The sequence below is a fragment of the Lytechinus variegatus genome, chromosome 1 (assembly GCF_018143015.1).
Source record: "Lytechinus variegatus isolate NC3 chromosome 1, Lvar_3.0, whole genome shotgun sequence".
In the NCBI taxonomy this organism is placed as follows: Eukaryota; Metazoa; Echinodermata; class Echinoidea; order Temnopleuroida; family Toxopneustidae; genus Lytechinus; species Lytechinus variegatus.
Genome location: NC_054740.1, coordinates 59,286,085 through 59,358,173, shown reverse-complemented (window position 1 = coordinate 59,358,173; position 72,089 = coordinate 59,286,085). Strand labels below are relative to the sequence as shown.

General features: G+C 35.6%; 1 protein-coding gene across 2 annotated transcripts; it reads right to left on the bottom strand.

Moving 5' to 3' along the window:
• Positions 1-31,558: 31,558 nt before the first annotated feature.
• Positions 31,559-53,735, bottom strand: LOC121418398 (protein BZZ1-like). Of its 2 annotated transcripts, none has more exons than XR_005970460.1 (3): positions 53,359-53,735; positions 33,067-33,181; positions 31,559-32,632 (listed from the first exon to the last, which is right to left on the bottom strand). XR_005970460.1 is itself a non-coding variant. In XM_041612243.1 (3 exons), exons 1-3 carry the CDS (start codon positions 36,194-36,196, stop codon positions 32,550-32,552), a joined length of 231 nt encoding a protein of 76 aa, XP_041468177.1. In that variant the 5' UTR covers positions 36,197-36,672; the 3' UTR covers positions 31,559-32,549. The 2 variants fall into 2 exon arrangements, 1 of the variants encoding a protein (XP_041468177.1); XM_041612243.1 differs by lacking the exon at positions 53,359-53,735 and adding an exon at positions 36,164-36,672.
• Between the last annotated feature and the right edge of the window lie 18,354 nt (positions 53,736-72,089).

The window sequence follows — 72,089 nt, the reverse complement described above, 5'->3', positions numbered from 1 at the left end:
TTGTAGATTCATGATTCTTATCTTGAAGTATAATCTGTATGGAAATTTCAATATTTTAATGAAATTTGAAAGGGTTACAGAAAATGCACTCAAATCATATAAAAGCTGGAAAAATCGGAGGTATCTCAAAAGGATCACCAGTCATTTAAAAGTCATGTGTAACCAACAATTTTAGAGCTTCATATGAAATGACCCTCTGAACTATTGTCAGATATTCTACTGATCCGGTAGGTGTGAACACGCCGTGTCCCAATTCAGGCTCTGTGCACAGAGACAGAAATAAACAAACAAATAATTTGTCATCGATACATCCATCATGACATGCATTAGTGAGCATGGGATTTGTTTGTTCTAGATGATATGAATTGCAGCATGTCAGAAATCAATAGTTTAAATCCTGTCAATCTTCCATTTTTCTTCCCGTTTTCACAAATAAATATGTTTTGAATTGAAGCTATTCTTTAGCTCTTCTTTCCACGCAACCTACATAACATCATTGTTATTCAGAAGATGAGAAATGGCACTTCTTTCAAAGAAACATTATTTATAAATCCATAAATTTCTCTTGCAACTTCTATGAAGTGGAAAATGTGTGACTCCAACCTACAAATTTATATATATTTTTTACAGAATGTGTTCTATCTAGATCAGAAAATATCAGTTATTGACTAAGGTATATCAGTTATTGGCTCGGGGTAGTTTTGTAATTCCAGTCATTGGCTCTTTAAATTCTGCAAAAAGTAGAATTAAAACCATCGAACTCTGCATTCATTTAAGCTGTTTCATTTTTTTCTTAAATAATACTCTGCCCCAAAAGATTTAGGTCTTTACCCTTAATACTATAAGCCATCAATTATACACTCAAATTGTAAATGTATTAATAGGTTTTTATGTATATTACTTATTATGTGTATGAATCCCACAAATCAACTTATAAATGCATAAATAAATTGAGATTTGGATTTGAACCCCACTACCCAAATTAGGGTGTGTTTATGCTTCCATTGCGAGGACAGAATCAGCTATTTCAGCGTTGATTCAAAACGCCGATCGTAAACGTAGTTCTGGGAGTGCTGTTTATGCTTCACTTTTCGGAGCAAATCATGATCTCCAGCTGGCTTCGAATCGTAAAGCGAGGTCAAATTGGGCGCGCCTTTTTTCGAAAGTTTTTTTTTCCGATTGTTGTTATTACGTAGAGATAACATGGAGCAATACGACTGTATTTGCCCGCGGATTTTCATCTCACCGAAGCATGTACCAAATGACGTCGTTTAAGATCGTGGTTCTGTTTATGCTTCCCCAGAAAGCCTGATTCTGGTCAAACGACGTTTACAAACGCACCTTTTTGTGAGTTTACGATCGGCGTTTTGAAACAGCGTTTAAATGAAAGTAAGCATGGACGCAACCGTGTTTTTGACTAACCACGTTTGGAAACGCTGATTCTGGCCTGAAAAGTGGAAGCATAAACACGGCCTAAGACATTTACAAATAAGTTTGGATGTATATTACTTACTATATGTTTGAATCCAACAACTGCCCCCCTCTTTCTCCCATGCAATGCACCAATCAATTTGACAACTGTGTGCCACCCGAGAAATGTATTTAGGATAAGTTGAACTTATTTGTAACTTGGCTCTTGGCTAAGAGGATTAGTAGCTGGTTAAGAGGATAATCTCAAAAGTCCAAATTGAGCTTCAATTCTAATCTCTTGGCAATAGAAAATGTAGGGTAATCTTATTTCCTTTCTTCTTTAAACACAAGACAAACAGGGTGTAATGAAATTGTAAATAAGATACAGGGAATTTCTTTTTGAATGATGAATAATTTATTTTGAAACTTAAGACTTTGCTACTAATCTACACAGAGCATGCACTTATGAACCCGCTTGAAATGATGCAAAATATGAATATTGTTCAATTAATTTCCAATACTGTCCCATTCTGTTCACTATGAATTTCTTATACACGTCAAACAATATCATTATAAGAGTTGAACTGCCCTTTAAACGATCAATTACTGCATGCGCAATATTGCTGAAAGAAAGGTGATCGAACTCGAATGACTTTAGAAGTGTGTACATAACTAACGTAAGTATTCGCAATTCTTGAAGTGCTCTTATACTTGGTGATGAACTGATATATAATGAATGGCAAACTCTCATTTTGCAATGAACTTCATTGACAAATGGATAATTTAAATTGAATAATATTTGTACGAAAAATATTGTAGGCTGACTTGAGGTGTGCCTCTTTCTTTTTTTATATAATTTTTTAAAAGAGCTGTTGTCAAACTTTTGGATTTTCTCAATTCCTTATAATCATCAGCATTTCCCTCCACTTGTCATTGTTATAACAATATAATTTGAATGTAATGCATGAAAGCAGCATGTAAATTAGATATGATAACTCATAATCATCTAGTCTTGATGCTCAGACTGAGCTCTTACAAACAGCAAGCTACCTACCAGTGTGACAAGTGATCAATACATGGCACGTCCATATTCAAATCTTGTTGGAAACAACACGCCATTTCAATCTTTGTTTCTTCCATGTAACATCACCATCAGCATACACATATTCCCATCACTGCAATGATACTTATTCTTTCTTTCCAGGAATAATTACAAAAGGAGCACATTTGGGCTAAACTGTCTGCGATGGTAGACTAGAAGTTGCAGCAGACCAAGAGGACAATAAACATTGACATATAAGGGAGAGCCCTGTCCCCTGACCTAGCATTCCTCCCATAGCAATGGCTTCTACACACAGGCAAACGCAGCGGCTCCCTCGTCAGTTCCGTACTATCTAGCACACAGGGCCAATTCAATCATGCTACTACCTCCCATATTATAACAACTAGCATCAATATTCCTATTTCAAAATTAGAGGGATGACTTTATATCTGATTTGTCAACGTTTGAATATTGAATAGAAGAAAAAAAATATTTGAATTAGTTCATGATTAAATTTAAGCTAGGAGCTTCCAAACTCCTTGATTTAAGCTATAAGTTGTGAAGGCTATACATCTAATTTGCAATATGAATGACATTATAGCTAATATATATAATTAATACATTGTACATAATTAGTCAATATGAGAATTTTGTTTTACTTCTATAACAAGTAAACAATATGCAAATATTTTTCATTTGAAATGGTCTGTATTTATAGATAATAACAATGAATACAGCTAAATTCTGACACCTAATGACAGACATGTGGGAAGCTACAAATTAGATTACTCTTCTGTGGTTTTAGTTAAATCATTGGCATTAATAACAATGTTATACAAGCCATGTCACTTGTTACATTAATGTTTACAGCAATGAAAACATGCTTTACCAAATATATTAATTTTGTGAATGTGTATTTGTTTATCAAAACTAAAAAAAACATAAACCTACAGTATTTTCAAATTGCACATTTACTTGAGTATCTTTTTTTTATCTCACATAAAATAACAGAGAAGGAAATGTTACATATTAGTAACTTCATGATTACATGGAAATAATTTTCCAACCAATATCTGGAAGAAAAAAAAAATGAAGGGTCTATATCAAAAATTATTTTGAAAATAAACTATGCAATAACAAAGAGAGAGATATATTCACCATGCTTCATCATATGGTACATCTGATTTCATGAAGAATTGGATCAACTTACTAGTATCCTAAGCAACATTTTTCATGATTTACCAATAAAACACATAATAAAAAAAAATTTTAAAAAAATTTGTCATAATTTTATATTTATAATTTGTTGGTTGGAAGTGTTGTGGTGTAGCAGTTCTGACTCTCGGCTTGTAATCAGAGGGCCATGTGTTCGAACCGAACCCTGGCCAAGCATCCTTTGGCAAGGCATCAATCCACCTGGGTGGAGAATGGCAGAGTTTGGATACCCGGTAAGATGTGAAAGCCTATGTGTAGTACGCGTAACAGTCAAGTTGTAGAACTCTTGTTGGAATGCTCCCCACTGAGTGGAGAGGGTGCATACACTGTGTGCTGGCATGCAAGGATCTGATGATCGGGGTTGTAATATATGTGTAAATCACTTATACCCCTTTCATAAACCCAATTATGCAGCTAATAGCAGCATAATTTGGTCATAAAATTGGAGGAGGACCAGAGTTATCCGCATTATTTTGATGCTGCTATTATCCGCACACCAAACGCATCAGAGGGGGCGTGTCCAGTTGTCATGACGATTATCCGCCTTTTCAGGACGGGCGCACGTAAAAATAATGCGGCTTATTTTCGGAGTTTGTGAACGCAATTTTTATTGAATTATCCGTATTACTCTTAGGCGGCTAATTGGAGGATGGGTTTATGAAAAGAGTATTAGAGACATAGTTCTGATGTATTAAGTGCTATATTTTGTGGATTATTGTTACTATTATTCATAAACAGTACATTTAGTCAATGGGTGGTCTAAATGATGGAGTAGAAGTTCCAGTTATGTTGTCATTTAATTCCTAATCATAATGAGAATAAGCTCCATTATTGATGGCATTCTGTATTGCTACATGCATGGTCATTTGCATCTTCTTTCACCGTATCTTTGAAGTCCAAAGAAACATTATTTTTCTTTAGAATAGGAGAGACTGTATGGATTTTTCATGATATAAATGGCAAACTGCATAAATTACATCATAAACATTAATTTCTAACAGTCAAGGAGAATTACATATTTTTATAAGAGAGATGAGGAAAAATTTCTCCACTTATGTAAAAAATCAGTATAAAAATGGTTTTAAAATCTTACTTCCCAAAAAGAATAAATAAACAAACAAAATAACAAATAAATAAATACATAAATATAATAAAATACCAGTTTCTGTGAAGTTAAAAAGAAATCTTCAATGGTCAGTTGTTATCATTTCTCAATTCAGGTATTGGTTTGAAATCTTTATGATTAGGACTATTGCCAACAAAGAATATACCTCAAACTCATACAATTAACAAAAGGGAAAACGATCAAGTCCTCTTTACATTAATGGATGAAATCTGATAATAGCCAAGCTGCAGATTAGTGAGAAAATGATATTGCTTCCATTTCCGACTTAAATTCTCACTAAAAATGACCAAGTGGAGTGAAGAGTAGTTTATACCACTCCAAATTGCCATATGGTTAGCCCTATCTTATGAATGTGAGAGCACTGCTCTACAAGTGTATTATAGGCTTCATTCAATTGACGTGATTTTACCCCGTAACATTGGTTTCAAAGATCTCTTCTGATGGTTGTGTTCAAGCAATTTTTCACCAATGAAATTTCTTTCAAAATGTAAACATGAAATGCTTACCAAAGGTGTGTTTAGAAAGGCAAAATTGCTGAATCAATGACGGAAAAGATCGCTTGAACATAGACTGAACGTAATAACAGAGATCTGGCGCAAATATTAACTACTGAATGATACGTGCTGCATAAGCTAAAACAACAACAACAACAACTTAATGATGATGAATCTACTACAGACTATCTTTGACTCGCGTTTGAGTCGTGCATGCGATACATTGCAAAATTCCTTGTTGACTTTTACTTTGTGAGTCGAACTCACCAATATAAGATGAGTAGTGCTTGGTTGGGCTTGGAAATAGGTAGAAAGCGTTTTGATTTGCGATTCACGTCTTTAATTCTAGCTTTAAAAATAGATTGAACATGTCCTTTGACAGGTTAGACCAGAGGGTGTAAAAGAGAGAGATGGCACTGTAGTTAGCGCGTGCCTAAGAAGATTTAATTTCTTTTGTTCACACTTAAGCCCATTCAAGTTGGGCAATGACCCTGTTTAAAGCATACATGGAACTTGAAATAGAAGGAGAATCGTCACGGGTAACAGGGTAAGCCCTAAAGCGCAAGGTGATGCTAAAATGTTAAAAGTCTGTTGATAGTTAGGCTTGACCTAGAGTTTGACAGTAGCATTAGAAAGAAATACTACAAGTGCAAACTAAATTTTTGATAAGACATTTAAAATGAGCATCTATTAAACACTGAAAGTTTCAAATTATTTTGATCAGGAAGAATATAAATATTTAATGTACATTTTTCAAATAAATTTTTTATGAACTATCAGAAGTAAATATTCTACATACGGTACATTAGAAGGGAGACAACATTTAAAAGAAGGGAAATAAAATATATCAAAAAAGGTAGGCCTACTATGTAATAAACATATTTTTTTTCTCCTTAAGAAAATTTAGACCAATATGAAAGCATCAAATATATCTGCAATTAAAAAAGATTGATTTTTTTACAAATATATATGTGTACGTTTTCACATTATTGTTTTAACTGGTTGATTGCTGAATTTTGTAATTCCTCTATATGAGTTTACTACAATCCAATAAACAACACATTAATTGTAAAGGCTTTGTGATTTAGAGTATAAGTATTCTTTTGCTTCATTCATATTGAGCACTGAACCTTTGAACTGTGACTCAAAACCATAGAGTCACAGATGCAAAACCTCTAGACCAATACCTTGCATTTAGTTGGGATAATGAATGTTCTCAAGAATGCAACAACAAAAAAAGAGAGAACAGTGGATGTTTAGTCTATAACCTCCTGCTCTATATAGAGACCCAAGATATGAGGGTCACACGCTCTTGGACTTGACCTTGAGCATGACGTCAAAGTGACTCTGCGATTTGGGATTTAGGACTGCGGAAGAGCTTGACACGACCAACTCAGATGGGGCTTTTATGAAGAGAGCAGGTGAAGCAAGGAGACAAGCTCGGAGAAGACTTTTGATCGATAATTCACAGCTGATGGAAGAACTCTCCACGTTATCTTCTCTGAAGCGGGTCACTCTTTTGGCGACGACTACGATGTTGCAGCATGAGGAACATTTCACAAAAACTTTCAGCGAATTTCAGCTACTTAAAGGTACTGAAAATTCTTACATCTGATTGGCTAAGAGAAAGTTAGTCAGTGAAAACAACCCACAAATCTCTTCATGAATCACACCCCAGGTTTGTCTTAAATAAAGACTACTTAGCAGTGTCAATGACAACCCCCCCCAAAAAAAAAAAAAAATCCACTATGTACATTGTACTTGAGTAACAATTGACTTAAACTTCAATCATAAATAGTACCTGCTCGCAAGTGAACAATATATATCATAGTCATCTGTTAATTTTTGCTATCTTGGCAAATTTTCAATCAGTAACAGAACTTGAAGAAAATATCTTGAAACTCATTATCTTATGGTAATCCTCATTCTCCTGAAGCATATTTACCTGAACCTCAGAGATGAAGTAGATCCTTTACAGGATATTTCAGTTTGCAGTCTTTAAGCTTTATTTTGTCTTAAAAAAATAAGGCGTTACTATGGAAAATACTTAAAGAACTAATAATTTTTCCCCTTACAATTGATTGGGGGAATAAAGAAAAAATGAATCAACACAGGCCTCCCACGAAAAGTCTGGGTTTCAAGACTAGTCTTATAAATGAGCTGTTCCAATATCTTCACACTTTTCTTAGAGTAGATGTGACAAACCTTATCCTAGCAGATTAAGTCACCATATTTGAGAAAAAAATCATATTAAATGTTTCAGACAGTGATCTATGAATACAGATATATGGTATTAGCAAAATTCTGTGGTTGTTTTTTCAAGTGACTGAATTCTTATGCCCAGTGGCCTCTAAATATATTATTTCTTCTTTAAATTCAGCTGCAAAGTCTTTTGTAACTGTGTCAGCATGAATAGGCAGAACTTCATCATGTGATATTACATGCAGGAAAATAATTTTGTTACCATAGTTAATAGGTGTCATCCTTCAGTGATCTAATTTTAATTTGCAAATAACAGACATAAGTATTCAGTACCTTGCAGGCAGGGGTGGTTCAGGAGATTTATATGCCCCCCCCCCTCCTTTGAAAATACATAAGAAAAATATTGTAAAATTTACCTTTTCGGGAGTGGGAACCTTTTTGGGATCAGAATTTTTTTTATTCTAAAAACAATACCATGTTCTCAACGAGAGCAAAATTTTGAAAGAAGGATATGCATTTTAAAGGTAAGAGAATGTAGGTGAAGCAAACAATTATTTCATAAGAAAGTCTATAAAATCAAGGTTAATTGTCACCTTATTGTCATAGATCTAGATCTGGTACATTTCCTTCCCAAGCCATTTATCATATATTTTTGAAAATTTATACATACTGTCTGTTTGAAATCATTTTGAGATCGTTACAACTGAAATTTCTCTTTAATCAAGTTATCAAACACTGTAAGGGTTAAAACATACACTTGTCAATGACAGCTAAGAAATTTAAATTACTAGAGTGATAAATATATTATGCATTTCAAGAGAGAAATATACAGAATGGGTGAGATTTATTCAAATAGGATTCAAATGATGCTATTAAATATAGGGTCTTTTCACGCAAGAATCTTGTATCATCATTGTAATGATGATTGAAATTCGTCTTTAGAATCACTGAACCTTTCACACGCTCACTGGAAAACTGTGATTTGAATTTGAATTCCCGAGTGAAGGCGGTATTTGTCCTTGTTGACTTGGCAATCAAAGCAGTGCATCGCGAATACAAACTACGATGAGTGCATGACAATTGTATTATCTATGGAAGTGCTTGAAAGGTCATGTAGGCTATACCCCCAAAAAAGATGTTTTGGAGGTCAAGCCTTTCACACGTAAAATTCGCACCATAATTTGAGTGAAACTTAACTGGAATTCACCTCCGGACTAGAATTTGAATTTGTGATTGTAATTAGCGTTCATGATTCTAATCATGTTCTAGTTTAGTTTTACACGTGCTAAAAATTCTCATTCAAATTACGATTGAAAGGGCGGAAAGTCATTTCAAATGACAAACTTTGTTTCTCTATTAAGTAGGCCTATAGGTATCTGAATAGGCCTACTGACTAGATGAAAGAAGCAATGCAATCCCATCTAAATACTCTGAGAAAATCACAACAACACTCTTGTAGGTTTAAAGTATGTAAAATTATGCTTGCAAAATATAGCAAGAATTTCACAACATAACGAATATATAGGTACAGGAAAATCTTGGAATATATGTTCGTTATAAATTTACAATTAGTCATAGGAGCTGCAATGTTAATAACAGTCCACACTCTCAAAGGCAGCTGACAGCAATGATGCTTATTAGAAATAAATTAACATTTTTGCCTCAAGCATTTGACATTAATGGCTTCTCCATATTGTTTTCTTCAATCAGCAAATTACTACAAACCATTTGTATGCATCGACACTTACACTGCATTACTGTATTGCTGAGAAGCAGATGAATTTTGCACAATTAAAGGGGAAGTTCACCCTGACAAAAAGTTTATTGTAAAAATAGCAGAAAAAATAATGAAAAATATTGCCGAAGGTTTGAGAAAAATTCATCAAATAATTAAAAAGTTATTAGAATTTCAATTATTTGATTTGTGACGTCATATGCGAGCAGCATTCCTACATAGCGAATGGTAAAAAATCAATGAAATGTCATTTTCTCAGAAAATTGAAAATGGTTTTTACTGTACCTTTTGTATATCAATAGAAAAATCATTTCACACCCGATCATGAATAGAAAACAAAATCAAGTCATCAGGAACCATATAAAATTTGAAATTCATGCGTTTTATATTACATAACACATGGGGCAGCTGCTCGTTTATGACGTCACAAATCCAAAACTTTGAACTCTAATAACTTTCTTACTCTAACAGATTTTCCTCAAACCTTCACCAATATTTTTTACTATTTTTTCTGCTATTTTTACAACAAAGTGTTCTTCAGGGTGAACTTCCCCTTTAACAGTTTGATTCCTTGTAATATGGCTATTTGAGGTTTTATATGTTTAAAAAAAGAACATAATCATATTTTTTTTACAGGTCTGGAACATATTAACAGGATATGATATGGATAGTAAAGGGAAAGGGGAAAGAAGAAGGAAAGGGAGAAAAGTTTTATGCAACAGCAGTCAGGCAGTAGCAGCAGCGAGATGTAGTATCGGAACTACATGATCTAGCTTAAGTATAGTTGTAATACTAGTAGAAGTATAGTAGTAGAAGTAGAAGTAGTAGTAGTAGTAGTAGATATAGTTATATTAGAAGTAATGATTTAGTAGAAGTAGTAGTAGCAGCAGTAGCAGTACAAGTAGAAGTAGTAGTAGTACAAGAAGTAGTAGGAGTAGTAGTAGTAGTAGTAGTAGTAGTAGTAGAAGTAGTAGTAGTCATAGTAGTAGTAGTAGTAGTAGTAGTAGTAGTAGTAGTAGTAGTACAAGTATTGACACTTATAGTAACATAGTGGTATTTGTATTATTGGTATTGATAGAAGTAGTGGAAAAATCATGAGTATGAATCACTGAAATATATATAAACAGAAAAAACAGAAAAATAATACTCTCACTCCACAGAATTATTATTTCTTGTAATCAAAGTGTTGCAAATGACATTGGCTAAATTCAAAAGTCAAACAAAGCACACATAATTCCAATATATACCATAACAATATATCTATTTCATATACGACCCCAAAATAAAGAATCAGTATGATATCTTACAAGCAATATAAGTCAAGTAGTCAAGGATGCAGACATACGAATTGTATCAACAAATTCCTACGTATGATCCAATGGCAGACATGAAGTCATAAAGTGGTCTAATATCTTAACTTTATAACAATACAACTCAAACAAATATTTCCTTACCTTTTAAATAAATATGTAATTAATCCATCATCCTGGCACTGCAAGCTATCCAGACACAAAAAGAAAATACAAGCATAACACAAACAGAGTTGTTCACCCAAGAGAGGGAAGACTGGTAAATGATAGCTTCCCGTCTGCACTGTCCCCCTGTAGTGATAGAGTAATGGGGGTCAAGCACCCTCAGAGTTGTGATGATGCACCACTCTCGGCAGCTAGATAAACCTCATCAGCAAACTCTGCAGGAGTGAATAGCTTTCGACGTGACTCATTCACAAAATAAGCTCGCTTCTCCAAAGTTTTGAAGTTCTTCACACTTCAGCTACGACTGAAAGTTGCCTTGGAGAGAACTTGACTATGTTTGCAGTAAAAGCTCAAGTCATCTATTATGCAACTTTTTTTTAGTACAATTACCTCCTTATTAATCACATAAATGTTAAAAATGAAAACAAAATCAATATATATTCACCTCACTTATTTTGCTATTCCCAACCAATTTTCTGGGAAAACTACTTTTACATACTTCTCCAACTGAAGGGAAAAGGATTTTTCACCAATACTGATTGACTCTTTCTGAGAATACTTGATGATACTATTGACATTACTTTTAAATTAGCCATTACACAAGATATATTTGAAAGGAAAATACAAAAATCATAAATGTAATTATGAATCATCTTGTTTTCAAAGTTCAAAATACAAATTTGTAAGTTGTAATAACCACTGAATCTCAATGATCATCAATAATTGTACAGATAGGATTATTCAGAAAAAAACATTGTAACAGTGTGAAAAAGAGGATATCTTCAGACGTCATGATATTGCTATTTTGATAGTCGCCTTCCTTAAAATCACACCCATATTTGGAAAGAACATCAAATCCAAACGATTTTTAACAAATTTCTTTTTTTTATCCATTTGATCAAAAAGCTTTGCAGGAGATCTACTATACTCTGATGAGTCATAGAATAAAAGAATCTAATAAAAACATGTGTGGCACGTTTCTGTGAAAGGCCATCCAAATTGTTCCACTTGTCTCCTTTGTGTATATATGATAAAAACCTCTACTATTTCCAATCAGTTAAAACATCCTTATCACCACACCTGCTGCGAGCTCGGCTCGCAAAAGACACTTTTCGTTAATGGATATCTCTTTCAGAAATCTGTGAGATTTTCATTCAGTATTCGTGATAGATTTTCAAAGAAACCCAGTCATAAGAAATGTAGAGCATTGTGGCCCAGTGGATAAGTCTTCTGACTTTGAAACAGAGGGTCTTGGGTTCGAATCCCAGCCATGGCGTAATTTCCTTCAGCAAGAAATTTATCCACATTGTGCTGCACTCAACCCAGGTGAGGTGAATGGGTACCCAGCAGGATTAATTCCTTGAATGCATAAGTGCTGAAAGGCAGCTCGAGCTAAAGCCAGGGTAATAATAACAGTAACAATATTATTATTATCAATACACAGGAGCATAAGGGCATGCTGATGGCAGCTCATTTATAAGAGATCATGCCCGATATTTCAGAATATTGCAGGTATTGAATTAAAGGTATTTAGTTATTTTTTTTCCAGCATTTATGAGATTCTGAGATTTACAGACTAACATGTAATTTGTGTATCAAGATATTTATGATAGATAGTCTCAATACAACAATATCATACAGAATTCTTCTGATAGGCATAGCTCTCCATGTACATGTATCCATGGACCTTCCATGGTAGGTCCACAATGCATCGCAGCGTGTTGGTGTAGCCAACAAACATTCTGGGTCTGCTGGCCAAACAAACAATTTTTAGATCTCCACAAACCCGAACCAACATCCAGTAACTAAAGGGGGGGTCCAAAACAAAACAAAATAAAACTTTGAATGGATTATGAAATGGGTGAGATGGCATAAGCATTTTTGGCACTTGCCCGACATAGCGTTACTTGATACAGTTTCCATCTTGATCAAGTTGGCCAAACTCCTTTGATCAATTGCTCTGTTTTTTTTATATTATATCCAACTTATTAACCAAGTTGACCAAACTCTAATGATCAACGGCTCTGGAGTCTGATACACAACTGATACTCCAACACTAAGGGGGCCAGTGACCTGTCAAGACCCACAATGGAATCCTATGGAGTACAACACTATCCTCAGCTATGATACTGTTGTCCTAAGGCATGTAAAGGTAAGGTGAGACCAACAATCATTGGTGAGCACAGAGATGTCACACTGTTTAGATCCATCAAATACAACGCACACATCAGAGTCATATTGAATCGGAGCTGCGGAGTAGTACAGATTTTCTGTATTTAGTACTAAAAAATAAGAAGAAAACTGATGGTTTCATGTAAAATAACTATTTTTAAATGTTCCTGTTTTATGTGGTGCCTTATGGTATTTCTTAGAAAATACCGATTTCCTTAACAAAATACTGATTTTCAGCTTTTATAAAACTAAAATGTTCTTGTTCAGGTGGGCAGCTCTGTTGAATGATCCAAGAACTGAGTTAGTAACAATCCGTCTGTTATAAAATTGCTGTCGTTCTTCATGAAATGTGTTTATGCAATGGGAAAGCAGACCTATTATAATAATTCACAATCACATCTACCCCCCCCAAATGATCAAGTTGATATAAATGTTGAAATACTAGGTTTCTATTCTATTCCTGATATAATTTTTTTTTTTTTTTTTGGGGGGGGGGTTAATTTGCAACGATGCATTTGCAGGTACCCTGTATCTTAGACCTCACACAGTGTTCACTCTCAGCCAAATATTTTTCTGTTCAATAGGGTTTTGAAAATCCTTTTGTTCAGCCAAACAGACGACTTGAGCAAAATACATATCAATTTAGGAAAATTGAAGTATAAACTTGTCACAATCCCAAAGAATTCTCTTCAAAAATGATATTTCATTAATGCAACAAAAAGAAATAGTAGACATATACATATCAATGGAAAAGTTTGAGATATTCTCAGCAATGACATCATTATTTCAGCATTGACCCTTGCAGAGATCACTTACAAACTATCCTCTAATGAGATGTCCTTTTGTTTCTACACTGGCCATCATCCAGAGAGTGGTTAAAGGTTAGAGAAATATTATTGGTGTATTGGCTACACTCTCCCAACCAATCAGCAGACAGAATGCCACTTTTAGCGATGACATCATCAGTCAATCATACACCCACAGTGACAGCTAGTTGGGCCACTGGTTGCTAGCTCTGTATTGGATGAATGTTTGGTGTTCTATGTGCTCAGTATGTGTGGAATTCAGAAAAATGATTGATTTAAGGATTCGGGTTATTTATGTAGTGCACTATAAAATTGAATTTGATTTCAACTTATAGGAATAAAACTCAGCTGACTCAATGTTTGTTTTTAGAATCTTGAGCAGTATAGGCCTAATTACATAACTAAAAAAAAATCACATTTCCAGTGGTTTGTCCAGAAGAGTCAGTTTGATAGAGCATAGAAGGTATATGATCAGTTTCATATCTGATAATTATAAATGAAAGGGAATATAAGTTTAAACAAAAAGGGATTGTTAATATTAACCAGTGACGAGAGGTACATCACATGTAAAGTACCACGCGCACAACAGACACGACCACTGTCATATGGCTGGGATGTTTTTGCAAATGTTTGGAATTGATATTGACATGTTCATAGCTAAATAGAGCAAATGACCATTCATATTCAGATTCTTTTGATGACAGTCCTCTGAAAATATCTGGACCAAGTACTGATCTACTTTCATTATCGTTTTTTTCCCAACCATTGGGTAGGCAGAAACATCTGATAGCTGAGTCAAAATTACTTCAGTGGGTGTGTGTGCATGGGAGTCTGTCATATCAGCAGAAGGGTATAAATGTCATCCATCAGGGGCAAAAGGATGTAAATCCACAATGCTGATCTGGTTTTAATGACATTAATGTCTTAAATAACTAATGGTGTACTGAATTCAATTACTTTCATTTCAACCATTTCAAAATTATGCAAAAATATATACTTGTTCCTGTCTTATGATATATCTACATCAACTTAAACACAAGATCAATCAATATGAACTATCACTTTAAGGGTATTTTAACACTAGTTACTCAATATATTAGGCAATTTTCTGATATCCTGTTTTCCCAAACATATTCCATTAGATCTAACCTCTCAAACATCTGAGGAGTCATTATTCACTACAGTAAATAATCGCAGATGAAACAAAAAAGTAAGAGAATCTAAACAGAGGAAAACTTAAAAGAAACAATTTTCCAGGAAATTGGGTATGGTTCATGTGATTTTAATAAAAAAATATATTCATGGACCATATTAATATATCATTTCTATTATGAGAAAATAATAATTCATAATCATAATAGCACTGGAAAAATCAGAAAGTTTATTCCTCTTCTTGGGCTAATTTGTCTGCTAGAATTTTACTTTATTTTGAATCATTTTCAAACTTTCTACGAAACGTGAAATTTCATAAGGCATCCTTTAGAAGATGAGTGTTCTACAGATGGGTGAATTAAATGCAAACAACTACTACACACTGATAGATAATTAGTGGAGTTCACAGCCCCATCTAACCCTTGACTTTTATCAATTAATATGGGTTAATCACTTCACCATCTGATCACTGCAACCCTATAGCCTTCACTACATACTAACGCTCCACTCCTATTACAAAATATTTGTTCATTATTATTTTGTGTCAAAACTGTCAAGCACTCCTTTGCATTCGATTTTGAGAAATGTACATATATTGTATATAAAGGCAAACAAAAGTTAGGAAAGTATAGAAGGCAGACGCTGAGCGATGGTTAAAGTTTCTCAAGGGGATATCTTTGTCATAACAATGAGGACTCATTTAATTACTTAAGAAGTGCAGAAAAGATCAGATCCTCCAATTAAACACAATCATAATTACCCATATGACAATAAAATAGCTTGGTTTGAACAGGGAAGGGTAGTCTCACTTGCCTGGTTCAAGTTCATAAAGGTTTTGTAAACATGTGAAACAGCAATATCTCTCCCTTTACAGAGTTCATACAATGTAAAAATATAGTCAAAGAAGGGAGGGTCATCAAACTTTTTCTCACACAAGAGATTTGATACACCTTATCTTACTGTGTCTTGAGTTCATTTTTCCTCAAAGCCTAGTTAAGAGTCAATAATGTGAATTAAATCGTCTAACGTGAAACATCTAAAATTCCAATCTTACAAAAGTTTAGTGACTTTTTTTGTTACCAAAAATGACAAGAGGAATTGGCAATTTAGAAAATCGTTAGCAAAACATTTAGTGAGGGGTAGACAAAAAAATGATTTGTTCAACAACTTTCAATAGATATAATCTGACATTGTATTCTAAAAATACAGATTGTAAAACTTCATAGGACTATTAAACAATGAATGAACATGACTTTTGTGAAGATTTGATGGTAAGAAATGTGAAACAAATGGGGGTCATGTACAAAGAAGATACAATAAAATGTTAATTAAAGACAACTAAAATTCAATTGTGAACAATGTAAAAAAAGGATAACTGATTGTAAATATATAGTTACGATTACACCCCCAAGAACTACAACCCCAATGACATAATTAACTAAAAAGTAAAAAAGTAATTCATTAAAGTGCTACAACATACCCATTATAATGCTCATTTGATAGTGTTTTATTGGAAGATGCAAACAAAAATAATAAGTTCCATGACCTGGTGATAAGGCTACTCCCTGGCTGGCATCCCAAGCAAGCGAGGCCAAATTCAAACGGGCTAAAAATAAGTGAGAGGAGATCCTATCACACAGGATTGGCATAGCTCAAAATAAGATGCAAGGAGAACGACGGATCATATCGAACTAGATAGGCCTGCACCTATCACATAGGTCATCTTAAACGCAAACTCCATACAGAGATAACCTTTGGTTTGATTATGGATTCTTTCCAAAACTATCGCGTAATATTTCATCTGGAAGGGCCATGGAGTGTACAAAATGAAGATAATGATGATGATGACAAACCCTGATAAAAAGTAAACAGTATCCCAAAGTGTGTTCATCAGGGGAAAATACACTATGGCTTGGGGCTAAATAGCCCTGAACCCCCAAAATCTCTGTAAAACTAAAAAAGAACCCCATAAATTCAAATAGAATCCACTGAAAACTGCATGAAAATGTAGCATATTTTTGCTGGTGAGCTCAAATTGAGTATGTATTGTATTTTATTTACCTGGTGTTCAAAGTGTGAAACACAATGTGAAATAATTGCCACACTATTCACTATGTGGGCTAACTGAACATTCACAGTGTGGAAGTGTTCACACAGGGTGCAATTATCTTCACACTGTTGAATTTGATTATTTGAAAAGTATGAATCAAATCTTCATATAGTTCACAATTTAAGCACAATAATTTCCACAGTGTGGATCACATGTCATAAAACATTGTAGTCTACTATGTGAACACACTGTGATCAATCACACTATGGAGCGATTCAGGGTGACACCATTTCTACATGGTTAAATTTGAGTACTTTAACAGTGTGAATCACGTCTTCATAAATATTAGTGCACAATGCGAACACAAGACGAACACAAGATGAACAATCACACTGTGGAGGTGCCCACAGTGTGCAATAAATTTGAGTATTTCAACAGTGTGTATCACATCTTCATAAACATTGTAGACCATCATTTCAACACAATGACTAATCACACTGAAGGTGCCCACATATATATAAACGAGTATATAAACAGTGTGACAATGTATTCTTTCGAACTGGGATTATATTCTCCTTTTCATTTAATTAATCATGATGATGGCACTGAGTGTTTTACATAATCATGCAATTTTTTAATTAAATATTTGTTTGATTTTGGGTTTTAATGGAAAATGAATTAATTGACCATTATCAAGAACATTGGATTATAATACAAGAATGTCAAATCTTCTTTCTTGTTGCTAAACATTCCAAGATGGGATGTCATAGCTACTGCATCTCATTAACACCTCCTTGGTCATAAGATAAGATATGATTAACTGACAAATTTTAATCTCTCTTGTGGTCAGGCATCATAAACAAAAAAAGGTGTTAATGAGTATGCAATATAGTGACAACACAGTCAACATTAACAATCGGACTGACCGTTCCTCTGTTAGAAGTCTTTCAGTAGTCTCTTGTAGTAGCAATTTAGAAATATAGAATAAGTTTTAAGATAGTATTAGATTAAAGATGAGCTAGCCATTAATTTTCTTTCTTTTCAATGGCTGGCCCTCTGTCAAATTCAAATATTCAAGTCTGAGATATCTAGCACCCTCTCTCGCCAATGTTTTTATTTTATAAAGAGACTCTTTGATCATTTATTTAACGCATTTAATGAGGGGATATCAGAAAAAGAGAGACAAAGATTATATGCTGCAATATTCAGCTCATTCCATGCTTTGGAACAGATTTTTAAAAAAAAGTATAGGAAAAATGGAGATATAGTTTCTGGGCACCCCATCAAAATAATTTTTCATGCAAAATCACAAATTTATCAAATAAAACACATTTTTATTTCATGTTCTTCACATTGTAACTGTTCAAGGGAATAGAAATTCATGTGATGAGACGGAACAGCTACATCGAAAGATTTAGAATAGAAACCAATAGTTGCGATTTAGGGTTCAAGCTACATCGGGCAAACTATCGCCTGGCACTTGGGTTAAAATTGGACCCGCTGCCCGCTCAAATTTCCCCAAAACAGAACTAAAATTTGCTGAATATGTTTTAATTTGATTCTATTTCAAGCTACCAAAGTCATAGCTTTTGCACAATACAATTCTGCGTGCATTATTTTGCCAAAGACACCGTTATCAATCTCCAGCAAAATTGCCATGAGTACCACAGCTTTGCCTCGTCATATTTTACCGGACACTAAACTAATCATAGCTAGAGCCCTGTAATGATATGGAGAGTCACAATTCAGAAGGCCCTAAAAAAGAAAGAAAAAAAAAGGCCCTAAATATATAAGATTCTGACTTTAAAATCATTCTCGATCTCAAAACTACATCTCCAACAATTCTTCCCCAGAATAATGATGTATTCTTACAAGAAAAATAACATTGGAAGGGATTTCCTGTAATCTCAACCACATTTTGGCAAGAAAAATAGAGAAGTATTTTCTCTGATTTCAATGGGAGTGGGAGAAGCAAACATTTTGGAGAGGAGGTTGCTCAACTTCCCAAATAAACAGGGTGTGTTTTTAGTTTCAATGCCCACCCACGTACTATGTTCTACATGTTCAAGTTCACATGACATCGATGCACTTTCATCGTAACATGTCATATCAAGTGGCTCAGCGAGATTTTTTTTGTTTTTACTTTGTATAAAATTTCAGAAAAAAAGAGTATAGTACAGGGAGTTACTACATTTCGTCGCACGCACCACGAACCGTCCTCTCTGCGCACTTCGATGCGAAAGTTAGTTTTGCAGAAAACGCATTTAAAGGACAGCTTTTTTAAAACCAGCAATAAATGCACCTACAAGGAGAGCGAATTATTTACCGGTGTCTTCGTTCAAAAGTTTAGGTTCCAAAGTTTCATCCCGTGTCTTTATATTTTCTTGAAGTTAATTGTTTACGCCACAGTGGGCATCGTAACGGAGAGGACGGTTCATGGAATAGATACAGTGCGCTATCGCGCCTCGCGATTTCACCACGAACCATCCGCTCTGTTACGATGCCCACTGTGGCGTAAATAATTCACTTCAAAAAATATAAAGATATGGGATGAAACTTTGGAACCTGAACTAGCGAACGAAGACGCCGGTAAATAATTTACTCTCCTTATAGGTGCACTTATTGCTGGTTTTATAAAAGCTTTTCTTTAAATGCATTTTCTGCTAAACTAGTTTCCGCATCAAAGTGCGCAGAGAGGACATTTCGTGGTGTGTGCAACGATTTGATTTTGTTTTAACCTGTAGGCCTATATGCTTTGATAAGAGATGCTACTAATAATGAAAGCCAGAAAATCTTCTAGAGTGGGCCATCTTGTACATAAAAATGTATTTTCTAGGGCCTGATATTAAGATGCTTGGATATGAAATCATGCTAGTGGCACCCTTGTTTTATTACACTGATATACATGAACATTAGATGTAATAACAACAATATCCATGGAAGTGTTAAATAAAATGAACAATTTTGATATTGATGTTAATATAAATAATCATAATTGAAGTTGATCACTCAATACCTTCATGAATAAAACTAGCCACAAACACACAATACAAACATGTCAAATGAGCATTTAGACAATAAAAGATTAATATAAAGATCATAAAATAAAGTACTTACATGGTAAAGAAATGCACAGAATTAAGAACGAAGATGGTAATTAACGTGATAATCCGTAATGAATTAATGCCGAACAGGCATTATGTTGCATCATTACAGATAAATGAATGAAACTTCCAGTATGAACATACATCATTTCTCACTCAGTAGTATTTACAGAGAGATAATGGATTCATATGTAGGTACCAAACCCATATTTCTCTCCAACGCAGGTCATCAAGGGCATGTATATCAAGGTTTTATGTGCATTTATGTCAGCTCTCAGACTAAACAATCTTCTTATCCTCCTTACCACCATAGCATGAAATCAAATTGTTGTAGTTGAGCCATTACATTAACAATAAAACTTTGAATGTTAAAGAACCAATGAGGATTAATCTGATCTATACAAAGATTAAATCTGCAAGTGAAATAATATTCATAATAATCTGTGTCAGTCTAAAAAAATATTTGTCATGTTTTGTATTCAAATTGATAAATCATTTTGTTACTTAGAGGAATGATAATATATGAAGGATAAATGCATGAATGAATAAATAAAATATATAACACATAAATGCAGAGTAGAGTTATGTCCAAATATATTTTTTTTACAGGAGAAAGCTGTTTAATGTGTTTACAAATAGGAAAACCCAGACGTTGCTGACAAAATTTGCAAACAACAATAAAATTGAATATTTAGGATAACGTATTAAAAATGGCAAAAATGAAGAAAAAACCCATTAATTTCCCAATCAATGAAATATTAAAAAAAAAACAAGAAAAATATAAAAATATAAAAAAGAAAATATGAATATAGAAATAAGATAACTCACCTGCCCTGAATAGAACAGCGACATTTTGTTTTCTTATCCTTAAAATTCACAAAAAAAGATAGATCTCTCCACTAAGCCTGGTTTCAAGAACGTCTACAAAGTCTTGCCGATTAACTATCCAAAACTCTAGACTACTTAAAGCCGCTTAACATGTTGGAAAGTTCAAAGTTCAAATAGGGTCATTCAAGTCAAGTCTCTTCTAAAAACAGACTACGGGCTGTTCATATGTTTCCTTTAATTACAAGCTGTTGCATTTGGCAAAAATTAACGCACGTGTTAACAGGGTGGAGAGCTATATACAAGGAAACAGTCATAAGTAGACATATAAATACAGCTTCCAACAAAAAAAAACAAAACAATTTTTACAACAGGAAAATTGATGCCAAACAGGTACCACTGTGAAATGTACAAACTCTCTCCAAATACACAAATGCTCAGATTAGCGTTGCCACGGAAGCGATAACCATCTTCCTGCGACTGCCAATGCTCTCCAAGTTCGGCGATGGTCGCAAAAGATTGAAAGTGTACACAAAGAGGTGGGGTGAACAGCACAGAACCATAACAAGAGGGATAAACAAGAGTTCATGAACAGTTAAGCGGACAAAGCGGAAGAAAAAGAAACGACAGACAACTACGCAAAAGCCAGCCAGCCCCCTGTTGTATGTACAGTGATGGGGAAGAGGCGAATGGGAACTGACAAGGAGATTTGGATCTGGGTCGTTGCGTTGGGCAGAAATCTTCGGTGGTGGAGAGACGATGATGATGGTGTTGGTGGGGAGGGGGCGTTGGTAATTAAGGGGCCCTCTTTTGGAAGAAGGGGAGGGGGCTGGTCTCAGATGACAGGTGAGTTAAGATGATACAGAAAGGATGGATGGGATGTTATCTAGTGTCATCAGATGAGTCATAAGACTGTATCATAGATCAAGATCGCACACGATACCCTTACTCATCTGAGCCTTTGTCGCTTCGGAATGAACATCTCACACCACTGCACCATGAACTGCCAACTATTCTTAACAAGCACTGAACTCTACAAATACGATTTGAGAACCCAATCTCATGACTTGGTCTAGAACATATTTTATGAATACAATAAATGGCCTGTTCATGTAAGATTTGGAATAGTTCCAGGACTCTTCACAGCACACCTTTCGGGAGAAAAATAAACAGATTGCTGGTTATTAGACCTAATTCAAGGGCACTAATTACCCTCATAAAAACTCATAACTTGATAAGGTAGCATTTCATAAAAAAAAAAGATCTGTTCTTTGAAAATCATTCAGGAATACTTGGGGGTAACTAAAGGTGAGACTAGGGTTGCCAACATCATAATTCCTACCGATTCAATGGTGGACCCACAGAATGCTTTCCATTAAAAGTGTTTTGGAAAGGCCTGGGGAGGGAGCAAAAGCATGTTCCATAATGGGAGGGGGGAGAACAAGGGGGTGGTGCACTCTTTCTCTGCCTTCATCCTTTTCTTTATGTGATGACCATCATTAGATACATGATAAAGAGTCCGAAGCTGTCGGACTCGATTCTAACGGGAGGTAGAAGCAAGTATGTGTCATCCATTGGTATGTGAAATCAGAGCTTGGACTTGTCTCCTACTTCAGTCTGTCTTGGTTCCCAGGGCTTGTGAAAGGTCTTCCTTCCTTATGCTACAGCACATAGGACTACATCGGTATTATATTCACCAAAAGGAAACTAATTAATCGGTAGAGAGGTTAAGTCACTTAGGTGTATGGAGTTTTTTCTCCATCTTTCTTCTGATGTATTTTGTAAGACCATCAACTCTTGGGCAATTTCATAAAATAATTTTTTTTGTACATCTGACCCCCATTTTTTTCAAGTTTTACTTCACTTCATACGTTGACCAAGTCATGGTCATTTGACAGCATTATTGACTGGCAAACGAACCAGAAATCAGAGACTGAAAATTTCATCAAAGTCTCATATATAGGGGGTCGGACATAACAATCTATGGAATTGCCCTCCTGCTTTAATAGTTAGACCACTTTACAGAATATGGACGCTGGTAACAAAGTAAAAATATCAAGACTACTTACATGCAGAATACACCTGTCCAATGACAGTGATCTTTCTATGTCGAAAGTAAACTTGATACTGGATACCAATGAGAACTCGGTGCAAGTAAGTCACAGCTCACAGGAATAAAATGTCAATGATACATCCAATGATTCATTCCTTTGAGAACCAGAAGGAACTAAGGCCAACAAAGACAATCACATCCTTCGACCTACAGCGCAAATTGGATTATTGATACCATTGGCCATATCAATAAAGTTGTCATAAGTCAGAATATCAGTCACTCAACCTTCCCCAACTGCAATCGTCACCAACACTTACTTAGTCCTATCAAGCAGAGACAACAATTCATATAAACAAAAAAGTAGTAGGCCCTCTCATTGGTTTCTATGATGATCTAATCCTATATTATGCATTATGTGTTTTATGAATTTTTAATCACAAAAAAGTAATTATTCATAACATGTTGCAACCAACTGTGACACAAATCTCTGACATAAGACTAGATCATTGACTAGAATTGGAAACTTTTCAAAACACTGAACTGCATTGCACTCTGTTTAAACTGAATGTTTCAGACCATGGCTTCATATTGTAACTAGATCTCCAAACTAGTGGCAGTGCATATTTACTGGAAAGCAAAGCCAATGAGAGTTCACATTATATTGAGTGCAAAAAGGGTCTACCTTATATCACTGAAAGTGAAGTTAATTCCTTGTGCCTCTCATCACAATATAGTCAAAGGTCAAATCTATGACTGCACGAATGTCTAATGGGTGAATCAATTTTGAATAGGGGGAAGGACATGACATAGCATTGGTGACAGAAGGATGTAAGATGCACAAGCTATTACTTGATTATCTAAATTAGATCTGAATGTCTTTGCTGCTGTACCAATACACATGTATGTGATACCAGGAGCAATAATTAAAACTAAGATTATGGTGTCGTTTCACACCAACACCACAAATTTCAAACTGATATTTCATTCATATTTTTTGTCCCCAAATGTGGTTGTCACCAGACAAAGCTATCCAGTGGTCCTAGTGGGCGCATCGTGGTCTAGTGCTTCTGACTCTCCCTTTCAAACAGAGGGTCGTGGGTTCGAATCCTAACCATGGCGTGTTTTTCCTTCAGCAAGAAATTTATCCGCACTGTGCTGCACTCGACCCAGGTGAGGTGAATGGGTACTCGGCAAGATTAATTCCTTGCATGCACTGAGCACCGATGATGGTAGCCTAGAGCTAAAGCCGGGGAAATAATAGCAGCATTTTGTATCCTCAGACAAAAGGCACTTTATGAATACAGCTATTATTACTATTATTTAAGGTTCTATCAAATGCCTCTCTTGCAAATACACGTATCTATGATTAATGCCACACTCAACCAAGGTGAGGTCTATCGGTACACCATACTAAAGCTGTCACCATTCACAATGACACTTGTATAGTGTCAACATTTATAATTTTGTTAAATCAAAAGCAATAAAGATTGATTTCAGTACAGGACTAACGGAAGTGTGCAATGTTTCAATGGTGCTCAACATCTTAGTATACAAACTTAAATTATTAACTTGACTGCGATTACCTGAAACATATTTCGGGGGCATCATTAGATTTTTTTCACCGAATTGCAATCAATTCCAAGTCAAGTTATGGCAAGAAATCAATCTTAGATCTTGAAACTGATTGTAAATTTACAAATTATTCATAATCTCCTTCCTTCTCAAAACAGCGGATAATGATTGATTTGCCATGCTCAAAATTGATTTATCAAGTGCAAGTTTGTAATTGATATTTGAAACCGATGGGAAGAAAGCTTCTTGTGAAACCCCCTCAGATGTTTGCAATATCCGTCCGTCTGGACCCAAGGTTGATGACACAGGCAACTGTCTAAACCGGTTGTCCATGACAACATAACTGGTCTGATTCCTGAGTAAATTTCATTACTGCCTGCTCCATTAAAACCCTAGGTCAAGGATGGTTACGGTAGATGATATGTCGGGGGAAGAGGAGGTTATTTCTGATCAAGTTTGATTGTTGGATATGATGAAAATGGCCTCTGTACTGCGCAAGTACAGAATTACAGAGATAAATGTCAGGGTAATTCATACAAAATACCCCAGAGTGCAATCACATAACATAGTGAAAGGAGAATAGTGGCGCTAACTAGCCATCCCTTTGAAAGTACAGACCTATCCTATTTTCCATTAAATGCATATTGTTTAGAAGAAGAATGGAAAGCTGAGTAGGAAACTTTATTGCATAATTGACTGACTTACATACACAGCTAATGAAGCATCATCAACATTGCAAGAAGATTATCAGGTAAATTCATATCAAGTGGCAAAGAATACAATTCTTACATAGACTCTAGAGTAAAAATGCACTTGAGCTATATTTACACCGTCCAAATTCACTGACAAAGACCTTGAAAGAAATACTGCATAGATACAGCTTTAGAAGATAAATGTCAGATGTACTTTGTTTAAAATGGCATCGAATGCTAAAATAACAAGGTATATCAGTCAAGCTTCATCTCTTATGGGTGGAAAACTGATCTCAGCAGACCCCGAGACCAAATAAGTATAGAGTTATAAGCTAAATGTCAGGAGTAATTTGAAAAAAAGTAAAAATATTATAATACAAGGCTCATAACAGATCTAACCAAAATCTTGCAAATCAATGTGCATGATATGTTTACACACATAAAGCTTTGATATTATAATATTATTAGCATAATCAGTGAATTAATAGAAAATGGCTACATGCATTCAATTTGATATTATCCTCATAGAACAGCCCTTGTTTAATTGAAACTCTTCAGTTTAAAAAAGTACTGTCATAACCAGACAGGCATTTAATCAGTGTAAAAGTAATCTGCATTCCTAGCAACAGATGTGAAATGCGGCATCAGGCATCATCGATAGTGCCTCTTTTTTCCATTTTACGATGATGGTACGTACGCTGGCTCGGTATAATACCAGCTACTCATCAAGTCTGAGGGCCTTTCCAATAATGACTTTTACTGGAACAGAGGCTTGAACATATGAGCATATGACAGATAAGGGGAGCGTTTCAGGAGGATATTGCTCAGTGATATACAATGGAAACTGTTACAAGCTACCAAAATCCTTTTGACTGATTGGCCAAGAGCAAATTGGTCTATGAAAATCAATGAAAAGAAGATTTATGAAAAACTTCCAAGATTAATGAGAGAGACACAGGTCATCTTGATTTGATGCATGAAATCTCCCCTAGATGAGAAGTGGAATAGTCGAGGTGATTACTGTCTACTGTAGATATTAACTTACTGGAAACAACCCCATTGTCTTCTTGTGGGGGATAGCTGAAGTAGGGACTTGTTAAGTGGAACATATGGTTAACATTGCAAAAGTAGTTAGTATGAGTTAATGTATTCACATTTAACTTTCAAGGCTCGAGGACTATGTTTCAATCGCATTTATGCAGATCAAAAACATGTTACAGCAATGTTCTGAATCTGTGCATGCTTCTACTGATTCAAGAGAGTTCCAGTATGCCAGACAGTCATAATATTCATGGATAGCACATAGAAATTCCAATTGTATGTTATATTATCTCAAGTTTGTATGTCATGTAAATACCCAAAAAACAAATAAGGAGTTGTTGCATCATGATTTCCCCCATGAGGTACATACTGAGAAATATTGGTTTAAATAATTCAATTTCAAAATCACGATTGAGGTGTTCTGTAAGTGTTGAAGGGCACAACCATGTTTTGACCTGAAGGCATTTAAATGCATTCCAGGGCCACATTTTACAAAGAGTTACGATTGATCCGATCAATTGTAAATCTATGGAAATCCATCAGTGTGATAATATTTTCTACAGGAAATTTGCAGAATGTCCTTTTTAAACAAAGGAGAACACCCCAAATTGTCAAGAAATCAATGAATTTATGGATTTATTTATGCATTCATATCTAGAATTTTTTAACAAACATGCATTTCATATGTTGACTTTGCTGGCTTTCCATTGTTGCAATTGATCGGATCAATTGTAACTCCTTGTAAGACGGGCCCAGAAGATTGCACGCAAACGCAGCCCTGGCTCAGATGGTTGATAAATACCAGTCCAGTGGCTCCCTGCACCCCTAAACACCAGTGGTAAATTCCTAAGATGACTAATGGGAATGAACTCTGCGACCTCATCAATCATAGAAATAGGGGTGTATATGCACAAGACTTAATACTTAATTAAAAGAAGTCAATCCTCCTTCCCTTGATTTGAGTGGTACAGTCCAATATTTTCTGACCTGTTTCACTCCAAGAGCAAAATGGGGCAAGTGACAAACATAATATTTCCTATAACAAAAAGAGCATTTACACCGACGTCTCATCAACACAATAATAGCTTGTCTAACATAGCACCTATCAGGTTTTGAGTTCATGCATACATTTTGGCCAAGAAGAAAAGTACACCGAGATTGCAAATTTGGGATCAATTGATATATTTATACGTAGAAGCAAGGTTTTAAAGATATTTAGTTCAACCCATAGTTGACTGAAGCAACTTTTGTTGCTCTTAAGAATAAACATAATAATCATTGTAGCTGGTGAATAAATGTCTTTCAAAATGCAAATGTGGAGTGCAGAAAAGGTGGCTTTTGAGATAGAACTCTGGAAATTTTACTGTTCAAAATTGATGAAATGAAACAGGTCGCCCTCCAAGCAGATCATTACTTCCTGTGTCAAACTCATCTCTAATGTGCAGTGGATGGGTTATATAAGGGGAGAAACAGTGTTGTTGAAAAAAAAAATACAAACAAAATTATCAGGGATTTGTATTCAGGTATTGGATGTGTGGATTCAAATCTATGATTCTAACTTACGAAAATCAACTGGACACTTCCTAAGTATGAAAATATCAATAGCTCAAATCTGGCTGATTATCACTTGCATCCTTTTGCTATTGAAAAGTGGAGACACTGCCATTAATACACTTCAATAGACTGCTGCACAGTTCCAAGGGGTGATGGTTGCTCCATCAGAAGTAGATCAATTTACTGATTACTGGAATGACACCCCCTGCTAACAATGGTCTGTGCCTTGTACGAAATGAACTATGTGACAAGTTGGTCTCTTCCATTATAGTAAACAGGTAACACTGGTGAAATGAATTTGTAAGAAAATTAGAGTTAGATGGGGCATACAAGTAGACCCCCCCCATGCATGCACACCCACACACACAAGCATTTAGGTCAAACCAGCTTTTCTAATAATACATATGCAAAAAATGTGCTTTGAGGATGGATATCTGTGTTTTCATCTACATAACTCATGCGAAATAAGCGACAAATATGTTCTCCAAGATCATGTGACACAAGGGTTAGCGAGTAATCGAGTAATTGTCTGCTTGATTTTTACGATTGATAGTACATTGTAGTTAATGCAATCAATTGTAGAAAATTTTCTAGGATCATTGCTAAGCTTTGTGTTATGGGCCTCATCATTATAAGTATATCCTTTGTACTATTCTTTACCTTGAACAGGGTTCACTGCTTTTAAGAAAACAAAATTCCCTGATAAATATTTAAATCCATTCCCAGTTTCACATGTTTTCTAAGTTGTTGCAGAGAATTACATGTATTTTCAGTATAAAAGCAATAATGTCAAACAAATTAGTAACACCATAACCAGTCACTCAGTGGATGTTGTAGTATAACAGAGTCTGACTAACTACTGTGCTTTTGATTTTTGGGCTGATCAAAATTCCTTGAATTTTCCCCATTTGAAGCATTTTTCTGATTCGAGGTACTTTTCATCAAGTTGGACAAAATGTAAACATGTCTCCCCATCTCTTGCACACCCCAACATAGATAAAGAACATTAATGAGAACTAAAATTCTTTGGTACTATCATGAAGCCCATTTGGGCAAATTGTTCCGCATCACTTGCATACCTCAACATGACGCACATTAATGAGAATCCTCATCCTATGGTGTTATATGATTGGTAATGACAAGGCTGGTGTCTGGTGTGGCATACTAGGGATGCAAGGTTAATTTGCAAGGACTGCATAAGGTGTCTTGGCTTGGGAGGGGAGGGGGGGGGGAATCTTCGAGCAGGGTCTGGGGCCCGTTTCATAAAGCTGTTCTTGAGTTTCGAATAACCTTACGCACGACTGGTGACCATTTCTTGTGCTAAATGATATCCCTATATGTAACTGATTTAGCGCCTAAGAACAGGTTCCAGTCGTTCGTAACTTTACGAACAGCTTTATGAAACACCACCCAGGAATGTACTTTAAAAGTAAACCTAACCATTCAACTAAGTGATTGGAAGAGATATACAAAACTTAAAATACAATACAGTATAATGATGAATTGCACTTGTTCATCAGTATCTATTTCATATTCTTATCCCTTAAGTTCTAGTCTTTTTCCCATCTGTGTAACTCTGAACCCCCAAAAGTTTTTGTTGATAATAGGTAATACATTTCTGGTATTCGTTTGTAAAGTGGTCTTTCATTAAAAACAATCTATGTTTTCCATAACAAAAACTTACGAAAATGAAGTGTCCAAAAATTGCATACTAAAATTGGTATCCACTACAAGACAAGACTACTTTGAGTGGGGACATATGATATCCTATTTTTTCCTGTGGAAACCAGCTACAAACTACTTAAAGAAAGTCCAAGAAACTACAATGCACATCCTCACAAAAAGAGAAATGTGGAACCATACTGAATGGTAAATAAATACAATCTATTCAATGCAACTCCCAGACTAAATCCCCACACTTTTCCAAAGAAACGCAGGTTAATAGTCTCGCAAAATGACACTTTTTGAGACATGGTCAGCATGGGGGTTGGACACAAAAACAAGAATTCAAAGAATGTCTCAAGTAGCGTCAACGGATAATTCCTGAATTTGAAGAATTCTAGCCTGATGCTTCAACTATTATGATTGTGTTCATGTACAGAGAATAATACCTTCTTTACGGAACATGAAATTGTGCATAAGAAATATTCATAAAGGTTTTTTTTAGGTTTAGAGGAATCAAAGATTCTGTATTCATAAAAAGTGGTCAAATGTTTTCAATTATGAATATCTACATGCATCATGAAACCTTTATTTCTAAATTCCAATTGAACTAATAAGTTAACTTCCTTTCCTAGGTGAAGTCAATGAATATTCTGCCCTTTTGCAAATGATGTGCCTCTACAGGCCTACTCTAGTGCATCGCAGCATTCTGGCCGACACCTTTACATGTAGGCCCTCATAAAAATACTGATATAGTCAGGATTTTCATAATTGCACATCATATCAAGACACTGGAAATGTGTCACATCCTCTTCTTTGTTCACTTTCTAAAATTTGAAATTTTTTTAAAACCATGATTCTTGTGTCGCCCCATAGAAGGGATGATGGGCCTTCACATCCACAGGTTTATACATATGACATAACAAGCTGTATTCTTGTGACCATGCGCAATGAGATAAACCATATACACGGAGTATCCTTGTATCTGCACAGGAATGTCATTTTCTGCCTTTCTTATCATGGTATATCATTTCATCTGCTAATTAATGAAAGTATGAAAATATGAAAGTATTGAATTAATCTGTTACAAAAAAATGGGTTTTGTATTTCTCTACAAGTTCTATACTCTGTAAAATGTACCAATGCTTATTTTTTTTCTTTCATTTTTTGTGAAATCCAGTCATCATCTCTGTAGGGTTTCTCAAATAACCTTATAGGACTTCTTGCATCTTTTATGTTTGTTGGTCAATTGTATTTCTTTCCTCCAATAGTCAGGTTAGATACTGTAATATGGGATTAACAATCATTAAAAGTCCTGTGCCTGCAGTGTCAAGAGAGAACCAGTATTTTTTATGTCACAAAAGAAAAATGAGAACTTCAATATTTCTTGTTTTATTCTGTGGTCATGATTCTCACATTAAAAAGTAAAATTTAAGTTCAGGGTAGATCAACAATCAAGTTACAAATGTTACTTTTACAGAATTAGAAATTCATCCTTTTGATTTAGCAATGTCATCTAATTTTGAGTATGCCACTAACAATATGCACCTGTAAAAGTAATTCCCAAAATGTATAAAGAAAATATAGGCCTACATGAATGTGTCAACTTAGGATGAAATAAATAAACTACAACATAAGGTGGTTTCAGACCGCCTCGAAGTTTGTCAGTTCCAGGTATTTTGGTAATGTGAAAACAAACTACGGGTAATTTCCCCGAAAGAAATTACCCGCTAAATTATGGGAACTTTTAACCCAGCGTGTCGTTGGGCGCGGGCGCTGTGGGTGGCTGCTGGGCTAGTGATTTTTAATCTCGCGCCTTGCCTGCTTATCAGATCATACCTTGCATGCTCATAACTTCAGGAAGTTTTTGGGGCAGTGTGAATGCAGGAATAATTAATGGGTATGTTTTAGCCTAAAAAAGTTCTCATATTTTAACGGGGATTCTCATGATCTAGGTGCAACCATAATTAGGCCTAAATATAAAACATGTAACATCATCCTCCATTCATGTATTCTAGCATTTCAACATCTCATTTCCATACAAATAAAGATAAACCATGCAAATAAAACATGATTAACTTGGCCCTATGGGGTTACCTAAAATGCACTTTAAGTAATCCGTACAACACTATTTCTGAGCATTTAGGATCTCTGTATATTACCAAGAACCTCCGAGCACAGCAATGCCCTTTTACCAGCCAACAGCATTATGATTCAATAACCTATAATGCAAAACAAAAGATAACTTTGCATTCTCATTCACATTCCTTTTATAGTTTGCACGTTTTTTCTGAAGCCTGATGATTTCTTGCATGAACAGATTGATTGCCGACTCAAGTTGCCCTTCAAATTGGCTAATAACATGCCTGACCTGGTTGAATGAATATCTCCAATAATATTTCACTCCACGACTGCCAAACTCGAAACAGGATATTGCAAATTTATGATCCTTAATTACGATTTTATTTGTTGAATATTTCAGGATATTACGACTTTATTTGTTAAATATTCCAAGATGATACATGAATGGATTATACGGTCAACCCTAATGTCCGTTTCTGCTTCGTGTAGGCTAAAATGATTGCGGTCACGCTTGTTGGAAGGAAATTGTGACATTGTTTGAAGATGGAAATCAAGTGGGAGGAAGAATGGCTTATATTCAAGGAAATGATAATGGCGCTCAATAAACGATTTATGTGGTATTGTTACCTATAAATCAACAAGTTTGTACTCTGCAGGCTCAGCATCAACTGAAAATTGTTATTTCTCAGTATAGCTATTCTCCTTTTGGGGGTGTCTCTCACAATTTTCTAAAACATCCCATGACTTTTTTTCTCAAACCTCGCTCTGTATTTCTAAATTTTACATTTCCTTCTTTTTCCCCTAACCCATATGTTGTTGCCAGATTACTCCTAATGTAGTGAATGTCTCCCATGAGAAATAAATGGAATGTCTAATTCATTCCATTTGCTTGGCGCAAGAAGGACATTATCTTGGTCCAAAATCATATGACTTAATGCTGTTCTGGCTCCGAAACACGATTTCATTGCTCTGACCTCTCACACTAATCATGCCAAATGTGAAATTAATTTCCCCATCAAAATGTGTATTTATCCATATAGACTCTCTTGGCTCAATTCAAATAATATATCATTTTTGGCCATCAGTTAAGTGGAGAAGAAACTGGCAGAATGGAAATTGGTAGCACTTACCTTGTATTCACACCGTTTGTGGCAAGCAAATCTACATACTGCAAGAAGTAAAAATAAGAAGAAATTAAATGTTATTGGTGACACTTGCCATTTTCAACTGCTATAATTCATTAAAATGCAATGATTCTAATTTGTATTTATTCATTCATTTGCTCATCCACTTATTCACTCACTTATTCATTCACTTGAATATTGTTATTTATTCATTAATTTGTTTGTTTATTTATTACTTATTCACCAATTCATTTTTTTTATTTATCTATTTATTCAGTTATTTATCCATCCATCCATCCATTCATTCATTCATTTTATTAATTCATTTATTCATCTAAGTATATTGATTCACTTATTCATCCATCCAATAATTTATCCTTTCATTTATCCATACATTCATTTATTTATATCTTTGATCCATTAATTGATTCATTTGTTAATTCATTTATCTATTCATTTACATGTAGGGAATACTCACCTCTGCATATTCTACCCTCATTCCATATGATCTCCTTACAAAAACCACAGCTATGGGGATTCCTGAATATCCTAGTCTTAAATGTGTGGGTCTTAGACTCTACAGCTTCTTGAGGCTAAACAATACAAAAAAAGAGAAGAGAAAAAAAACAGCATCATTAAATCGGTTCCGATAATGGTATCAGTACTAGCAAGCTTATAAATCCTCACATTGAAAAACAAGTTCACCAGCATCCTAGTGAAAGTTATGAATTCTAAATCGTGATCGTGGGAGCATCATGGTCTAGTGCTTCTGACTCATGCCTTTGAATGAAAGGGTTTGTATCCCATCCATTATATTATTCCCTTCAGCAAGAAATTCATGCACATCATGTTGCACTCAACCCAGGTGGGTGTTTCATAAAGCTGTTCGTAAGTTAAGAGCTTTATGAAACACTGGTGATCCTTTCTTGTGGTAAATGGTATATTCATTGGCGACGGTTTAGCGCGTAAGAAAGGATCACCAGTCATTCTTAAAGTCGCTCTTAAAGAGAAATTCCAGTAGTTGCAGTAAACACTGATTTCATGAGAAAGTCTGTAAAACAAGGCTTAATTGTCAGTATATCATCGAGGATCTAGATCTGGTACAGTTACATTAACTGAACTTTGTGAAATCTTGAAATCTATGCTGAAAAATGTTCACACTGAAGATCCCCAACACAGATAAGCGCATGTGGGACAATGTATAATTATTGCTTAGAGCGTCGGGCCCGACGCCCTACCCGAATCCTGTGCTTATTTGCTGATTTCTCAGCAATTACACAATTTCTTCCAGAATCCTTTGGCACATGCGTTTTATTTATACAAACAGACACTTTGGTGGTCATTTCATTGGATTCTGCACGAACTCATTTTGATGTCGTTACCAAAACTAGCATTTACCTTTAACTTACGAACAGCTTTATGAAACAGCCCCTAGGTACCTGAAAGGTATAAGGCTAGAGACAGCATAGAGTTTACAACTTGCATAGTTATTATCATCAAATAGAAAAACATAATCATATTACAACTTTATATAATAACGTTCTTCTTTTATTTAACACAAAATGGATACAATCATCTCTTAGCAACCGCTAATTATCATCACATAATGGGACTTTCTCCACTCCATGTGGAGGACTTTCTCCACTCCATGTGGAGCATTCCAGCTTGGATTCATCTTCATACCACACAGACTTTCAAATCTTCAAGGAAACCAAAACCCAAGAAGAGAAGCAATCTTATTGGAAAGAGTAAAATGAGAGGAACAATTTTAAAAAGTTTCATCAAAATCGGTTATGAAATAAGCAAGTTATGGACGATTAAAAAGTCTTGTTGTACTTACTATGTGGATCCTCAAAATGGCAAACATGCTTCAAAATGGCTGATTTTGTGGACAACTCTCCATTTGTTTTGTACACATATTTTCAGATTTTCCCCTTTATTTTACATATTTCACATTATCTCCTCCTGACCTTGACATATATGGTGTGGATTATATTTTCCCATGACATATGTTGCGCTCAGAAGGAGGCAAGATGCAATTTGAAAGATAATGAGGAAAATCTGAAAATTTGTGTACAAAACAAATGGAGAGTTGTCCACAAAATCAGCCATTTTGAAGCACGTTTGCCAATTTGAGGATGCCCATAGAAAGTACAACAAGAGTTTTCAAACTCCCATAACTTGCTTATTTCATAACCGATTTTGATGAAACTTTTTTTTAAATTGTTCCTCTCATTTTACTCTTTCCAATAAGATTACTTCTCTTCTTGGGTTTTGGTTTCCTTTAATAGATACCCAATTTAACACTTTTCAAAAGTTACAAAGTGTAGAATGTTAGTCATCCAGAGTACAAAGAACTCTAGTGGTGTGTGTTTGTTGGGGAGAGGGGGTGGGAGATTGAATTTATAGAAAAAAAGTCAAATTAGACATGAAAAATACTAAATATGGGACAAGATCGGGACCAAATAAATTACGGTCAGTCTTGAAAGGTTTGGCCATTTCTATTTTTTCTGAAACCAATGTGACAATCAACATTTAAATGCAAAAGAAACCCTGAATGAAATAGTAGCTCTTGTGTGGAGCCTAAATGCTCTTGACTTTATTAGTCTAGGGGTACATGGATTAATGTCCTTAAGGCTCCAACAGTCTCTGACAGGTTGTAGGCCTAATGAGTGTCCAGATAACAGGTTGTGCGATGGGATTAAAGACAGTTAATCCTTTAACTGTTCTAAAATACACAGAAATCTCTGAAGCTTATCTAATCCTATGTTTTTCTTAAGGATTATCCCTAATCAACTTTAAGATGGCTCATACACAATTATCCCTTAATTGCTTTGAAATGGATAGAAGAACATCATGCTCTAGCATTGGTTGTATCAGAAGCATTTTTATCTGTGTATTTCTTTTAAGAGTAACATATAAAGTTGTAAGGTTTAATTCTGAAAATAGTATGGTAAATGCCAGGCAAATCACTGATCATTGCTTGAATACTACCCAAGGAGTGGTGAAAGTGTATTCTTTGGGATTAACCAAAATCTGATAACCAAGGGAGCATTTCATCAATATTTTCATCCGACAAGTTGTCAGATCTGACATCTTTCCTTGATTCTGATTGGCAGATCGAGAGGCACTGTTCCTATGGTAACTGTCAGATAAAATGTCCAACAAGTCCTTAATGAAACACCCCCCTGGCTTAGAATGTATCTGTAAACTGATAAGAAATGTAAGGCTACAGTGTGATTAATCTTAGGGCTATAGATACATTTATAGAAAAAGAGAGCAGAGATATAAAACAAATCATCTCACAATAATAATATTTCTTTATTATATTCATTCATTTATTTAAGCCTACACATCATTATTATTTATTTTTTTTGGGGGGGAGGGGTCTTGCAAAATGACTTTGAAATCTAAAGGCAAGTAATATCAAATCAACACCTTAAAAAAATAGGTTCATCAAAAGAGGGCACCCCCTCAATAATGCACTTTCTAATGATGAATCACGTCAGATAAATTCTCAAAAACTCAATAATTCTTAATAGTTTTCATACTTTCTGACACCAATCAGAACATACCTGTGGGAGATCATCTTCATACTCGAACAACATACTTTCACAATCCGATATCACCTTACATTACATGCATTCTTCACATGAAAACACCTACAAGTTCACCGTTATCATATCCGTGATTGACATTTCCAGCACGAGCTCACAGTTTCCAGAGACGATTATCCCCAACGTGTAACAGATCAATACTAATTCAATTCAAAAGCAGCTGTACTTGTAAACAAGCAATATATTCTGACAGGAACATGCCTCGCTATTATTGACGCCCTCTGAAACTGTGTACACATGCTAGACTGGGGCCGTTCCAGGATCTCTCACTGCAGAGTCTTCATAGAGATGATATTTTTATTGTAAGGAAACATTGAAATGAATATATAAGCCTTGCTGAAGTATTCTCTCTTCTCATGTCTGATAGAAAAAGACCATGGACCATGAACACAAATATCTCCTAAAACTACCGAGTATGACTATGGATCCATCTTGAAGTCCAGTATAGGCATATTCTTTGCAATGACCATGTTCGTACTGTATTTGACACCTATATCCTCAAGAAGTATTCCGAACTTTCTGCTCTTGTATTCCCCAAAAGAAACTACTTTTCACTTTCTTCAACCTGGAGCTTGCGTGAATGCACGGAATCTGCACTCGGGCATGCCATACTATGCTTACAAGTAGATTGTGTTTTGAACACCACTATTCACAATAAACATACAACCATATTTCTCTCCTTATTCTCTGTCCCTCCCTCTCTCTCTCTCTTTTCCACACATGTCAGACTCTCCTTTATGTCCCTCAGATTTCTTTTTTTGTTCCATCATGCTGAAAAGACTCCGCAAATTTACTTAAAAACCTTTCCATTGTTGACTCAAGCGATGTCAACTGTGTATAGGCAAACCTCTGCAGTGTGCAATAACCCATGCCCATTCTATTTACCGACATCAATAGCGATCTCGACCGCTATTGAATGGAGCGGCTAATATAGCGTGCAGTTATGGGAATTTGATAGAATTACAAATATGTCCCGAAAAGCTTCTAGTCTGGATGGATTTGTGGGGGTAAAACAATTTCTGTTTCAGTGAGCATGTTGGTGGATGATGATGTTTGAAGACAAATAGAAGCTAATTGGGCATTTAGATTGTGGGCTGGATGTAAACAACACAAGACACTGGCCCATTTAACATTACCTTTTGAGTAATTAATGGAATCAATCATGAAATTTCTGTATACTCCTAGTTTTTTCAAACAGTGAATCTTGTAAATATTTTGCAAAAATATTCTTTAAAGGCATATTTTTTATTACATTTCTCCAATGGCAATTGATTAGAGCATACCTGTCATCTGATGATCAAAAAGTTAATCTGGCATGAATAGGCCCCCCCTTGCATAAAAGTTACCATAATGGTATTCATCCAATAGTAACTTGTATGAAATCCTTGATTTTGATTGCCTGCTGATCAGCATAACTATGGCAGTTACCTTTGGATGGCCAAGTTACCTTAAGTTACCACAAGGTCCAGGTCATCAATTGTTTCTATTTGGAAACCGCACAGGAGATGATCAAGAGAGAAGAGAGGTGAATAATTGTTAATTGATAAAATATTATTAGACCATACATTCCAGGAAAAGGGAGATCAAATATTTATACAGTTTAGCATGACCTTTACTTGTATTGCTAAAAAATAAACTTTCAAAAGAGATTTATTTTCTCAGTAAAAATGTTAGATCAAAATGAACATATTTTCACTAGAAACCATTTCAGGAAGTTTGGGAGGACAATTAAACAGGGTGTAGCATGGAAGGGTGGGAGGAGTACAAAAAAATGGGGGGGGGGGTGGTGAAAGAAGGTGGTTTCAGACCGCCTCGAAGTTCAAAAGTTCCAGGTATTTTGGAAATGTGAAAGCAAATTACAGGAACTTTAAACACAGCATGTAGTAGGGCATGGGTGCTGTGGGTGGCTGCTGAGCGAGCGATTTTGAATCTCGCGCATTGCTCGCTTATCAGACCATATATTACGCACGCTCATAACTTCAGGAACTTATCCCGAAGGATATGTTTCGGGGCGGTGTGAATGTGAGAATAATTAATGGGTATTTACTTGCCTGAAAAAAAGGTCTTTTAATTTATCAGGATTCTTGTGATCTAGGCGGTTTGAAACCACCTAGAGGGGATGGAGGGAATAAAAAAGGGTGCTGATCAATCGGAAAGGGGGTGACTGGATGAAGAGGTATTGCCAATTCTACTAGTTTTTAAAGAGAAATTCCAGTAGTTGCAGTAAACACTGATTTCATGAGAAAGTCTGCAAAACAAGGCTTAATTGTCAGTATATCATCGAGGATCTAGATCTGGTACTGTTACATTAACTGAACTTTGTGAAATCTTGAAATCTACGCTGAAAAATGTTCACGCCGAAGATCCCCAACACAGATAAGCGCACGTGGGACAATGCATAATTATTGCTTAGGGCGTCGGGCCCGACGCCCTACCCGATTCCTGTGCTTATTTGCTGATTTCTCAGCAATTACACAATTTCTTCCAGAATTCTTTGGCACATGTGTTTTATTTATACAAACAGACACTTTGGTGGTCATTTCATTGGATTCTGTACGAACTCATTTTGATATCGTTACCAAAACTAGCATTTACCTTTAAACATATGGTCATAATTCTATTTTGGCATTCACATAAAGGGCTATGCCTATTATATGTAAATAATTATGTTCAACATCATGTTAAGATTTCCCCTGCCAATTTACCATTATAAATCATCGACGACACAGAAATGGTAGGTTGGAAACAAGTCAAAATGCCAATGCCATCAAACATCACTGGTACATTTGTAAGGTGGATGATAGAATGGGAGGCAATGGGAATAACATGATATGACCCCCGTTTACATGGAAAATTTAATCCAAACAGAGGACTTGGTCTGGTTCTTCAATGAATGGTTGGGTATGGCACAAACAGTGTGATATCTGGTTATACGAATACAGATTGACTGAAAGGGAGGGGAATAGTTAAACCATGCATGTTTAACTGACTTTATAATGGTATTAAGAGTCAAGACGTTATGACATTTCCCTTTCCCTATGCATAAGCCAATCTTTAAAAAAAAGTCATTCTCAATAGAATAAGCTAAATGAATCAAATGTAATACTTAAAAAAAATTAATTTTTGATTTAAAAAGAAATTTTAATAAATTAAAAGACTTCACTAGTAATTTTTTAAATAACACATTCAAGCTCAGGACTGAAACACAGGGTAATGTATGCTAAAAAACCCTTGTAGTTGAATATACATTCCTTTACCACAAATATTATATCAAATGAACCATCACCATAGATAAAACCCAAAGTTATACTAATTATTCCTTTAATAATATCTACGAGTTTGATAAGTAGTAATGGTACCCCAGATAAACAAACCTCGGAAGCATTTCTGGGTAAATTGCCTATTAGAGAACGCCTGCATCTGTTTACTGTTAAATCCATTAACATTGAGCATGTACGTTGAAATGTTTTGTGCATTACAAATTGCTATTTGTGTAAATTGAAATCACAGTTGTGACATTGATTTGACAGACTCTAAAAATAAGGAAAGAGGCTGTCATTGTAATGGACGAATGTCATGGCAGACATAATGTCGGAATTTTAATGAAACATCGTTTCTGAAATGGTCCACAAGGAAAAAGAGCATTGATTAAATATCTTCATTTATGTTCCAATAAATAAAATGGGTCTTCCTCCTGACCAAAGAGAGAGAATAGTTGATTTCAAACTGCCTTACACACAAGATTTCCTGTCAAATTACGAGAACTTTTTCATGCTCAAAATACCCAATAAATATTTTCAAATTCACACCGCCCCAAAACATACCATTCAGGGAAGGTTCTTGAAGCTATATTATTTCATTTAGAATAATGGACCCATAGTATGTTAGCCTGAATGCTGGAATACCAACTTTTCTTGTTTGCTCCAGTTTGTTTACAATTACTAAAAATTAATTGATAAAAGAAAAATAATAATAATAATAATGGTGGCTACTTATATAGCGCACAGGTCCACCTTTCGGTGCTCATGGCACTTTAAAAAGGCACTGCTATTATTCAATTTGACAGCAACTGTTCCACACTAAACTTTGAAAAGAAATTCATATATAACAATCATGTATTTACAAGTCAATAAAGACTTTTCAAAGAGATTAGAATATCAATTCAAGATAGAATATTATAGCATGTGCCATAATAATGACAATACAAAAGGCAATATGAAGTTCAATACCTTATTCAGAAAACGTTCAAGTGACAGTAAAAAAAATTGTATACTTACGACTCAATTGACATAACGCATAGATAACATTACAGTTTTGATATCAATTTCAGTGAGGCAATATGCAAGCTGAAATACATACCCAACGGTGAGTAGGGGACCTCAGAAAATTCTAATAAACACCTAAAGTCGTACGTAAATTCCAAGAAGGGGACGAGATTCACAACACCGCACTTCCTAGCTACATGGCACAGCCTACACAGATAAAAAAAAAACAATCCTTGTTCTGGAAGTGACACGATGCTACCACTATGCTCCCACCACCATCGTGCACCTCTACCTCATATCTGTTTCATTTCAACACAATCAATTTTGATTTCTGTCAGAGTCGACTCTGTCGCGGCGGCGAAGGGCAGAGACATGTTGGACTGCGAACAGATGGGGAGAGATGAGGATGATAGAGGAAAGGAAAGAGAGAGAAGAGAAATGGGAGACAAATACTTAGGGATTCCACAATGCATTTTTATCGCCATAAAACAATCGGGGATGGGATAAACGTGAAGGGCGTACAGAGAGAATGACGTTCGAATGAATGAGGGGTGGGGGGAACCTTTCACCCGCTTTCATCTGTACGATTCCTCTTAAATGTTCAATGGGCAAGCATGCATTGGTTTTCTTTTTTATAGAAACCATTTTGTACCATGATATAATTTTTTCAAGAAATGGTTAAGAACCTTAGAGAAAAAATGCACCAGAAATCCTAAGGATAACTTAAAAACGAATCATACATAATCTGTTATTTTCTGGGCATTAGTTTTTCAATCAATAAGAAGGTTAGGTATATATCTACTTCCTCAGATGAAAACATATATATACTTGATTACATAAAAAGAAATTGTTTACTGGCATACCATCAAACCATGAAAATGCATCTACATGATTTCTGGTCATTTTGGTGCTATTTACATTATACAAAACTGTTTTTCTTACTCTGAATTTAAGAATATTGAGAAAATGGGCTTTCAAGGACTTAACCATTCACTTTCAGATGAGGAGTCACAAGATTCCAAATTGATCTTGACTTTTGAATAGTGTTCTACCAGGGTAGGTGATGAAGGGGTGAATAGAAATCACAACAGGAAAGGAAGGAATGGTAAAATAGAGAGAAAAAAACATTGGTATGGGGGGGGGGGGCAAAATTGGCAAATTGAAATCAATTTTTTTTCTGCATCAGAAATTGGAATAGAGCACAGATATTTATACTTGAAATAGTGTTAAAACTAGGAAAAGGGCACAAATTTATACCTCACCCTTGGAGCCATTTCGTCTGTAGGAGAATAGAAGTAAAGAGAAGAAAAAACTTTTTTTTTTCAAATATGAAAAAAGAAAATGAAGGCTCCAGGAAGACATACATGAGAGGGATGATGGCGAGAAGAAATCATGTTCACGATGGTAAACAAAAAAGGGTAGATGGAGAATAAAAAGATTGAAAAAGAGGAGGCGCAAAAGGGAGAGGTGAAAAGAAAGAGTGAAAGAGAGAAGAATAAGACAGAGAAAAAATACAGAGAGCGCATCAAGACACAAACTCTGACATATCAGGGCACAGCTGGAGATGACAGTCAAGAGATAATTTTAGCGGTGAACAACTATGGACAGACGAGGGCTGTTCGTTTCATGTCCCGCATTCCGGGCTTGAATTGATTAGGAACCATACTCCAACCCCTCTCGTTCTATCGCTATTCCATCATTCAAATCAAACAAACTCACATGAGAATCTTAAACCTCACAAACCAAACATTAAGGTGTTTAATGACCATGATACACTTTCTACCTTATTGTTCTTTAATACTATTTGTACTCTTTTTTCTTTAAATATTTTAAACTGGTTTTAAAGAGCCACATCAAATCCCCAAAATATATAAGTGACAGGTATTCTGTTCTTTGTAATGTAGTTTTCAGGGGAGGGGGCTCATGTTGTATTGCAATACTTGTTTGTATAAATTTCCTTTTGTTTTAAATATTTTCAAATTTAAATATCCTTAGTGCTTATTTTCTAGTATATAATTTTTACATTACGGTGTATCTAATGACAATGGAGGACAAATTTCTATGTTTTTGATATGGACCAGTAAACTAATCTGCATCTAGAACTTTTTCAAATTGAAACTCAATATGATATCAGTCTTATTTGTTCTTTGGTTATAATTCATCATAACTCCTTTGGCTTTTCATCAAAAGTGGGATATCAATATTTAAATTTAACTTTGATTAAAAATATGGCCCTAAACTCAATAGTAATTTCCAAAGGCACAGACAGGTGTTTCATCCAGAATGATAGTGTCGAGGAACTTTAAAATGTAAACTGGCCTTTGTATCAGACCTTATGTCCTATCATTTAAGGAAAATCATTTCTGGGACAGCTTACTAGGTGGACAGAGTATATCATAAATGGCAGTCACATGTGGTCAATTTAAAGGTTAGAATAACTTCTAAATTCATCCATCTCAAAAGTGTTTCACCTGGTATTGAAAATAAATAATTTTACTGGACTAAAATTTGGTATGTATATATATATTTCTAGAGAGAGAGAGAGAGGAACCAAGCCAGGTGACATCAATATAGATTATCAAATATTACAGGAGCAACGTAAAATTGTAAATGTGGAAGTATATAAATTTGTTATCTAACATATGCTATATCTCTAACATTTCTCTCCTGTTTGTCACATAAGGGACATGTGCAATGATTCAATGCTCTGCTCTTGGCTATTATTTCATAATTGTAAGTATTAATTATGAGGATTTCAATTTCAAACTAATTTAAGGACAGAAATCAGCATCTTTAGAGATTAATGAGTGACTAAACGTAAACATGGTCGGCCCGTGTATGCTTTATATTAGAGCTCAGAGTCAAATATGAAACTAATATAAACAGGATACCCTATACCTAACATTGATATAGCTTCAATTAGGAACTAATATGATCAGGGTCAGTTCACATTGAAGATTTAATCAGAGAGAGATGTGAACGGGGTACATTCAACCTTTCCCGATCAATATATTATGGTTCTATACTCGAAATTATGTGATGCAGGATATTTGTGACTGCATTTTGGTATACAAATAATGAAGTGATTACAATAAATGTGAGAGATAGCTTTCAGATTACACCCTCAATTCCAAGAATTCAAAATTATTCCAGATCGACTGTGAATAGTGACTAGCCAAACAATAGATCTAGATTTAATCTTATTGATTTATAAAGCTAAATGATTTGAATTGAAACCTTTCGAGATTAAAAAGTTAATCTGTAAGATAAGATTTAAATCCAATATTTGGCTGTTCAATATTCAGAGCTGATCTGGATTTATTTTAAATGCTGAAATTTATGTTCAGCTTAATGTGCATAATTTAACATAAAGCTGAACATAATTCCTACAAATTACAAATGCACTGTACGCTGCAGCAAACAAATTTATTACCAACCTAATGTGAACAGGGGCTTGGCATCCCAAGTGATGCTATGATAAGTGGCTTGGTATTGTGCAACGTTAGAGATTTGTGGAAAGGAATTGTCATGTCGCTATTGTCAATATCACTCAATGCATGCTGGTTTGAAAAGATATAGGCCAACCTAGCTTCATAATGATCATACTCATTACAGAGCGTTTTGGAATTTAAGGAGTATCTGTTCAGGAGTAATGGAAGAAAACAGTCAGTGCACCATATTTTCAAGCAACACGATATGAATTACGAACAGAAAATACCAATATCAGGGTCTGAACCACAAAGTTGGTTTCATTTATCATCTCATGCTTTCTAAAACTAGTTTAGTGGAAGCCGGTCCAGGAAACCAGTTTGGAAGATCACTTTGCTAGCGTTCTCACTTCATCACCCAAAGGTGGTTTTGCTCTGGAAACGCTCTCAGTGGGGGGACAAGTTTCGCGTGATATTGGAAATCGACCATAGACATTCTACAACGTGTGTGGAGTAGAACGCTCAAAATGTGCTGGTCGCTTCCTGAAGAACCGTTGTATCCTTAGGCTGCGTTTATGCGACCTTGACCCAGAATCATGATTTGAATCACCATTTGAATCATGATTCAAAACAGCAGCATGAATCACGATCCGACAGAATCAGCGTTTATACGACCATCTTTCTAACGCTGTTTCTCCCTGAATTCGGGCCGATCCAGTGCGCATCACAGTGCGCAGTTTGACCCAGGAAGTATAGGTCAACATTTTCGCACGTGTTTCTAATTTCACGTCGGCTGCTAGATTTTTGCTGCCGCTGGAGCTAACGCGCGATCGTTTGTGCAAGTGCAACGCTTACTCGGCTTCCGAAAAATAAATCTTTTACTTCCAGAATTCCGTGTATTGTACCTCGTATTGTTTTTGATCGGGAACCAGAAGGGGTCATCATCCTCTCTCCCACCTCCCGATAGATTTTTCTTGTCTATGATGGTCATGTACTGGGCACGAATTCTGTTAATTTTGTCTCGACAGGCGGTGCCACATCTCCGTTGAAATCCCTCCCTCGCAAGCGCCGCTGAAAGGGATCGTCTTATTTCTGTGAATCCCGGTAAGGGATGCTTGTGCTTCAGGCTGAGCCCAAAGCACAAGCAGAGCCTTGAGTTCATCGCGGGGTTCATCGTCAGTCCAATTTGTGCCTTTGGAACTTGAAGAAATGATGGATGAAAACAATGAAATATACAAATGACGCTACAGTACAACCCGGGGGTACAATACACAGAATGATAATTCGTAAATGCTGGCAATACTGCTACATGAAAATTAACCTGCACGAAACACAGCGCGCGCCTTTGAGTCGAACCCGGAAGAAGCACGACACAATGACGTCATAGAATCATGATTCAAATCACGATATCGTTCATACGACCTTTTTCGTTCGTGATTCTACAGAAACGTCTTTCCAAACGCCCCTTTTTTCGTGTTTCATGTTTGTGATTCTAATCATGATTATATTCAATTTCGACTAAAGGCAATCGTGATTCTGCAGAATCGTGATTTGAATCATGATTCTAATCATGATTCTAGGGTAAAAAAGTGTCGAATAAACGCACCCTTACTTATGCTGCAACAAGTTTGACTAGGCAAAGCGATCTTGACAACTACATCATGAGGTGCTTTTCCAAACCGGTTTGGAAAATCGTTTCCAAGACCGTTTCAACAAGAAGCTCCTTGGTTTCAAGCATGCTTATTACACGTAAAACTAGTTTCCAGTAAACTAATTTTAGGATGGCAATCAGAAAGAGGTCCAAGAAGGCCTACTCATCTATTAAAGGTAAATGCCAGATTTGGTAACGATATCAAAATGAGTTCGTACAGAATCCAATGAAATGACCACCAAAGTGTCTGTTTGTATAAATAAAGAATATTTGCCAAAGGGTTTTGGAAGAAATTGTGTAATTGCTGAGAAATTAGCAAATAAGCACAGGATTCAGGTCAAGCGTCGGGCACGACATTCAAAGCAATAATGATACCCTGTCCCACGTGCGCTTATATGTGTTGGTGATCTCCAGTGTGAATATTTTTCAGCGTAGATTTCAAGATTTCACAAAGTTCACTTTATGTGAGTGACTGTACCAGATCTAGCTCCTCGATGATATACCGACAATTTAGCCTGGTTTTAGAGATTTTTTCATGACATCAGTGTATACTGCAACTACTGACATTTCTCTTTAAAGGACAAGTCCACCCCAACAAAAACTTGATTTGAATAAAAAGAGAAAAATTCAACAAGCATAACACTGAAAATTTCATCAAAATCGGATGTAAAATAAGAGAGTTATGGCATTTTAAAGTTTCGCTTATTTTCAACAAAATAGTTATATGAACGAGCCAGTTACATCCAAATGAGAGAGTTGATGACATCACTCACTCACTATTTCTTTTGTATTTTATGATATGAAATATGAAATATTGTTATTTTCTCGTCATTGTCATGTGAAATGAAGTTTCATTCCTCCCTGAACACGTGGAATTTCATTATTTTAACATTTTGTGCTTCAGGCAAGGAGGTCCTTATCATCAAATTCGTAAAAATTGAAATATTGTATAATTCAAACAATAAAAAACAAAAGAAATAGTGAGTGAGTGACATCATCAACTCTCTCATTTGGATGTAACTGGCTCGTTCATATAACTATTTTGTTGAAAATAAGCGAAACTTTGAAATATCATAACTTTCTTATTTTACATCCAATTTTGATGAAATTCTCAGCATTGTGCTTGTCTGATTTTTCTCTATTGATTCAAATCAACATTTTTCTGAGGTGGACTTGACCTTTAAGTGATCACTCTATAGGCCTTCCTCATACATCACAATAGTGCACAGATGCTTTTGAATTATAACTTTCAAAGCATTTCATAATCTTGCTCCATAAGTCCAAACCATTATCACTAGTATTCATAGTAAACTGGTTACCATCCCAACTGCTAGGTAGAATATCCTTAACAGTAGCTACCACAGTGGTGAAATACGAGCTGTTGCACTTTGTAACTCCAGAGTTTCATGACAACTGAATATTTGCCATATTCTACAAAATGAAAGTTTGAAACTTGACTTTAACTGAAAATGAATTGATTGTTATGTGAGCCTCAACATTGCAAGCGAAAAGTTGAGATTGAGAGCAAAATTTTAAATGATATCCTAGATAAGCCGTCTTCATGGTAATGATACCAATTACCGAGAGATTTTCGTATTCATGTTGCAAATAGCTGTAGGACATTAGCAATAGGGGGCTTCCAGCACAGTGAATGCTGAATATTATGCTCAGGTGAATTATAATGGTTACCTGTTAAAAACAGGATGAAAAGGACAATACAAATGTAATGTATTGGTATACATGTGCACCAGAAAGCATTGATATTTGCTTGTTACCTCCCAAGAATAGAGTGCATTCATTTTGTACAAGATGGGAGTGAAAATTATACTGGCAATTGTCATTTTGGGCATTATTTAATGAATAAAATACATTCCATTTCTGTGTTAAAACTAATGATACATCATTTCTACTTCATTGAATTATCTGTCTATCTTTCTCTCCTCATAGTTCTTAATATGAATAGAGCAAGCAAAGCACTGTGGAAAATGAGATATTTATGAGAAAATCATCACATCAATATGTATTGAACACCTGCTTTTGATATATCTAAAGAGACATCATTCCCACAAAATAGGTTACTGATTTTGAAGAATAGGTTTTATAAATTGAAGCTCAGCATAATAAATCAAGTAAGCTACTAAATTGAAGGACACAATTCAATAGGAATGGAGGAATGTATCTAGGTATTATGATACAAAAATGACTGAAAATGTCAATCAAGGCCAGCTACACACAGCATAACCATTTTTACAATAGAGTTGTTCTGTGTAATATAATCCTTTGCCCAGCCCATGTTTCTATGATCCCATGCCTCTGTTTCACCTTGTAAAAAGTTATTTTGGGGGTGGACAGCAAAAATACCATGGTTCATTTGTATGGCAGAATAACATTGTAAGTGTAGTATATTTGTGGGAAAAGTCAGTCATTGGGTATTCATGGTGATGGTAAATATACAATGCTTGTGTCAGATTTGACAAGTTTGGACTGCAAGGTGGTGGGTTTGGTGTGGGAACTGGACAGAAGTAAGGTAGAGTGGGTGTGGCAGAGAATGAACAGAGCAAGGGTAGGCTTTGACGACCGACAAGAGAAATATAGAGAGAACGATACAGAGTGAAGGGGAGAGAGAAGAAATGAATGACCAAGCAAATAGGCCTAAGAGGGCAAAATCAAAACTGGGGCCATGGGGAGGGGGAGCTGGCGATATGAGAGGCGAGAAGAAGCTAAAGCACAGTTTACAAGGCCTAACAGCCAAAGAGAGGAAGAAAGTGAGAAAGAAAAAGAGAAAGGAAGAAACAAACGAAAGATTTGAAGAAATGAAAAAAAGGAAGAGAAAAAAAGCTTTCTCGGAAGAAAACTAGAATTTTAATTCGTCTTACGGACGAATTAGGTGATCTGTCTGTGAATCTCATGATTATGATCTATTTTTTTATAATGATCACCATGTCAATGCAGATCAATATGAGCATCATGATATTAAGCGCAGTTTTATTAATGAAAGGACATGTTGAATACTGTTGAAAGACATTATTTGAAAGAAAAGGTTGTAAAAAAAACTTGCTTTTCCAAAAAATGACAATTCAAATTTAGCAAGTGATAACACGAAATAGTGAGCAGTGGTGATGAAAGCAAGAATCTAGAATCCAGTTTTGAAAAATTTAAATCAGTGTCCATAGACTAGATTTTTGGTTACCTCATGAACAATCATGACCAAATGACCTTTCATTTCTTACATCACGATAGGTAGATTTCATTGCAAGATATTATGCAAGCATGTCTTACATAGCAGGATGGAGAAATTGCATAGACCAAGTGAATAGAAAGCAAAGCAATGAACACTGATGGAGGTATTTGGAATGCGTTCAGCATGTTCTTATAACAATACTTGGCCAACTCTGAAATACCAGTTGCTAGTACACGCATTGTTGTTTTTATGCGTGTATTGAAACGCACAATTCAAAAGAAAAATCAAGACATCAAGGTTGTTGCTAATATCTCATTAAATATAAAACAATCATGTCACTTTAGTACGAATGAACTTCTTATCATGCGCAGAATGGAACCACAAACTGGCTTATGGGGGTTACACGCAAAATGAGACAAATTTAATAAATGAAAAAAAAATAGATCCTGATGGGTTTCGATCCAGGGACCCTCGCATTACAAGGCAGATGCACTAACCATTCGACCACAGTAACTGCCATACACTTTCTAGGCAACGATGAAATATAACCTCAAATTGAATTTTTCAAGTGCAAGTTTTATCATAATGATATACTTTTATACATTGTTAATATTTATGATGATCTCTTGCTTAAAATGATAAGATTGTAAAATAATTTGGAAGAATATAAGACCAGCTACAATATGTAGAAAACCGGGCCAAAAACGACCAATGATTACGGAGTTATAGTCATATTTCCAAAATTATTAAAACGTCATAAAACAAAAATGGAAAATTTTAGTTCTGACGAAAATTTGATGACGTTATGATAAAATTTATTGTCAAATGTGACATGAAATCACATCTACAAGTCCTATTCTATCCGAATATAAAAGAAAATTTGGGGGTCAACGGACTATCTGAAGAGTTATATAGAATTTTGTAAAAGCATGTTTTTGCACATTTTTGGCCTATTGTGAACGCGCGCTTGCGCGCGTAATTCAAACTTTGACGGAGGCGCATTCCTTCATTACTGGTCGTAGAAGGTCGGTTAAGGTATCAACTTATTGGAAATTTCATAAAGAATGCATTGATGTAAAATAAAGTGCAGTTGTGTGTTGCGTAAAGACGTTACGCGCGTAAACGCGCGCGAAAACCTGTGAGCGCGCAAATTCCTGAAATGCTTAGAATGACCCGAAACGTACTCTACTTTGATCAAAAAGTGATTTTGAGCATTTTAAAATTTTGACGCGCGCGTACATGCGCGTCGTGACCTGTAAATGACCTTTGATGACATGGACAGTTGACCCTTGATCTGAAGTTAATTTGATGTTAATATTGTTAATTTTTGATGATTGATAATGGAGATATTGTTGATAATGTGATTTTACAAAATGGCGCGTAGATGACGTCACGATGACCGTTTGACAGTAAACTTGTTTCGTACACATCGCATGATAACTGTCCACATTTGATAATATTTTGATGAAAATTGATTGAATAGTTTTGATGATTTTGGTGGAACAAGAAAAGGGTGGAAAAAGAAAAATAAATAAAAAGAATAAAGAAATAAATAAAAAAGAAAATTCGTAGAAACATAAGAGGTGATCTGTCAAATTTGACAGATCACCTAATAAGAAAGGAAAGAAAAAAAAAGAAAGTGTTGAAATTGGATGATCTCAATCTGCATAACTCCTAAGCATGAAGGATTATTGCACAGGACATGCAACATGGATCCCTGTTATTATTGTTTATTCAACTGTAACAGTAAACAACTTTGTTTACTTCTAAACTCCACAGACCATAAAGAATGCAGTTTGTTTTGTTGATAGCTCTGTGCCTTTGTCCACTTCAAATGAAATGGGATCATCTGGTAGAAGACTGGCCAAGTCGGAACAGTACGCCAACCTTTTTTCAATGAAATTTGTTGAACCAGCCCCAGGTCCTAGACCAGGTCCATGAGCTTGCAAAGCTAATACTCCTTTCATATTGCGCTTTTCCCTGGCGAATTTGCCGGCAAAGTTCGCCAGCGAAGGGGAAGTGTCCAGTATGAAAGGTACACAGGAGAACTTCCCCCACGAACTTCTCAACCTCTATTGGTCTACTGTCAATTAGTCTAATCACATTTGATCTAAACTATATTTAGTCTAATACCCATCAACCTTCCTCATGGTCTAATTTCCACACTGTCTACTTCAAATGAAAATTACGTCCTTAACAGTCCATCTAATTGTATAGACTAAACCAGGGGTTCTCAAACTTTTTCTATGAAGGGCCAGATTAGACTCCAAGTAAACCTGAAAGGGCCAGGGTGAAGTGGATACTTAGAAAAAAAATGTGCGCGAAGTGCAAAGATCCTTCCGGTCGGGGTCCTAAATGCTCTCTTGTGCAATCTTGCCCTTATTTTTGGAGCATTCAGCCCAACTAATTTGTAACAGTTTCATATGTTTTGACTGTCATTGCTTTTATTATGGTTAGGTCTACCATGGATACCCAATGTAATCATATTGAGCTATATTTCATATTGTGATTTAAAAATTATTTTATAAACCCAGAAGGGTATCGCGGGCCGGATTGAGGAGCTCCAAGGGCCGGATCCGGCCTGTGGGCCGTAGTTTGAGAACCCCTGGACTAAACAATGTTAGATCAAGTGGATATTAGATGAAAGGCATATAGCTGAACTGGTTGGTAATCTACAGAAAATGGTAAATGAGCTAAATGGTAAATAGACCATTTTGATAAAAGACCAAATGGGTTTGGCCCACGTGGTATTCAGTAGACAAACTGGTTGAAGATGCAAACTAGGATTAGACCGTGGGGGATGAAACAAAACAGAGAGGAGACAAACCAGGAGTAGACCAAGTGGTAATTTATCGACAGCAATGCCAGGCAATGTTACTGGGGTGGTCTTCAACATGAATCCATAGGAATACATAATCATGGAATTCAGCTTTTGACCTAGCAAGATAATAATGACTTTAGCTACTGTGTAGCAGCTTTATAGTGCACTAGCTTTCATCAATCAAAGAGTCAAAGGCATATACAATCATTTATGGTGTTGATTTGATAGTCAGGTCACTCTACAATACTTTGGAATTGGTGATAGAATAGAATTCTATTCAAAGTTGACTAAATACAGCAGAGGTCATTAGTGAGTGATGGGATTTCATTTGATGAATATTTATTGACAATTCACTTGTCAAAAGTAAATAAACAGCCTGATCAAGAGATAAGATATAATAGTTAGCAAGAGGGAAAATTGCAATAATTTCTTACATGTATTACCAATAACATACATTGTTAGAAATCTATTATGTGTATACTGTTTACTTCTGCTCTCTAACAATTAATACTGTTTCTTTCTATCTCATGTAACTTGTGAAAACAAAACAAAAATTCCTGTAAATGTAAAAATGTTGAAAGTTTCAAATGTATGATGATATATAGTGGTAGGTTGAGCAAATAAATACCATTTCAAATAAATATGAGCATGAAAAAAATCCAATAGAAAGCACATACTTCATATTCATCCCAACCTTATCAAACTTTAAGTCTAAACTTTTGATATGATGATTATGACTGGTTGCACGTATGCTGGAGATCTATACAAGTTTGATCAAATAGACTTTCCATATATAGGAAATTATAAGGCCTAAAATAAGCAAAGAAGTGCACACCATATGTCAGCAAAGATGAAACCCAAAGTAATAATAACCACACGGGGTTCGAAGAAAAGTAAACAGAGCCGTGAACAAAGGTTGGGATTTGGTCATACAATGACAACAATTCAATGTAATCAGAACATACAATAATGATTCATGAATATTACATCAATAAAGAAAGTCTGAAGTTCTGGCTTCCTTTATGGTCTTATTTACCTTACACAGTGAATCACTGTTTAACGGCCCCTGACCCCCCCCCAAAAAAAAAACAACATCAGAAAAAGAAAGTAAAACAAAAGAGAAGTAAATCAGCAGAATTTCAAAATGTGGAAAGCATTTTACATGTGTCTAAATATGATAGTCAGCGATATCTAGCTAACTAGTATCAATCCTTCCTTTTGGGTCCCACGAATCATCAATAAAACTAGACAAATTAAATTTTTAAAAGAAAAAATGACATTAGACCCCCCCCAGAAAAAGAAGAAGAAACAAACCCAAGGCTAATAAGAGAGGGGGAGTTGTGTGCAAGTCTTGGTATAGAGCAGGCTGGTGAGAATGTGATTGGAAGAAAAAAAATACTCCAATTACTTTAATAAAAACATAGAATTATCAATTAAAACAATAATTGCATAAAGATAGCACAACACCATCACCAACACATCAAATTTCTTCCAAACGCAAGTAAAAAACAAAAATGGCCATGGTATTTTCACGAGCTGTAAACTTAAGATTATATTTAACCAATCTCACAGGACATTTTGATGTAATAATAATGAGGTAAAACTTTAGTTTGAAATGTTTGAACAGTGCAATAAAAACTTACGATTATATCAGACAAGTATTGTTTTAATTGTGTATCATCATCAAGAAACCTAACCTTTCATTTGTCACATATAAAGCATTATGTGGATACATCAGTTACAACCCACTGGACTTCTTTTACCCTTTTAGAAAGTAGACCTGGAAGACATGGGTTTACTTACTCACTGATTTGATCTTGAAAATCCAAACACAAGAACTCCCTTGCAGTTGACAGTTCTATATCACAAAGTAAATCCAAACTTTTTTTTTGTTGCTATTTCCTATGCAGTTGTAGCAGACCATGGGTTGGGCCAGACCCAAAGATACATCACAAAGGAGCGTAATTGCGGAACAGCGTTCAAAAGACGTTAGCACGAAACAGACAAACATGGAACAATCCCTTTTGAGCTGGTCTTTCTTGCAGCTCTTGGTATGAAACCAGCATCATCTGTGTGTTTGCTATGTGTTGTCATTCAGTCACGTTTTCTGCTTGTTTATACCAATGGATCCTGCACTAGGACATGGAATGCGACAAGGGGTAGTCTGCAAATCAGACTCCAGTTAAAAGGATGATAGGCGGCAGGATTTGCTACAATATGAACGCTGCTTATGCAGAATCAGTAAATCATAATGTATATTTATGTGATTTGTCATTGAAATGGAAGTGATTTTGAAGAATCTAACTGCAATAGTCTATCAATCAGACCCTATTTGGCAAGTTTATGTATCTGCAATAATATTGTTTCTTTACAAATTGTGACAACAGATATTTTATAGCAATAATGTGAATTTTTCCAGCCAGAATTTCATTAAAACAATAAATAAAACATCTCATAAAATTTAACCCATTCAGTGGTTATTAATTCAATGGAAAGGTATGACGCACAGAGTTGTATTCTTAAGGTGCCACAACTACTAGGAAAAGAGTATGGAAGTTATAAGCATTGGCTAATATCATTAGAATCTTAACGAGAAGGATCATGAACCTTGAAAAAATGAAGTTTTATACCCCCACAACATGAACTCAATATATTTTTACTACTGAGAAAAAGACAATGCAATACAGTAGGTATGAAGTTGTGATTTTGATAACAAAACTGTCATTATGTAATTGCAAAAGCACATAAATCCATTGGTCTATTTCTGAATGACAGTACAGTTTTACAAACAGGGATTTTCAGCAAGAATTTACAAATACACAATTCAACAGGACCTTTGATTATTGTGTAAATGTTGTACTGTTTGGGGTAAAGTATAAAGTTCACAGTTTTGTGTGGTCTTCTGATTTTAACAGATAAAAGGGTTTATCTGTAAGCATGGCATTTCATCTTAATTGGTATGATATGGTATTCGATGAAAACATTTAAAACACTCACAATTCGTGCTGGCTAGATTTATATAGAATCATGCTTGAATATTGTTTCAATAAGGTAAATGTGAGTGAGTTGATTGTTACATGTATGCCAAACTTTTTAGATGGTCTCCTTCTCTTTCGATTTCATAGTATTATTGAATTATAGAAATGATTTATATGTTATATTTTGTAAATATGTATGTTGAACTATCATTGTAAATGTAAAAAGATTGAAAGAGAAAATAAATGAATTGAATCAACATTGCTTTCATGAATCTCTTTCTGATAAATCTTCAACTTATTCTGTGTCTCATTTGATTCTCAAACATTCATTGTGCAAGCCAATGTTAACTCGCTATGGGGGTGGGGTTAAAGAATGACACATTATTACTAATGAACTTGAACAATTCAAAAGTTTGCATTTCTTTAATCATTTTTTTGGGGTAGCTAATATTTTGATGGCCTTTAATAAATAAGAGAAAATATAGGGACATAATTGACAAAAGGCTAGTTATTGGCAATATCCCAACAGTTTGATGATGTTTCTTTTTTCATAGTGTTTCTGATAATTTATTGATGCACTATTCTTGGAGAATAAATAATAAGAACTTGTGGTTCCGGTAGGTAAATTCATTTTATTGATGAATGATACAGGATTTGAAAATGAAAGAGCAAATTAACTAAGTGATGGCAGTGATTAATAATCTAGTTATCTATAACTCTTCATGCGTTCACCTGTAAACCCCCTGTGTGTTGCATTATTTTAGCAGTGATCCCCTCTACGCAGTATAATACACTCTGTTATTTAGAGTGCCATAACTTTTTATCTGATCATTTTGAAAGAAAATTTTGTGTAGCAGACTTGTAGAGTGTTTGTTGGGCTTTCTTATCGTATCTAAATTCATTGGATAAATTATGGAAAAATGTATAGAAAATTACATTTTCTAAAAGAGAGTAAATTTTTGCCTGGTCAAGGTCACTCCATTGAAAGGGTCACATTCGTGCCATGAGTCACAGACTCCTAACAATAAACCTGACCATGGTATTGTTTGTGAGGAGGGTTTTATTGATTTTCTCCTCTCCTTTTTCAATGAACTTCCTGGCTGTGATCAGGATGTATTGATTTTTTGGGAAAACTCAACGATTCTGTAATTTGTAAACTGCGATAATCCGTCGAACGCTAAACTAATGTCGCACGCGCGATCGATCGGTACACGTACGGTATGCACAAACACCAGGCTATACATTGTAGCTAGGCACGATCCGGGGCATCCAATTGTTCGAAAAACAATGGGACAGGGGACGTCTATGGGAAATGTGTGGTTGTGCAAAAATGCGAACGAAACACGCCTACGGATGTGCAATAATGCGAACGTAACGCATGAAGAGATAATGTGCTTCCTTTGCATGTACAGATTTTATTACTACCCGGTCATTGGATTTAATCAGTCGTTCCCGCACACAAAGTATGCACATCCTCCACTCCCTGGGGAGTATTGTAGCCAGTCGCCAATGAGGTGCAAACAGTGCTGGACAAGCTACAGTGAATTTGCATTCTACCGGGTACCCATTTCGCATCTGCATGGATAGTGGCAATGTGGATTAACACCTTGCCAAAGGACACTAAGCTGTGGTGGGATTTGAATACACAACCCTCTTGATTGAGAGTCAGAACCAATACACCACAGCTCCTCCTGATGATGATGATAAAGTCAGTCCTTAAGCATTGATGATGACACCTATTATTCTTCATCATCCGAAAGTGTGCATTGATGTAGAGACTAGACCCGGATCAGAGGTACATGAATACACAGATAGTTATGTCATGTCACTAAATTACCAGACAATTTCTTTGATGAATGCCACATGTAATGCATCGCCTTGCCATGGCGGTACTGTCAGCATTCCAAAATAAAACCTCTAACCCCATCCAACATTACAAGGGAGTTTAATATCAAGCCTTCAGGATGATTTTTTTTTTCAAACACAAACCAATCGCAGAAGGGGTCCATTAACACTGAAGTTCAAAGCTTCAGCTTACTTCAAAAAAATGATTCAAAATGCAGGAAAAAAATCTATATAAAACCACTTCGGTATAAGAAATGTATTGGTGAACACAGAGGCCCGTATTCTGAAGTCGGGTTTAACTTAGACCACCATCTAATTCCGTGCTTAAATCATGGGAAGCCAAAAGTGTCAAAATTTTTATTAAGTTGTATGTTCCTTGTGTTTACTGTGCTCTTTCCTGATTCATCGATGGTGAAGACAATCATCTATTTATACTTCCTAGACAATTATGAAAGATTTGAGAGCCAAATGAGCTGAAATATGATATCTCTACTGTTAGTGATGTATGTAAAAATTGGCTTTCCATACTTAAACCACAACTTTAAACCTGAGTTTAAGTTAAACCTGACTTCAAAATACGGGCCAGAGAGTTTTTGCTTTGCAATGCACAACAGGCTCAAGAACACAGTAAATTTACTGGAAATACTGGGAGGTCTTTGTCGATAAGTGGTGAATCAGAACAGCAGTTTTGTCCTAGGTTTAGGAGCTGACGAACAATTGCAAGTATGTCATTTGTCCACAGTCAAAAGCAAAACTACTGTTTTGATTCACAAGTTTTCAACAAAGACCTCTTGGATGTTCTTTGTCATGAAGGGAATTTGCAGAGCGAAAACTTCCTAATAATCATTGGAACAAGAACTCTAAACAACTTCTGCAAGGATGCAGGGGGGGGGGGTAATTCAGGTTTGGCCTCCACTTTTAAATAAATGTCTCTACTCCAGAGGAAAGTTCCAATTATTCTTTCTTTTTCTTGCAAGCTTTATCATGATAACAAGCCAAAATGTGAGAAACCCTGATGTTATTGCTTCATTGTGTTAATGCCTCCAGGTTTCTAAATATAGGATCAAAGAAAGTGCATGCCTGACATTGGTTGGAATATTTCTAATTCCATCATGTGGACCTGGACAGTGTTGTTTTCTTTTGCTGAGCATTATTTTGGGAGGTGATGTTTTTGTAGTGTTGCCAAGTTCTGTGTCCATGTTTTGGAATGTTTTGACTTTGGCTCTATCACCAGGCGTCCTGGTGAACATGAATTAGACTATGATGATCTAAACTGCTTGAAGAGATTAACTCCTTGTGACTCCTTGGATATTAGCACAAAGCTTACTCATAATAATGACATTGTCTGACAAAGGGATGTGTGCATTCAGCGAGCTTACGAAAATACAAAGATCTAAATATTGACGATCATGTTTTCCATTTTACAAATTCAAAGTAAAATTTTCAAAGAGATGGATCGAGGCACATGGGCCATGTATACCCCTCACCCCCCCCCCCTTCTGCCCCAAAACCTGAAATAAACAGTACCCCATCGGTATGCAGTGCCCTCTCTTTTTGGCCCCTCTTGAAAGTGAGAAACAAAACATGCCCCCTTTTCGACTGAAGCCCCCTCCCCAAATGGAAAAAACAATCAACTTAGATCCATCTTCTTTGCCCCCCCCCCCATTATGTTATCTGAGATCCACCCATTTAGTTGTTACTCAATCATACTGTCTTCATCAAAGACTATTCCATTATCTAACAAAAATACAATACAGAGTGACAGAAGTTTACAGAAAGGCTATGACTTGATTTCTCTAATACGAAAAGTACATAAGACACACAACAGTGAATATAGCAATCTATTTCACACTAACAGGCATGTAAAATCTAAGCTTCACTTAGATATCAATTGAAAAACTACTCAGTATAAGTGTCTTCTTTCAGTCTTGACAAACATTGTTTTCTTTGGGTAGAGTATAGAACTTGCATTTGAGTATCTGATGCAGTCAACTGGATGCAGTTACAACGATGGGGAGACTCTCGGGGTAAGGAAGTATTAATTCAGGGAGCATGTCCTCTCAAATACACTAGTATTTGCTGGAATGAAATACTGTTCTTTACTTTAATTTGACAAATTAAGTCAATAATTTGTCAACACCCTGGGGGGGCCACTTCCATTCACGAGTGGATACCATGCGCGACCATGGGGTCTCGAAAAGCACCCTAAACACGGAATTTCCATATTCTGAAAATGTACCCCTTAACAAGTATTGGCGTGCGAAAAACTACCCTTAACAAGTATTGGAAACAAAACAATACTCTTGGCAAATATTCCCTGAAATAACCCCTAAACAAGTAAAGGAATGTTTTATTGTTACGGGTTCTTCGGTCGTCGGCTTTACCTTATTTGGTAAAGTTCTATACTCTACCCAAAGAAAACCTTCTACACCTCGCGCAAATCAGACTCTAAACACGAAGTGTTGGCGCAAAAAGGACATCCTTTACAAAACATTTTAATTTTGTTTTATCATCCCCGCAAATTTGACCCTAAACATGTAATTTTCCTAGCAAAATAGATACCCTTTTTTCATTATTTTTGTGTTTTTGACACCCTTATCACGTCACATACGTAACGTGCCGTATCGTGAAAAATACATCTTTTTACGTGTTTTTTCGGTCACGCATGGTATCCACTCCTCAATGTAAGTGGCCCCCCCCCCCCCCCCCCCGGGTCAACACAAAGGACTTTACTCTCAGCCAATCAGATTTGAGTATCTGGGTCCCATTTCATAAAGACTTGTTATAGTAACAAATGAAGAATTTCTGTCACATTTTACCATCAGCCAATCAGATTGAAGGATTTCAGTAGCTTTTAACTGTTATTGCATATTTGATATTTTAGCAAGTTTTATAAACAGATCCCTGATAGTTGCTAAAGGAGGGGCAGGGCCATTTTTTTAATAGGGCATTTAAATGAAAGGGAAGACAGTGCTCACTTTACGTGCATCTAAAGCCATTAAACAGACTGAACAAGCATTGCTTTTATAAAATATGGTTCCCTCATATTTCACTATATTTCAAAGTGTCTCTGATTTCAAATTGCTGTATCATTAATTTTGATTGATGCCATGTCTGATTTATATACCATGTTAATTCTTCTGATGTTATGTTTTTTGTATTATGTTCATAATTATGTGAATATGTAAAATAAAGTCAAATCAAATCAAATTAAAAAGGGCATCAATAGCAAAATAAACTTTTTAAAGAGACACATGCACTGGATAACCAACAGGGCACCAAGACCCAAGGTAGAAAGGGCACTTATTTTGGCCTTATATTATAAGAAAATAGATAATTGAAAGGGCCATTCTGGGGGCTTCGGAGGCCATAGCCTTGGGTTAGTTCGAGCTCTGCACTTCCTGAAAATGATATACTCCAGAAGTTGAAACTAGTGAAACCTGTATTGCTCTGCTTTATATAGTATGGAAGTTCTTGGTTAACCAGAGCAGATGAGTCAAATGCGCATATTCAATACCCATCCTTGTATCTGACAGTGCCAGTAATTAGCACTGTAATGATTCTGGCTGGAGAGGGCAGTATGCCAGTTTTCAATTCAAGGAGTATGTGCTCTGGGATTGTTGCAGAAAGAGCTGCGCTTAATCCAACTAAAAAAAATCAGACAGTCCCAAATGCATGCCTCTGTTGTGAATGAAGTTGCATAAGATTTTTTCAATTGCATTCGATTGCAACTCTTCATTAAACATTCTCCAAAACTGTCTATCAACAAATCAGCCAATTTGTTTGTTACTTCTGTTGTTGAAATAAAGAAAGAATCCTTACACTTGGCATCAATGTATTCCTCTGTACAGAGGAAAAAGTTATATTCAATGCCGGGGCATCAAAGCCTGTATAATTATTTGACAAAGTATATGCAACATGTTGCTAATTTTGAAATAAATGGCAATCACATTGTTATAACCATGCACTTCTAATATTTCTGTAACAGAATGAAAACAAATTGATACTTTTTTTTTTCTACTTTTTTAATAACTAAAAAGGGGAAATCCATCGCTCCTCTCAAACAAACCCTGTATATTGTTTAACTTTAGAGGTTCCCCAAATCCTGTCCCTGCAAAGACACCATATACACAATGCCATGTCTATTGGGTGAAGCCATGAGGGTTCACTTTAAGATACCTTGGCAATCTTGAAACTAAATGAATAAAAGGAATTGATCAATATTTACAAATAAAAGAAAATTATTCTCCTTCAAATTAATTTGTGCATGCCTTTGCACCAAGTAAATGGCTATTTCTCTTTGTATCCACTGTTGTAAAATTATGTGAAAATAAAATTGACATGGCCATATTTGTCTTCATAAAGTATACTTCCATACTTTATTGTGTGTGTACTCCAGATAAAAATGAGGGTTTTTGACAAAAATATATTGGGGTATTTTGTACAAAGAAATAATGACATGACAATGTTGCTCCTGATTATGCCAGCTTTTTCAAAGAAAACCCTATTAAAAAGAACTTATATTTGATTGTAATCTAACTGTATACTTCCAAGCTCTACAGCATGACTCATATTAGTACTAACACTGACTACAAGTGCATCTACCAAGTCTATAGAGTTTATGTCCTGGGGGTATGAAATGTCCAATAATAGCATAACATATAAATCATCCTGTTTTTTCCTATTCACATTACTGGGGTATATTATTGACATGAGTCATCATAAATTTATTTCTATCTAAATCATTTTTTTTCATATCTCTAGAGGGTTCCCATAGAAATGCTGATACTAAACTCAATTTCTTGTGAGGGGCTCATTCTCTCCTTAATTTTATTTTGGCAGTATGAATTTGAGGTAAATATATTCCAATTTTGATCTATTCAATGATTTGGAAATTTGCTTTTTTGATAACTTTATGAAAGAACTTTCTGAACGATTACTGACAGTCGCATGATACAGCAGTTATAGCCATCCTTCCAGCGACTGACTAGTCATTATCTTTATCATGATAACCTAATTTCATGGGTTGTGTATAACCTTTGGGGAACAAAATCCCTTAAACATGTTATAAGAAAAAGTAATGATACTATTCTGCTTTTGTATAGCACTTATTATGACATTGGAGTGAGGTTTCAATGTGCTTTATATCAATACCACAATTATCGGATTCTAACTTGCCCACATACGGTGTATGTTCATTCTCCACTCCTTGGGGAGCATCCTAACAATGATGATCAAGCTGATTGCTACTCATTTTGTAATTGTCCCAAGGTCTAACTACTGAACCTGTTTGTATTATGGACCTATTGTACAAGGTAAATGCCATTGTATGTCTGAATGCATGGGGCCAGCTTAACCAAAAAAAAAAGTTGAAATTAATGGATATCATAGATAAGATCTTGTCCAAGTAGAACCAAGGCTCCTAACAAGATGCTATACATTGGCAGTATATTCTACTGGACAGAACACAGTGTCATGAAGTGCATTACACAGTGTGTTCATGTAGTGTGTTGTGTGAACACACTGTGAACTTTCATACAGTTGAGGTGGCCACAGTTTAAAATTTCCTATTCACTATATGACACATGAGTATTTCAACAATGCAAATGACTATCCACACTCCACTATTTGCACACACTGTGGACACTCAGTCAATATAAGGTGTCCACAGTTTGAAATTATCGTCACACTGTTAGATTTGAGCATTTCAACAGTGTGAAGCACATCTTCACACAAACCACTAGGTGAACACGCTGTGAACACACATGCTGTTGAGGTGTCACAATGAAATTATCTCCACACTTGAATTTGAACATTTTAACAGTGCAAATCACTGTTCACACTCACACTGATCAGGTTCCAACAGTGTGGAATTATCTTCACACTGTTAGATTTGAGCATTTGCACTATTATATTATAGTATTTGAACAATGGAAATGACTCTCCACACTCCGAAATTTGCACACACTGTGGACACTCAGTCAATACAAGGTGTCCAAATGTGTAATTATCATCATATTGTTAGATTTCAGCATTTTAATAGTGTGAAGCACACCTTCCCACAATCCAAACTATGAACACACATGCTGTTAAGGTGTCACAATGAAATCATCTCCACACTGTTGAATTTGAATAATTTAATAGTGCAAATCCCTGTTCACAAAATCATGTTCACTGTTCACACTCTTACTGTTCAGGTTCCAACAGTGTGGAATTATCCTCACACTGTTAGATTTGAGCATTTACACTATAATATTAGGGTATTTTAACAGTGGAGATGACTATCCACACTCAACCTATTTGCATGACTCAAGTCAATATAAGGTGTGCACAGTGTGAAATTTTCATCACACTGTTAAATTTGAGCAATTCAACAGTGTGAAGCACATTTTCTCACAATCTACCAGGTGAACACACTGTGAACACACATGCTGTTGAGGTGTCACAATGAAATTATCTCCACAGTGTTGAATTTGAATATTTTTACAGTGCAAATCACTGTTCACAGTCCACTAGGTCAACACACTGTGAAGACTCATATTGTTCTGATGTCCACAGTGTAAAAATTATCTCCACAATGTTAAATTTGAATAATTCAACAATGAAGATGACTCTTCACAGTCCACTAGGTGAACACACTGTGAACATTCACATTATTCAGATGTCCACAGTGAAATTATCTTCACACTGTTAAATCTTGGCATTTCAATAATGTACATCGCTTTTCATGTAGTCCACTATGCGAAGACACTGTGAAATCTCACACTGTTGAGGCATGGAGTTATTATCTGAGAATGACTGCGTGGTTAGGTTCCGTTGTGTGAGATTATCTTTACACTTTTCAATTTGAACATTTTAACAGAAGATCACTATTCACATGTGAACACACTATAAACACACTGTGTGAAACTGTGTTCCTTCCAGCATGGTAAGAGAAGATGTTGACATAATATGGACCTGGCACCTTCAATATAAATCACTCGCCATTTTCCCCTCTCACGACTAGTTATCAACTGCTCTTGAAGATGCCCTGAGAAGACAGAGAAGACGCCACATTTATCAAAGATGCTCCCAGGAGCCTGGGTAGATGATAGTTGATGGTTGCCATGCTACTAACATGGCTTGTTTGCACATTGAGACAAACTCACACATGAAATGAGAATGGCCAAAAGGCTATGAGGGTGGGAAGAGGGTGATACATAATGTATATTAGAGGAAGAAAGAGTGTTAGATACACTTAAATTTGATTTAATTTCAAATCCTTTTAAGATTGCCAAATGAATTTTCAGGATTCGAATAAAATCCAGAATTAAGTTGGTTCCTAACCACAGTCAATCTGGATTTAATTCCTATGCTATTCAGTGTGCATAATAACAGAAACATGAAGCATTTAAACATTCCTCTTCACCACTGAAGTGAAGCTTTCAGTTATTGAAATCTAACTTCATACATTAATAATCACCATAGATATGTTCACTGGATGGAACTTTTTTTCTGTGTAGTTAGGGATTAAAAATTCATCTAGAGTCACTGATTCCAGTGTCTTGAGATTAACACTTCACTTGAGGGCTGCACCAGCCCGAATTTTAAAATTAGTGCGCTATTTCTGATCCGGCAAATTATCCCGATCTGAAAAATCTCGAGATTATTTGTAATGGAGACGCAATTATCGCACTAGTTCGCAAGATTAATCTCGAAGTTGCAATCCCAAGTCAACTTGGGATTATTTGCAAAATAGCACACTATTTTACAAATTTATTCACAGCGTCAGACCATAATGCATCGATGCCTCGCTCGAGCAGGAATCGCTCTTCTTACAATGTTGGAGACGGGGTTTCTTGATTCTCGAGATTAATCGCGAAGAGGGCCAATTGGGCTAAAATCTTGAAATTGAGCAAACTCGGGCTGGTGCAGCACCATCCTTGAAGTAGGTCAAACTGTTTAAAATGTGCCATGGGGAAGAAGAAACTATCACCAGGACCCAATGTTTTACTGCTTATCTTGCTGTTGAATATAATTGGAATGATTAAAGATGATTATGATAAGGTTCTAACATGACTTATTGAGGTCAATTTAATTCCTGTCTCATTGGTGAGCAGATGTTTAAGATTCTATCAAAGATATCTAATCAGATCTCTTCAATTAGCAACATATGAGGATTTCCCTCGGCAGTATAAGGCTTGTCGGGCTGTAGCTTATTGGGCATATCAGGGAATAAAGAGGAGCTTTTTTAACAACCTATCATCCAGGGTGAGCAGAGAACTTCATAGAACTATAAGATCAAACAGCATTGGAACATAATAATCAAATTAATCATGCAAGTTGAAATTACATTTGAAAAGATTCCAATGAAAAAATGATGATTCGGAATAAAAAAAATGTAGAATCTCTGAAAAATTGATTAAGTATGACATTCCAGTCTGGTGCGGGGGACTTTTTCCAAGTAATATAAATATACTGCCCCACATGAGCTCACCTTTATGTAGCAATCTACAGTGTAACATTTTTTTTTCAGAAAAGAAAAGATTTCACAAGCTCAGGCTCAAGTACATACCAGATCCAGATCAACAGAGATGTGAAAATTTACCTTGATTTTATAAAGATTTTCTAATGAAATCATTGATTTCTGTAACTATATACATCAGTTAAGCTTTGAAACAAAGTAAGTGTCAGGGCAGTCATTTCTAGAAAATTCATCAGGTCACTGAAAAACACACTCAGTCTATATTATCTTTTTTTATGTTTCTACTAATAAGAGACATATACAGCATCATTGAAATTCAAGTATTAGACCAACATCAGCAACACATTCACATGATTTTCTTATATTTCATCATTCCATGGAAAGTGCTAGTTATGATCTGTACAGTTAAGCCTTAACTTTGATAGAAAAGGGCATTCACACCGCTAGAAAGTGCAATTACACAAACATCTGTCTGCTTCCGTGTAGTAGATATTAATTCTCCATGAAAAGTCAAAGATCTTTTTATATTTCCAGAGGAGTGTTTCATGAAGCATCTTTTCAGTGGTTTTCAATGACTAATTTGCTCTCAGCAAATCAGATGCAAGGATTTCAGTAGCTTATAACAATAGTCTGTGATATTCGCTGACTATTTGTTTCATGAAAAGCTGCTCAGATCCCCAATGTTTATGTGATGAACATGTTGGTTGGAGGCTATCAGGTCTGTCATTTGAAGCACCGGACCCCAGAGACTATGTGTGGGACTGAAAATAATACAGTTCAATCTGATAATCAAACAATCCTACAGAAAGGAACAAATATCTCATTCCGGTTCGTATTTCAATTGCCCCCACATCACAACTCTTTGGAGGATACAAAACAGTTTCCCTTTTCAAAAAATTTAAGGCTAACATGTTTCATTTCCTCTCCAATAAATCTTGCACATGTTGCAGGACTAATAGACACACCCCTAGCTTTCATATCCATGACAGAATACACCCTTTTGAAATCAATGCTCACTACATTATAATTTTTCACTAAAAAATATTTTACAAAACCCTTTAACAAATAGCAAAATAGAGGGAGAGATATGTCTTTGAATCTCTCTGCCTCAATTCTAAAAACAATTGAAATATAAGTGGGAAAACTCTTCAAATTCACTTTTACTGAGCAAGGAATTTGGTTAACAGCATATTTTGTGTCATCCTCTTTTGAGTTGGACTGAATTTATGACAAGATTAATTGAAAATAAATTCATTTAAAACAAATCTTGTCATAAATTCAGTCCAACTCATAAATCATGCAATCAATCAAACATTTGATTACTTATATGTATGAGGAAAAATTTATGTGAGATTCATAAAACTTTTCTCAGAAAGACAATTTGATACCATGGCACTTACATTATCTGTTTGATAAGTTGTTAAGTAAGTGAGCCTTCCTAAATCAGGAGATTTGTACTAAATTTTAGGCATCATGACTCAAGGTGTACTCTGAGAGCTTCTCACCCTTGTATACGACTCTCTTCAAAATTCACCTGACAATTTGGGGGAGATCAAAATACAATATTTACCCACTTCCTGAGTCATAGGTAAAAGAGGGCTTCTCTCACTAAACTCTCCAAGGGTCCCTACCCGTCTAACTTCAAGAGAACCATTACATTGTAGACACTTGGAAAGAGTGTAGAGGGGGTAGCTGGCATAATCAAACAATAAAATATTGGATCCAAATTTCTTGAGGAATATGCACCTCTGTATCTAATACCCTTTTCATAAACCTATCCTCCAATTAGCCGCCTAAGAGTAATGCGGATAATTCAATAAAAATTGCGTTCATAAACTCCGAAAATAAGCCGCATTATTTTTACGAGCGCCCGCCCTGAAAAAGGCGGATAATCGCCATGACAACTGGACACACCCCCTCCAATGCGGTTGTGTTGGAAAAGGGTGACCTTGTGACCGCACCATTGCAATTATCCGCATTATTTGGAAATGCGTTCATAAACTCGAAATCTTATCCCGATGCCGCTATTATGCGGATAATAGCAGCATCAGAGTAATGCGGATAACTCTTGTCCTCCTCCAATTTTACGACCAAATTATGCTGCTATTAGCCGCCTAATTCATAGTAATTGGGTTTATGAAAGGGGTATAAAGGGAAATGTGAGAAATGGGCAAGTTTGCTTCAAAAACTCACAGAGGTCAGTCCCAAGTTTGCATGAAACATGACTAAATCAGGTAGTGGGTAAATATCAAATTCAAATGAAGATATTATATCATTCACATAAAAAATACAGACCTGGAAACTAATAACTTCCTATTGGACAATAGGGTCATTATACAAATCTTTCATTATTTGAATGGGATAATCCACTGATTGGATTGCACTGAATTTGGAGTAAGCTTCCCCTCAGGGAATTATTGTGATATGTATATAGAGAAAAGGAAATATGGAGAGGGGATCAGCATGGTCCCTGGAATATTCATATTTGCAGAGGAACTTTATATGAGAATTGTTCTAAATCTGTTAGATTCCCTCCATTTCCATTCCATACCTTGAATTAGTCTCTTTTTTCGTTCTCTTTTCTATTTTTGTGACACTTTGTCAATCTCTATTACAAGCATTACAAAAAAAGCTTTCAACTTCACCACTATTTTCAAATGTTGCAGTTGCCATAACCATCATCACCAGCATCAGATCACCATTATTACCATCACTGTTACTGTCACAAACTCACCATCATCACTATAATCATCACCATTATCAACCTCTGTCAGCACCAACATCAACATCACCACCACCACTAACACTCTTATCTTAACTATCATTGTTATCATCCTTTTCACCACCACCACGACCATCATCATCATCATCATCATCATCATCCTTTTCATCATCATCACCATCATCAACATCATTAATACCATCACCATGTTCATTTTCACCATCACAACAAGGAGATATCACCTCTCTCCTTGATCACAACCACCACCATCAGTTCTCTATCAAGTATGCGCAACCACCACAACCACCACCGTAATACATTTTTGCACCACGAGCATTATTCTAAATTTAATCGTCTTTGAACACATTCGATAAGATATAGACATCTTATTTTCACAGTCTGTATAAGAGCCTGTCTTGGTATGGACACACATGTCTCTTTCATGCCCCTTCCCCTTTCCACATCGTCATGAGTTATGATATCCATGTGTTACCCTTCCCTCTGTATTAACTACATTATGTTTACAGTGCTGTTGACATTCAGCTGACTAACTTGATGTTGAATTGGACTAAGCATCGCCTTAGGGTATCCTCAAAGAGAAGAAACATTTCTTTGATAAACACAAGAGAATAGAAAGGAATATCAATATTGCTGTCTTCATTTGATAATAAATCTTTATCAAGCAACTTTTGCAGAAGTGAAAATGATGCTTCTTCTCAAGAACAAGTTTCTTTAATTACAATCGCTTTTTAGTTCATTAGTTTATCAGGTAAAAAAAAAAGAAAGGGGTTTTAATCAATATAAAACTTTTTTTATACATTATAAATAATGAGATGAACAAATCGAGCAATAATACCTGATTTTCTAATCATGATCAACTGGATTATAAAATCCATTGAATTTACATACAACTTTTATTTTGGGGTGTTTTATACAAATACAGCACGTACATTAGTTTCAAGCTCCTCGGCCTTGAATTTTGCTTGTTACTACTTGTGAAAAGTTATTTCTTTGAAAGGTATTACACATTAGAGAGGAATTTAATTATACTTTACTTCAAGAATGTAGTACACTTGTTTTTTCCATAACCTCTCATAAAGTAATGCCATATCTAATCAGTCAAATTATGTAAAACCCATTTTAATTTCCTGCATAAAAATTCTACATCTCTTCCAAAAATGGTATTAAAGCTGTAAATTTTGCTGCCATTAATTTGAGACAGGACAAGCTTGTAACAATTGAAGACCGGATTAAAACTCAAAAGACACAACTCCTAGACCCAACCCCAACCAGTGAAGTACCCCTCATAACCTTTAAGTATATGCTTTGAGAGCAGTTGTAGAATGACACACAGCTCTGTGAGAGCTCTTTTGTTGACATACAAAGTTCATTGAACTTTGTCCCCATAACAAGGCCAGTTGAGGTCAAGCTCCTATAATTGGAGATTACCACTGCTTTAGTGGGTTTTTATAACCTCATGGGGGCAAACTTACACCCCTGGATATACCACCTGGTGGTGTTTGGGGTTGACTGGGGATTATGCAACCATGTTTACTTACCAAACAAGGAAATGTGGTATGCAAATGACTAGTAGTCTTAAAAATCAGACATCAAAGGTTATGACTCAGAAAGTGAAAGGGAGGGGTGGAGTCAGTGGGAGAGAGGGGGGGGGGGTGTACAAAGCATACAGGTAGTAATAATCAGCTTATTAGGGCCTTTATCTAAAAAAAATAAAACTATTTAGACTCCTATTAATCTGATTTCACTTGGCATATACTTAGAGGGCAGTGCAATACAATATACATGATATATGATCATATTTTGTTATTTTGTAAACCATAAAATTATAAATTAATTTTTCAGGGCTGACATTATTTGTATATTAGAAATTTTAATATCCCTCCTCTTGGAATCATAAAAAATGAGAACAACTGTCTGAAAAGAGAATAATTGAGTGATTCAGTGAAATAACCCATCATAATTAAAGGTATTGTTAACTTTGTGGGCAGCCGATTTAAAAAATTCTCAAACCATGATGAAAAATGTGTACAAGTGCATGTATTAGAACTAATAAACCCTGAAAACAACCATAATTGAGAATGAAAAGCTAAAACTACAAGGCAAACCCCGATTTTGTAAATAGGCGTCTTATAGACACCTCAATAGTACACATAAGTGTATGGGATGAAATTAAGATGGTGTTTCCGGTCACTTTATATTTCAATTTTTGAAGCACTAAATAATTATTTTCGAACGCAATTTTTTCTGGGCTTCATTTTTGTAACATATCGTAGACACAGGTGACAAGTGTGCCCTTCTAGCTCAGATTTTTTAAAATTCAAACCAATGTTAACCAATCACTTTAAATGGAAATCACTGTAGTATCGTACAAATGTCAACCTATAAAAATACTGCTACCTACAGGGCCATGACAAATATGAAGGTGTGAATGATAGATGCTCTCAAAATATTAATATCTCCTGTCTAAATCTTAAAGCTTATGGTGCAAGACATTTGCAATTAAAGGACAAGTCCACCCCAACAAAAAGTGGATTTGAATGAAAATAGAAAACTCCAAAAAGCAAAACACTGAAAATTTCATCAAAATCGGAAGTAACACAAGAAAATTATTACCCTTTTAAGTTTCGCTTAATTTCACAAAATAGTTATATGCACAACCCAGTCGGTATGCAAATGAGGGAACTGATGACATCACTCACCATTTCTTTTGCATTTTATTATACGAAATATGAAATATTCTAATTTTATCCTCATTGTCCTGTGAAACCCTGACCCTGAACAATTGGAATTTCCATTGTTTAACATTTTATGGTTTTCAGTCAAGTTATCCTTTTTTTGTCATATCTGTAAAAAAAATGAAATATTGCATAATTCAAACAATAAAAACAAAAGAAATAGTGAGGGACATCATCGATTCTCTCATTTGCATGTGACTAAATTGTGCATATAACTATTTTGTGAAAGATAAGCGACACTTTAAAATGTCATAACTTTCTTATTTTACATCCGATTTTGATGAAATTGTCAGCATTATGCTTAGTCTGTTTTTTCTTTATTGATTTGAATCAACATTTTTCTGAGATTGACTTGACCTTTAAGCTGAGCTACAAGCTTAGCACCATTTTGTAGACAAAGCAAATGAAAAGGCATAAAAAATTGCTGCAATGACACCACACATCAAAATTGCAGATCAATAAATTTTCTTCAAAAAGGTTTACATGAAATGATCTGTACAGACTCCAGAGTTTCATATGACATCAAAACGTTGGATGATATTTTTTAGCCTTGAAATATTTTTCCTTAACTTCATTTATTTCCATTTCCAATAAGCACAATATAATGTTTGGTTTCATACATCTTAATAAGGAGCAATAAAGGTACAGCAAATTTCTTTGTACAATGTAAAGTCAAGATTTTCACACAAACACTTTGGGAATGGAGGAGGGTGCTAAAACAAAGCGGAACATGTAGAGTGCAGCAATCTATTTAAACATACTTATAAACAGTATACATCAAAAGATTCAAGTACAACAAGATGAAATCTTTAGCATAAAACTAGAAGAAGCCCTTTCACTCTTATCATATTCGCATCTTCTTGTCATCTTTTTGATGGGCATTTCCATGCCTCAGCATGTAACAACAAATTCACCACTAAGTGATATACGACCCTGTAAAATTCAAACTGCACCCAACACCCATCTTTCTGTCCACTCCCTCTTACACCTCTAGCAAATTCAGGATGAAACGGAATGCTATCACAATACGAGGATACATCATTAGCACATTTCTATCTTACATTCTCCAAATATTGCACGTTGAGAGGTAAAGTGACATTGATGCAACTGCGTGCATGCAGAGTTGATACGTGCGAATGTCTTTCTTGCTCTAAAGTATTTAATGCACTCCTCGGAATTATTTTAGCAAGAAACCTCTGACAATTGGGGAGATGATATGGCTTGATACCCATGTCAAAATAGGACCTAAATAGATTTGTTTGTATATCAAATCTTGGTATCTTTTTCAGAAGCCTACATTCATTTTTTTTCTGTCAAATTCCTCCCCATCTGTTCATATCTTGTCTCTCTCGTTTTCATCCCCCTCTCTCCACCATCTATCTATCTCTTTCTTTCTTTCCTTCCTTCCTTCCTTCCTTCCTTCCTTCCTTCCCTCCTTCCCTCCCTCCCTCCCTCCCTCCCTCCCCCTCCCTCCCCCCTCCCCCCCTCTCCCCCCTCCCTCCCCCCTCCCTCCCCCCTCCCTCCCTCCCTTCCCTCCCTCCCTCCCTCCCTCCCTTCCCTCCCTCCCTCCCTCCCTCCCTCCCTTCCTTATCTATCTCTCTCTCTTTCTTTTTTTCTTTCTCTCTACTCTCTATTTTTCTCTCGATCTTCCCTCTCTCATTCTCCTTTTCTTTGCTCTTTGACTGCATAAAGTAAGGCAGGAATTATGGATCGCAATCTTCTTCTCTATATTAAAAATGAAAGACTCATCAACAAAGCTAGCCTATGATAATA

Bases quoted from the DNA above. Each gene is read 5' to 3' on its own strand.
- LOC121418398 (XM_041612243.1), bottom strand. From the start codon at position 36,196: ATGTTGTTCGAGTATGAAGATGATCTCCCACAG. The intron at 33,182-36,163 runs GTATGTTCTGAT...TGTATTGTTTAG, and splicing joins ATGAAGATGATCTCCCACAG to CCTCAAGAAGCTGTAGAGTC. The intron at 32,633-33,066 runs GTGAGTATTCCC...TACTTCTTGCAG, and splicing joins TGAGGGTAGAATATGCAGAG to TATGTAGATTTGCTTGCCAC.